Below are 54982 nucleotides of genomic sequence, written 5' to 3'. Positions count from 1 at the left end.
TCCTTTCGAAGTACTAAAGCACAATAATACACTAATATAAAATCCTTTCCTGCAAATACTCTTATTCACTTGTGGATAGACTTATTGATTTCAGTGGTGCTGCTTGTGGGAGAAAAGTTATACACATGCTTCTATGCTTGTAGGAATACAATTTACTAGACATAATGTCCAATATTGCTTCCATCAAAGTCACTGTTAAAGCGCTCAATGAATTTAATGGGGTAAGGATAGAGCCTAAAATAAATCTGATATTTTCTAAATCTTTGGTGTCAAAAGTAGAGAGAAGAAAGACTACACAAAATTAAGCATATATACAGCATAATTGGCTTTGCTTTCATATTAGAGGATTATTTATATAAGATAAAGAACCCTACTATAATAACTCTACATTTTATATCAGCCTGGCATACCTGTTTTAAACCTGTAATATGTTTATAATGGTAAATGTTCATATTCTTATCATGCAGTGGAGTTTCCAAAGGATTTTAGAAAAGTATGCCAGAAAGCTTTCATGTACTCTGTTGTACAGAAATAGCTTTATATGAACCTGAAAGCTGGGAAAAAGAAAAGAAAAACAGGAATAGGTGAGGGACAAATAAAGGGGATAGATAAGACAGGAGAAGGGATATAAACCTATAGAATTGAAAGGAGGAAGAAATGGGGCTTGCAGAGGGGATAGTTGATTTGATTAAAATCTGTATTCTATTGAAGAATGAGCCCCTGAAGTGTACATAATCTAAGTATCTAATTAAATTTGGGGAACTTGTAGCATGAGAAAACCCCAAAACTTGAGTCTTCTGGTTTATGATGTTGCTATTGTTGGCATTCCTGGGGAAATACAATTCCTTAGGTTACTACTGTGAAATAATGTTAATTAAACTCCCAAAACCTAATAACATATACATAGCGTGTGTGTACATTTATGTATATGTGCGTATGCATGCACACACTAGCATATACGATGTACCTTCTCAAGCCATAGTGGCCACCTTCAAACTCCATCACTTTTATTCTATTAGAGTAGAACCTTAGACTTATGAACACCCGAGTTACGAACTGACCAGTCAACTATACACCTCATTTGGAACCATTAGTATGCAATCTGATACTAGAGAGGGGGAAAAAAGCAAATACTATACAGTACAGTACTGTGTTAAACCTAAACTCCTAAAAAATAAAGGGAAGTTTTAAAATAGGGATCTGACAAGGTAAAGAAACGGTTTTAGTGTTTGTTTCATATAAAAAAAGAAGGTTAAAAGCAGCATTTTTCTTCATAGTAAAGTTTCAAAGCTGTATTAAATCAATGTTCAGTTGTAAACTTTTGAAAGAACAACCATAATGTTTTGCTCTGAGCTACAAACATCTCAGAGTTACGAACAACCTCTGTTCCTAAAGTGTCCGTTAACCGAGATTCTACTGTATACACTAGGAATTGTGTAGTAGTTTTCTGGCATAAGGAGTAGCATGTAGATGAGAGTGTGCAGACTGTAATGTGACAAATATGGTTTCTTCCTCTTACACATGTATATTTGTAATAGTAAATACTGGTTAAATAAAAACAGAGTATTAAATAACAATTATCCATAATAAACAGTTAGCTAAACTGGTGGTTTTTTACCTTTTTTCAAATCTTTCAGTGCTTTGAGGCACAGATTGTTTAGCACACCCGAATGACGCCTCAGCACTATGCGATTATATTTCTCTTAATCCTAGCCACGTATGTGTTGAGGGTATGCACCTCAGTGGATTAATATTACAAAGAGAAACTTGTCTGCAAGTATTCACTCAGTGACTTATTGGCAAGGATGCTAAATAAGGAAGGCGTCAGTGATTTTTCACTCTTTTACCTTGAGGTCTGGGCACCTTGACAAAGTGTTGCACGTTAAAATCATAGAATATAAGGGCTGGAAGGGACCTCAGAAGGTCATGCAGTTCAACCCCCTACTCAAAGCAGAACCAATCCCCAATTTTTGGCCCACATCCCTAAATGGCCCCCTCAAGGATTGAACTCACAACCCTGGGTTCAGCAGGCCAGTGCTCAAACCACTGAACTATGCCTGCCTGCTCTTTATAGCATCAACCATTTTGGGATCTCTGATGCTGTAATGTCTCTCGTGAAAGTATGGTCAGTACTTTCAGGAACAAAGATCTCCAAGAAGAGCTGTGCAAATCAGGTGAGTATCACGTGTTTGAGGCTTTCATTTTGCAAACCTCTCATCATAGTGCTTATAGTGTTGAATGTAAACTCCTTAGCAAAAATATCCAATATTACTTAGAGTTTTTGAGCACCTTAAGATTCAAAAGCATTTAGGAAATGCTTCAGCCTATTTATTTTTATTTTATTTTAATTTTTTTGGTTATCATTGGGCCAAATTCTGCTATCTCTTATATTGGTGTAAGTCTGGAATAACTCCTCTAAAGTAAATGGGAATTGTTCTGAATTGATGTTTTTGCAACTGAGAGTAGAATTAGGGCCATTATTTGTAAGTGTTATTCAACTAATGTGAAACACAGGTCTGCAGATGTTGCTGCTGTTCATGTCACTTTGTTTATTTTTTCTTTTTCCCCAGGACTAGCTGTATTGTAATACTTTGGAAAAAGTTACTGTCATTGATCCCAAATCATGAATTCATCCCCCCTCTGGAGTCCACAGAATGTGCAGTATTGCTTTGACTTTGTTAACAATTCATGTCCTAGAAATGTAATGGCATTATGGCATGGCCCCCAGGAGGAGACCCTTTCCTTTTAGTTATGTATTAAAGTGGTAAGAAATGAGAAGAGATTCTGAGAACATGATAAGAAATAAAAACTCTGAGAAATATTACTGACCCAGATTATTTCTGCCCAATGGAAGGGTGAGGTTTTTAAAGCAACCTACAGTGTTGGGAGGCCCAATTCCTCTAATTTTATTTAGGCATCTTTGAGCCAAAATCCTGAAAGACAACAACAGAAAAAGTCCAGGAAATACTGAACTACAAATCACCAAAGCAGTTCTCATAATGGTTACTGGAACATTCAGCGAGTTGCCATTATTCAACTCAATCTCCATCTTTCTCAAAACAGTTAGATCAGACAGACCCCTAACTTGACAATACATCCTTGTCATTTACCTTCCAGAACAATCATATCTGCATCTAAATTGTCAAAGCCTTTTGTTTGTTTTATAGAGTTGGTAAGCTTTTAAAGCTCTAATATTAATCACTAGACTGCTCTGAATGTATTTGTCAGGGTTCCCTCCCCACTCTGAACTCTGGGGTACAGATATGAGGACCCGCATGAATGACCCCCTAAGCTTATTTTCTACCAGCTTAGGTTAAAACTTCCCCAAGGTACAATTCCTTTCCTTGTCCTTCGATGTTATATTGCTACCACCACCAAGTAAAAGAATCACACCTGCAAAATCAGGATGGAAGGTAACTTTGCAGGGTAATAAAGAAAAAGATTTAAAACACAGAGGATTCCCCTCTAGGCTAGCTTCAAAGTTACAAAAAACAGGAATAAAACTACCTTTTAGCATAGGAAAAATTCACAAGCTAAAACAAAAGATAATCTAATGCATTTCCTTGCCCTTACTTACACTTTTTTAAATCTTATATGAATCATTCAGGTATGTTTTCAGGAGATGTTTTACCTGCCTGGTCTTTCTCTCCATCCAGAGAGGGAATCAACAAAGAGAGCCACAAACAAACCTCCCTGCCCCCCAGATTTGAAAGTATTTTCTTTCCTCATTGGTCCTTCTGGTCAGGTGCCAACTAGGTTATTAGATCTTCTTAACCCCTTGCAGGTAAAGTGATTCAGTACATCTGGCCAGGAGGGATTTTATGCTACTGCATACATAAAGGTTGTTACTCTTCCCACTATATTTATGACTGTACTTCCCAGAAATTTTTCTAAAAATCTGTTAAATATAGTAAAATCTCTTTTACAAAAATAAATGAGCAACTAAGTAATGACAAGTATTTTTTCTACTTGTTTTCTATTGTTTATTTAGTTGTATATAAACACATTGTTGACATGAAAACTTATAAAATTTTTAAGCCTGCAGATTTTTTTTAATCACTGCACGTCATAGTCAGATTGTACATATGTTTTTCCGTCACAAACAAGGTAAGGAACAAACTGTGGTGTATGCTAGTACAGTTACAGTTAAAGAACAGGTTGCATATAGCTAACAGTAAGATTATCAGTGTGAACCGGAGGAAAACACACTAAAATCAATAGGGGCCTTACATTGACTTCCCTAGGTTTTGAATGAGGGCTTATAAGTAAAAATACAACAAAAAGGGTTCACACTAGCAAGTGTTACAAATGAAAACAGTATGGTACAAAGCATGAACTCAATGAATTAGTTCCTTGCATACTGTAATCAGCATATTTAACAAAACAAAGCCAAATAACATAATGTTTTGCCACCAACAGAGTTTCCTATTAGTAAACTTTTTCCATAACAAGAATACACTCTGTCTAATGAACTTGCCAATCAAGGTACAAATGGGGTATGTCATTGGGCTATAGCAGTAAATATGTTCCCAGCATCTGAATATTTCATTATGCGTGCCTTTTTTATTAATCTAAGAAGTCCTTAATCTCTATCCCCAATTCAGAAAAAACAGCCATATTCAAGGCAGCCCTAAAGCACATGCTTAAGGGCTATCCTGAACAGAGATGTACTTAAGAATGCGTGTACGTGTTTTCCTCATTCAGTGCATCTATGATACTCACTACCTTTATCGAGAGTGACACTCAACCTCATTTCATTCATTCACCATCTGTTGTTCCCTCAGTTTTATTTTGGAAACTGCTGTAGTATTAGAACAAGCCATGCTAATTCCAGGAAAAATAGAAAAACTGAAAGTGCAGGAATTATTTCCTCCAACCATCAAAATCACAGTTAACTGGTTTGAGAGGGGATTGAATAAACCTTACACTTTTACGCCAGCAACAGGGGAGAGAAAAAGTCACATGATGGAGTCATCTGGAGGTGACATCAACTTCTCTGGATTCCCCACTGGAAGAAGTACTGATAGTATATCAAACCCGAGTGCATTAGGCAAGCTGTTGTGCTAGATAGAGTCTTTTTGTTGCCTTTGGGCAGAAACCAAAAATTCTATCCTCATCCTCCTGTCCACTCCATCCATCAGTAGAAAGTAAAAATATTACCCCCATCACATACCTGGAGGTTGCTTATAGTGTGAGCAAGCAGACAAAACTTCAAATAAGCAAAAGAATGCATTGGACACAGTGTCCGAGTGATCAGGCGCGGTATACAGTGGGCCACAATGAAGCATAGAACTGAACCAAATCGAAAGACATCTGTGAAAAATTATGAAAAAAAATCTGTTGATATATGTTGTCACTGTTTGGATGCTGGAGGTTACCCTGGGAATTTGTTCATAGATGATTTTATCTCACTCAAAGTGAGAATAGGACTCTATATATAATTTAAAATATATTCTTCAGATCCTTTGGGTTATTTCATCCTTCCCCACTGAGAAGAAACAGGAATCACAGTTACCTACTCATTGCCTCCAGCCTTGAACTCTGAACTACCAGCACTGCCTTCTTAATAACCTTGAGCTTTCTTCTCTGGGACCATTTCCTCGCCTTCATAGACGCTATTTGTGGGCATTTGAGAAGTAGCCCAAGAATGGTGTAGTGGTAGAGCAGGAAGCTTCCCCCACAAGCTGGTAAAGTTCTGCAGACTCTATTGCACACTCTATCTTTGCAGCAGCCCTGAAAGGACATGGATATAGCATCACAACACTTTAAATACTGGCGTCACTGTGCTGAGGGAGGAAATGGGCCAGTTGTCATTAAAACCCATGGGCTAGATCCTCAATTTTTTTTATGTAATGGATGAGCCTAGCTACATTATTTCTTTATTTCAGGAGCTCTGTGAACAGTGCTTTGGGCTGGAATTTTTGACATAATGGCAGTGGCAGATTTAGAATTAGTGGGTCCCTGTGCGCAGCTTCATTTTTGCCCCCCCTCACCCCCTTTTCAGGACCCAGCCAAGAAAAAGAACATTCTCTTATAGCTCTCCCCCGTTTGTCATTTTTACTTCATCCTCCTCCTATATATAAGTAATGGGAGGACTGTGGGGGGCAGGCTCTGGGCTGGGTCAGGGGGTCACACACCCTTCTTTCAGCGACTCCTAGGTGGAGGAGGCAGGGGGCTCTGTGCGCCGCTTCCTGCAGGCGCTGCCCCTGCAGCTCCCATTGGCCTTTGTTCCCAGCCAATGAGAGCTGCAGAGTCGGCACTTGGGGCGGGGCAGCATGCAGAGACACCCCCCTCCCAGGGGCCACAGGGATATGTTGGCCGCTTCCGGGAGTGAAGCGGCGTGGAGGGAGGGAGGCAGAGCAGGCAGGGAGCCACCTTAGCTCTGCTAGTGGCACGTCTCTGCACACCTCTTGGAGGGAGGGGGGCAGCGGGTCTCCGTACGCTGCTCGGGGTGGGGGCAGCATGCAGAGCCACCTCCACCCCGCCACCAGAGGTGCACAGAGATTTGCCAGCAGCCAGCCACTTCCAGGAGCAGCGTGGGGCCACCAGCCACGGCTTTCAGGCAGCCTGCCTGAGCCCTGCTGCGCCGCCAACTGGGACTTGGGGGCAGGTTGTCAGATACTTGTCCTGCATTTTGGGAGCCCCTCTGTTGTTAGGGGCCCCATGCCACTGCACAGTTTGTTTCATGGTAAATCTGGTCCTGCATATTGGCACTGACATTACTAAGCAAAGTTGGCCTGCAATTGCTGTTATCTCCTGATATCATCTGAATTGTTAATTACACAAGTTGCAGTTTTTTTCCTAGGCTAATCAGGTTTTCATGTGTTCCAGTTGTGTTTTTTATTATGCACAGTAGCCTTAATTTGGCAGCTGTAGAGTTGTTAGGTCAATATGTGATTTTAAAAAATGAAAATACACTTATCCAATCAATGCTGGGTATGTAGGTAGGTGTTTACAGTCAAATGTTTTCCCCATTTGTCTAGGTGGCACAGGCAGATCAACAGCGCATGACTGCATTGTGTAGGAGTGTCCACCATTCATGTAGAGGGTGGCATTTCCTGCCAAATCATTCATTTCCCTCCTTTCCATCATTGTCTGGTATCAGGTTGATAGTGTCAGGAACTCAGCTGCCTCCGGGCTTGCTCGCCTAGCAACCCAATAAACTCTCACTAAGTGACTGTGCTCCCCAGCTGGTCAGCAGGAACAACAGATCACCATTTTAACCCTGGAGTAACAGCAGCACAGTGATGGCTGAGTGTGTTCCATGCCTGTAGCTGTGTCAGACTTGCTTCTTGTCCAGCCCTTGCACCAACCTCTGCCGGCTTCTGCGTCAGTTCTCGTCCCTATCTACCTATGAACTTCTGATCCCTGGCTTGTCTCCTGACCAGGCCTCCAGTTCCGTCCTCTAATTCTGTTCCAAACACTAGGCCGGACCCCTGCTCTGACCACTAGGTCGCACCACCTGCACTTCAGTGTATGCCAGATATTCTTTTGAATTACTACTTTGGATCACAAGCATTTCCCACCCCCACCCCCCAACTCCCCGTTGGTGTAAATAAATCCACCACAGAAATAGTCTTAGTCATACACAATCCTGACACACAAAAATAATTGTTCATAACCTTCTATGTGTGCCCAACGCATCAGCATATTTCTTCTATGAGCCATGTTGTGCCTGATAGTCTGATGACCTCTATGTGTCGTGTCCTGAAATCATGTTTAGCAATGAGGTATTATGATTTAACTCTGGCTCTGAAATGGACATTTCCTCTAAAGAGGATCATTCAGGTTTCCTCTTATTTATGGCTGGCACATGTTATTGCATAGTTTTTATTTGGTGATCCATATATCTGCTGTACATGTTCTGGGCTGCTTGACCACATTGTGAAGAGCAGCCATTTTCACCCTCCAAGAATTGCCATCTCTGCCCTGGTTACTCCCTTTGTCATTTAGCCAGAAGCTATATGCTCAGAAGCTCACACTTCTGCTTAATACAACATTTCTCCCACCCTACTGCTCCCCCATTAATAATAATATTAGTATTAATAACTTTGGTTTAAAAATTTGGAATCACCCTAAAACCTAATGTGACCCAAAATCTTGAGTTATTTTGGGCCAGTTCTCAAAGCCCTTCGGAGCCTTTTGTCACTGTTGGCCTGCTGACACCTCTCCTCTGTATTGCTCCTACTTCCAGTCTTCGATAACAGCAGATTTGGAGATTTCTCCCTTACTTTCCTCCCTTGGTTATGTAATGTAAAGGCTAAGATATGTTCTGCCCATTTTTACTTGCGTTTATCTGTGGAACCTAGAGATCTCTCAGACAGGTTAGGGTCCCATCAACACTAGAAAATAAGGGGTTCCCCCATGGAAAATATCAGTGAAAGTGAAAAATCATTCATTTTGGTTGGAAAATGCTTGTGGTTTTTTGCCACTCTAACGCCTCCTGGGAGTGCTAGTTCAAGTGCCTCAGGCCCCATTCTCCTCTATAGGCTGCGCTCCCTGGTTGGACTGTATCTTCTGTGATGTGCCACAGTCTCCCCTCTGGCTGCGTGGCGGTTAAATAGCATGAGAGTTCCATCGCCATGGTCCATTATGGGAGATGAAGTCTGGCTGTGGAGAATTGGAGTGGCGTGTGGAGAGAGGAGAACCGGAGTGTCAGGCACTGGAATTACAATTCCCATGAGGCACTGTGGCAGCATTTCAGAACTGAAATATTTTGGCTTGTGGCCATTCAGTTTTTAGATGAGAAATTGAAAATTTCCACTGAAAACAGACACTTATTGCACACCCAAACACACACACACACACATACACAAAAGTGTTTAGCCAAAACCCCAGTTTTCTAATAAAAAACAGTTTTGACAGAACATTTTCAACCAGCCCTACTGAGCAGAGTAAATGACAGTCTGTGTCCCATAAACTTTCTAAGGTAAAAGACCTTCTATGGCTTTATATTTAACATATTAAAGCAGAGGCAAAGTTCATCCTCCCATTTCCAATAGGGCTGTGAACCAAATCAAATAATTTCCTCACTGGGTTGTTTGAGCATAATTTTTTTCAGTTGCAGCAGCAGAATGAAGAGTCACAGAATAAATCTGCCAAGGGAAAGACACGATAGGAGACTTGTGAACTCCTCAGAGACAGCTACAGGGTCTTCTCTGCTGTATATATACTAGCAGCGACCCAGTTAATCTAATAAAAAAAGAGGAAAAAATTCAAATGCATTTTTATTGAGTTTTGTCACAAAAGAGTCATATGGAGAAAAAATAATCAAATGAGCTTTGCAATTTAATAAGAAAAAGAAGATTTATACACACTTTAAGGTAAGCTGTAAAATTATTCATTGTTTGAATCAGAAGATTTTTCTAACTGAAATAATACACTAGAAACAAAAGCAAAAATCACAGCCAAAAATGTTTTCAGTGAAGAGATGAACTATGGTGAGAGGTCAGGTAAAACATCTTCTACTCCAATGTAATGATGTAACCAACTGCATTTTGTAAAATACTAGAGGAACTGCAATTTATTTGATTTTCCAGTCTTAATAGTGGAATTACTGTATGACAAAGAGTTTCCTAATTATTCTTTCAGAGGAAATGTTTGTCTCTGTATCATAAAAATAATTTGAACCACTATGTAAAATAAAGAAGTCAACTGAATCTGAAAAGGTCTGGCAAGATCATTCAGAAAATGACTAGAGAAGGACAGCTGGATCATCTTCAAGAACTTATGCTACGCCAGTGACAGATAGATCATCAGTAAATGGTGTTAATGAGCTGATAATTACCAATGTGAGGACTGCAGGGCTGGGCTAGAAATGCTGTTTTTCATGAGTCTCTTATTGAGGACACACACTGTGCTATTTCTTATGCATGTTAATGTCATATATCCTTTCGAAGTACTAAAGCACAATAATACACTAATATAAAATCCTTTCCTGCAAATACTCTTATTCACTTGTGGATAGACTTATTGATTTCAGTGGTGCTGCTTGTGGGAGAAAAGTTATACACATGCTTCTATGCTTGTAGGAATACAATTTACTAGACATAATGTCCAATATTGCTTCCATCAAAGTCACTGTTAAAGCGCTCAATGAATTTAATGGGGTAAGGATAGAGCCTAAAATAAATCTGATATTTTCTAAATCTTTGGTGTCAAAAGTAGAGAGAAGAAAGACTACACAAAATTAAGCATATATACAGCATAATTGGCTTTGCTTTCATATTAGAGGATTATTTATATAAGATAAAGAACCCTACTATAATAACTCTACATTTTATATCAGCCTGGCATACCTGTTTTAAACCTGTAATATGTTTATAATGGTAAATGTTCATATTCTTATCATGCAGTGGAGTTTCCAAAGGATTTTAGAAAAGTATGCCAGAAAGCTTTCATGTACTCTGTTGTACAGAAATAGCTTTATATGAACCTGAAAGCTGGGAAAAAGAAAAGAAAAACAGGAATAGGTGAGGGACAAATAAAGGGGATAGATAAGACAGGAGAAGGGATATAAACCTATAGAATTGAAAGGAGGAAGAAATGGGGCTTGCAGAGGGGATAGTTGATTTGATTAAAATCTGTATTCTATTGAAGAATGAGCCCCTGAAGTGTACATAATCTAAGTATCTAATTAAATTTGGGGAACTTGTAGCATGAGAAAACCCCAAAACTTGAGTCTTCTGGTTTATGATGTTGCTATTGTTGGCATTCCTGGGGAAATACAATTCCTTAGGTTACTACTGTGAAATAATGTTAATTAAACTCCCAAAACCTAATAACATATACATAGCGTGTGTGTACATTTATGTATATGTGCGTATGCATGCACACACTAGCATATACGATGTACCTTCTCAAGCCATAGTGGCCACCTTCAAACTCCATCACTTTTATTCTATTAGAGTAGAACCTTAGACTTATGAACACCCGAGTTACGAACTGACCAGTCAACTATACACCTCATTTGGAACCATTAGTATGCAATCTGATACTAGAGAGGGGGAAAAAAGCAAATACTATACAGTACAGTACTGTGTTAAACCTAAACTCCTAAAAAATAAAGGGAAGTTTTAAAATAGGGATCTGACAAGGTAAAGAAACGGTTTTAGTGTTTGTTTCATATAAAAAAAGAAGGTTAAAAGCAGCATTTTTCTTCATAGTAAAGTTTCAAAGCTGTATTAAATCAATGTTCAGTTGTAAACTTTTGAAAGAACAACCATAATGTTTTGCTCTGAGCTACAAACATCTCAGAGTTACGAACAACCTCTGTTCCTAAAGTGTCCGTTAACCGAGATTCTACTGTATACACTAGGAATTGTGTAGTAGTTTTCTGGCATAAGGAGTAGCATGTAGATGAGAGTGTGCAGACTGTAATGTGACAAATATGGTTTCTTCCTCTTACACATGTATATTTGTAATAGTAAATACTGGTTAAATAAAAACAGAGTATTAAATAACAATTATCCATAATAAACAGTTAGCTAAACTGGTGGTTTTTTACCTTTTTTCAAATCTTTCAGTGCTTTGAGGCACAGATTGTTCAGCACACCCGAATGACGCCTCAGCACTATGCGATTATATTTCTCTTAATCCTAGCCACGTATGTGTTGAGGGTATGCACCTCAGTGGATTAATATTACAAAGAGAAACTTGTCTGCAAGTATTCACTCAGTGACTTATTGGCAAGGATGCTAAATAAGGAAGGCGTCAGTGATTTTTCACTCTTTTACCTTGAGGTCTGGGCACCTTGACAAAGTGTTGCACGTTAAAATCATAGAATATAAGGGCTGGAAGGGACCTCAGAAGGTCATGCAGTTCAACCCCCTACTCAAAGCAGAACCAATCCCCAATTTTTGGCCCACATCCCTAAATGGCCCCCTCAAGGATTGAACTCACAACCCTGGGTTCAGCAGGCCAGTGCTCAAACCACTGAACTATGCCTGCCTGCTCTTTATAGCATCAACCATTTTGGGATCTCTGATGCTGTAATGTCTCTCGTGAAAGTATGGTCAGTACTTTCAGGAACAAAGATCTCCAAGAAGAGCTGTGCAAATCAGGTGAGTATCACGTGTTTGAGGCTTTCATTTTGCAAACCTCTCATCATAGTGCTTATAGTGTTGAATGTAAACTCCTTAGCAAAAATATCCAATATTACTTAGAGTTTTTGAGCACCTTAAGATTCAAAAGCATTTAGGAAATGCTTCAGCCTATTTATTTTTATTTTATTTTAATTTTTTTGGTTATCATTGGGCCAAATTCTGCTATCTCTTATATTGGTGTAAGTCTGGAATAACTCCTCTAAAGTAAATGGGAATTGTTCTGAATTGATGTTTTTGCAACTGAGAGTAGAATTAGGGCCATTATTTGTAAGTGTTATTCAACTAATGTGAAACACAGGTCTGCAGATGTTGCTGCTGTTCATGTCACTTTGTTTATTTTTTCTTTTTCCCCAGGACTAGCTGTATTGTAATACTTTGGAAAAAGTTACTGTCATTGATCCCAAATCATGAATTCATCCCCCCTCTGGAGTCCACAGAATGTGCAGTATTGCTTTGACTTTGTTAACAATTCATGTCCTAGAAATGTAAGGTCTACAATCAGTCTTTGGGCTATGTACAGCTTCATGGTGGGAGCAATAGTGCTCACAATGGGTGGAAATATGCTTGTGATCATTTCCATCGCTCATTTCAAACAGCTTCACTCTCCAACCAACTTCCTGATCTGCTCCATGGCAACTACAGACTTTTTGCTTAGTTTCATGGTTATGCCCTACAGTATGATCAGGTCTGTTGAGTCATGCTGGTATTTTGGAGACCTCTTCTGCAAACTCCATACTTGTTGTGATATAATGCTCTGTACCACCTCTATTTTCCATCTGTGTTTTATCTCTGTTGACCGTTACTATGCGGTATGTGACCCACTGCATTATGTTACCAAAATAACTGTCCCTGTGATAGGACTGTTTTTACTAATTAGCTGGTCTGTCCCATTCTTATTGGCTTTTGGCCTAGTTTTCTCAGAGTTGAATATTGATGGCATTGAAGAATATGCGGCTTCCATTGATTGTAGTGATTTCTGTGCCTTCATATTTAACAAGCTTTGGGGAGTGCTGGGTTCTCTTATAGCCTTCTTTTTCCCAGGCACAGTGATGGTGGGGATTTATGTGCACATTTTTACTGTGGCAAGAAAACATGCAAGACAAATGGATAACATCCCAAGTACAATAAAATATGCCTCTGCAATGACAAACAAAATCTCCACAAAAAAAGAGAACAAAGCAACTAAAACTTTAAGTATAGTCATGGGGGTGTTTCTGTTTTGCTGGCTGCCTTTCTTTATTCTTACGATAGCTGATCCTTTTATTAACTTCTCAACACCTGAAGACTTGTACAATGCCTTCCTCTGGCTGGGCTACTTCAATTCTACTTGTAATCCAATCATTTATGGTTTATTTTATTCTTGGTTTCGCAAAGCATTTAAAATGATTGTGACTGGTACAATCTTCAGACCAGATTCCTCTATTCTTACTTTATTTCCTGCAAATACGTAGTTAGCCAGGTAGTTAGCAGCTGCCCACCACTGCTCTATAGGTAAACTATACAGTACATTCTATCCAGCTATTTTCCAGTGATCATTTTGACAGCTTCACTACAATATTATTTCTCTCCAAGTACCACTTTGAGCCTCCAAGTGCACTGTTTTAGCATTAATTTGTTATCTAGTTGCCCATGTTTGAAAATAGATGCCACCCTTACTCTAGTTCTCAGCATGAATAAGGGTAACAGAACTAAGCCCAAAATCTTTTCTCTGGCTGAAAAACTGATCTTTATCTACATACAAGCTACCCAAGCCAGTCTCATGCACGCCAATGAATGTGTAATTAAGTCTCTAGCGGAAAAGTGTTCTGAATGTTCACTGATTCAGTGTTTGGTTTGCGTTGTAGCTGCTGAACAATCACCTCTGTCTCCATGCATTACCAAAGTAGCCGAGATCAGCTGAGAACTGTATGAGTCCCAAAAAAGATGTGTGGGCTCGGAGGATGCCATGGGATGCTGTGAAAGGCCAAAATTATCACTGGGTTCAAAAAAAGAACTAGATATGTTCCTGGGGGGACAGGTCCATCAATGGCTATTAGCCAGGATGGGCAAGGATGCATCCCGATGCTCTGCGTGTCCCTAGCCTCTGGCTCCTGTCGGCGGGACAAAGGATATCTCTTGTGGTGATGGGCTAGCGCTATTTCATATTTGTCACATTTGTCACATTAATTTTGTACTGCTTATGAAATTATGTACCTTCATCCAGAGACAACAATGATAAGATAAAGTTTAAAAACTGGGAATAAATAAAAAACTGATAAAATGTCTTGTATTTAAGGCCCTACTTAATTTGCGATAATGCGGAAATTGCAGAACCTGCAATATTAGGCTTCCCCTGCAATTTTATCAGCCACTGGGGGCTGACAGTGGGAGCCTAGGGCTGCTGATAGCCCCACTGTCAGCCCCCAGAGGCTGGTGACGAGGGTTCCCGTTGTCAGCTCCGTGCATGGCAAGGCTCCTGTATCTGCACTCTCCAGAACATCCCCTTCTTTTCCCTGACATGCCCCCTGACCCTGGGAGCCGGGAAGGAATGAAGTGAGTCTGGTTATACTGGCCTTTGCATACTTAGACATGTAGGGCTTGATTAGAGAGAAGAGCCACAGAGAGTTGGCTGTAGCTCCCCAATCTGAAGTTGCCCATCTTCAATGCAAGCTATTTCTGTACAGCAATATTAATGGATTGGACATAATGGATCACCATCCCACCCCGCACTGCACCCTCCCTCTCCTTAGGCCGGGCACTGTGGGGTGGGGGCAGTTGATGCAGGAGGCAGTTGTGCTACCCCTGCCAGCTTTATGCCAATGCAAAATTTCCTTGTTGAAAGGGAACTCTAGGCTGCCAACCTCCATAGGCTCGAAGGCCACTTTGTGCTGCTTCCACTTATGGAGGACAAAGCAGACTGGAGAATCTGGTCTTCTAGTCCTTGTTATTCAGGAACTCTACCATTTTGCCCTTCATGTGCCATGCCACGCAGCATGGTAGCGTCTTCTTTTTTCCCAGATTCAAAGTGACTTTTAAAAATAATTTCAGGGTTTAGTTTATATAGGGGGTGTGATTTGACAGATGCTTAAACAATGTTTTAAAAGACCCTGAACATTGAGCAGGACATCAGACAGAGCTCAGGGGATAGACTTACGGAAGCTGTTTCTGTCTGAGGAACATGAGATTCATGTTCAGTCAGCACCAAAATGCAGCAGAACAGCAAAGGGAATGAGTGAGCTCTGGGGAGAGGATATAATGAGTGTCTCATTAACATGATCTTAAACACCCATAATTAGTGTGACTCTTCTTAGGAACTTTTTGACTAAAGCTGTTTCAGATAGAACTCTTTGTTAAATTTTGGCTCCCAAATAATGGATAGAATGTGTACATTCTTATTATACAGTAAGGCCTTGAGTCCCAAGAATTGCCTGTAAAGGAAAGAGAGTGCTGCATGACAATCTCTCTCCCATATCTTTTGTATTTCCTCTGCTGGTCAGATTTCTGCAGTGTTCCTCTAGCTGGTTGCATCCACAGCTAACAGGCAATGCCAGTGCCCTCATAGGCACCAACTTCCTCTCTCCCACAGGGGGTGCTCGACCCCCCCTCCACCCCAAGCCCTCCCCCACTCCTCCCCTTCCCCCAAACCCCCACCCTCACCCTTCCTCTTCCCATCTCTGCTCCACCCCTGCCCTGCCTCTTCCCCGCCTCTTTCCACCCCCTACCCCAAGCACGCCCCATCCCCACTCCTCCTCCCCCTCCCCATTGCTCCTGAATGCTGGTGAACAGTTGATCGTGGTGGGCGGGAAGCACTGGGAGGGAGGTGGAAGAGTTGATCAACGGGGCCGCCAGCGAGCGAGAAGCGCTGGAGGGAGCAGGGGACGCAGGCTGCCGGTGGATGCTAAGCACCTGCTAATTTTTTTCCATGGGTGCTCCAGCCATGGAGATCCATGGAATCGGAGCCTATGAGTGGACGACTACCTCCTCCACTCCCTGCTTGCAGATTGTTTTTTCAAATAGCACTGTTTAAACATACACAACTAATTATCGACAGAGGGTGTATTGAAAGTGCGGGCAAAAAAATGCCCATGGATGCAATGCACTCACAACTCTCCCCCCGCACACCATTTGCTCAATTAAGTGGATATTTGCATACATAGATCAGGTGACGGCATATCCATGGGCATGATATTGCAAAAACTGTGTAATGCTCGGTTCGGTATTGTGCAGGTGCGTGCACATTTTTGTGGGTGCAGCAGCTGAGTCACTCTTTGAAAAACTGACACAAAATGTGCCATACTGACTGCACTGGAATTCAGTTGCCTCTGTTTACTCAAGCAAATAAAAAATATATATAAGACATGTGTAGTCCAAGTCTCACCTTTTCCAGAACATAATGCACAGCTCCTCTTTTGTGAAAACCTTCTCTCCCTGGTCAGATGGTTTCTTGTCACATGGTCTATAATAAATGAAGTGGGGTCAGGGTGTCGGGGTAGCTCCCTTTGATGGACACTCAGCCAGCCAGTTAGCTGTAAAACCCCTTTGGGGAGCTGTTCTCTACTTGCTTTACCTGTAAAGAGTTAAAAAGTCTTCCAGGTAAAGAAAAAAAAAGTGGGCACCTGACCAAAAGAGCCAATGGGAAGGCTAGAACTTTTTAAAATGGGGAAAGAAACTTTCCCTTTGTCTGTTGTTCTCTCTGGGCTGAAGAGATGGGCAGCAGGAATACTGTGTAAAGTTTGAACCAGATATGAAAACCATCAGATCATATCTAGAACTCCTTTTAACAACCCAAACATGTATGTAAATTATGAATGTTTAGGAAGATGCAATTAGGTTTATTTCTGTTTATTTTTTAAGGCTTGTGGACTCCTCTGTGTTAACTCCAGATGCTTTTGCTTGCTTGTAACCTTTAAGATAACCACCAAGAAAACTATTTTGGATGCTTAATTTTTGGAATTGCTCTTTTAAAATCTAGCAAAACCCTAAGTGCCAGATGTATTTTCTTCCTTTTTGTTTTTAATAAAATTTACCTTTTTTAAGAACAGGATTGGATTTTTGGTGTCCTAAGAGGTTTGTGCATGTCGTTTGATTAGCTGGTAGCAACAGCTCATTTCCTTTGTTTTCTTTCTCAGCTCTTCCCCAGGGGGAGGGTGTGTGTGAAAGGGCTTGAGGGCACCACACAAGAAGGAATTCCCAAGTGCTCCTTCCTGGGTCCAAGGGGGTTTTTTGCATTTGGGTGGTGGCAGCGTTTACCAAGACAAGACAGAGAAAAGCTGTAACCTTGGGAGTTTAATACAAGCCTGGAGTAGCAAGTATTAATTTTTTTTTCTTTATCTGGGGGTCTTTTTAACTCTTTACAGGTAAAGCAAGTAGAGAACAGATACCAAGAGGGATTTTACAGATACCTGGCTGGCTGGGCTCCATCAAAGAGAGCTACCCCTCCCTGCCCCCCCCCACTTCATTTATCACATGGTCAGTAGCTGATGAGGAAGCAGAGAGAGAGAGACAGAAAGAAAATGTGAGGGGGGGGAGAAAACCCCAAATATATAATGGTGAAATGGAGAACTGAAGTTGCTTTGGACAGTTAAGACCTACCTACAGTTTTTAAATTTTCTACCTAAATACAATGGTGATGAACACTTTAGAAATATCATAGATAGATAACATGAAGGATCGCGAGCCTCAAAACCAGGTCCATGGGTCCCCAGCCAGTACGCGGACTGTGGTCACAACCCACCAGCTTATCAAAGCAGTTGAGAAGAGGGCCAGCCAAGGTTTAGCTCACAAAAAGTCCCACCCGAAATGCTCCTAAACTAGGAGAGATATCTTCTGATTGGCTGGGAAGCAATACTTAATCCAGAAAGAGGCACAGTAATTTGTATAAGCAACTAAGGGATTCGCTTGCTGGCTGCTATTACAGACCCTGCCTACCTGCCTGACTCCTAAGCCCTTTCTTCCTGCCTGTTCCTGGTTCCTTTTCTCCTTATCCCTAACCCCCTTCAGCTCCTGGTTCCTGCTTTCCTACTTCTCCATGTCCCCACTCTTATGCCCTATCCCTGACGATGGCTTCAACCCGAGGCTTGACTCCTGACTTTGATGAACCATTGATAAAAGTTCATGATAGGGCCCTCTTATCCTCCGGGCCAGTGGACATAGAAACAGTTCTTCTTGAGGTTGTTATCCAAGAGCACTGAGAGATGCTATAGTTCGATGCCATCCATTCCCTACACTTCCCTCTGATTCTGGGTATTTCTTGGCTGGCCCTCTACAACCCTCTTATCAGCTGGTGTGAACCAAGCTAAATTTCAGCACTTAAGTTCTGTCAAACTACAGTGACTACAAAGATGTCTTTAGAAAAAATCCACAGACACCTTGCCCCTGCACAGGGACTATGATTGCCCAATCAAACTACAACCGGGGAAAACATTCCACTCAGCATATATTTGCCATGTCTGAATGTGAACCTAGCTGCACTGGGCACCTACCTTCAGGAGAACCTACCCAACGGTTTTATTCATAAGTCCAGTTTGCTTTCCAAGGCATCGCTCCTCTTTATTAAAAAGAAAGATGGAAGCCTTGGACCGTATGTGGACCAATGGGCCATGAAGCAGGTCACCATGAAAAACCAAATATTACACTGGCCTAATGACTTGAACCTTAAAACCTCCTGCATCGATAGCCTCATAATGTAATGGGTGCGTCTCCCCGCCAGGATCTGGTCATCCTCATACGATCAGCTTTGGACAATGGGATCCTTCCTGATGAGCAGGAAGCCATAAGTAAGGAACCCCACAGTGTCCAAGATGGGGTAACCTATGTATAAGGACATATATATGTTCCCCTACCAGGCCTGCAAGGCCTGCAACCCTACAAATATATTATGACTCTCACCAGGCAGTTTGGCTGCTTTAAAGCTCAGCTCCTAGTCTCTCATGCCTTCTGGTGGCCTCATATTCAGGCCTCTTTGCAGGCCTATGTGGCCTCTTGCAATGTATGTGCTGACTCCAGTGTGCCACACAATAAACACTTCAGACTTTTGCAATCCCTCAGGATATTTTTGATGCTTCATAAACCTGCACCAGAATGACTGGTCCTTGCTTCTAGCTCAGGCAGAGTTTGAATACAATGGTTTGCGTACAAAGTTTGTGTACAAAGCAGAACACATGTCTATGAGGCAAAGCCCTTTTATTTCAAACTATGGGTTCTCCCCTTAGTTCTACCCAGAGCTACCCATACCTTCCCACAACCCAGCAGCTCTAGACTAGACACAACAGACATGTCACACCCAAGATAACCTAAAAGTTCATCTGGAGGATGCCAAGAACAGCTACAAACCATGTGTGGGTCATCAAAGACAGGAGGGGTCCACACTTTTGGTAAGCCAGAAGGTATGATACTTGAAAAGCCTACAGAAGAACAGGCTGTTTCATAAATTTGGTTATCAATCCCTTGGCCGCTATTGAATTTCCTGGCAAATTAACCCAGTTACCTTTGAACACAAATTACTTCATTCTCTCCAAATACACCCAGTTTTCCATGTATCACTCCTGAAGCCCCACATTCCCTCACCACTCCCAAACACCATCCCACCCTCCGCTGGTGTGTTTTTAAGACCATGGTGAGTATATTGTCCATGAGATCTTCAATGCCAGAATCAGGCAAAGTAGACGCTGGTATCTTGTAGACTGGGAAGGCTACAATCCTGAAGAATGCTCCTGAGAACAGGCGCAAAGATCCAGGCTGCTTACCTGGTAAAAGCTTTCCTCAAAAAACACCATGGAAAACCCAGACCACTGCCCACATATGTGAAGAGGAGGGTGTGATGTAAAAGATTGCAAGCTTTGAACTTCAGTGCTCAGACCATGGCCGCCACCCAGCTCCTCACCTGAACCAGTGGAGAAGTCCAACCAAGCTGTAGCTCACAAAAGCCTTGTCCACAAAGCTCATGACTGGGGGAGTCATCCAGCCCCACTGATTGGCTGGGACACACTACTTAAACCATAAATAGGCCCAGGAAGTTGTCTGAGAAACTGGGTGAATCCATGGATGGCTGCTACTATGGATTCTGTATACTTGCCTGGTTCCTAAGACCTGCTGTCCAACCTAGTTCTTGCCCTCCTTATCCCACTTCTGCATCTGTTCCTGGTTTCTCCTTTCCTGCCTTGGTCCACATCCCTGCTTCTACATCTTACTCCATCTTCGACCCCTGGCTTGACTCCTCACTCTGACTCCAGTTCTGATCTTTGATATGACTCCTGATTCCATTTCTGGATCTGACCTTTGGGTTGGCATCTGACTCTGACCAAGGTTCCAGGCTCCTGATTCTAACTATTAGAACTAACTGTCCATGCATAGTCCCTACAGATAAATAGCTAGACAGGATCATTATTCTGGTGTAGATACATTCATACTTGGAATTGGAAAGAGACCTTGAATTCATTTTATATTAAAACCTAGAAGAATATGAAGATGGTGAAGATGACAAAACAACAAAGACAGATAGATACTATATTAGTAATCTGATGAGCTATCCAATGCCATAAAAACCTTTGATATTCTAGCTATAATCTCTCTCTCTCTCTATCTATCTATTTATCTACATTTTTTTGATGAACACACACAAAAATGTCCAGTGTTTGGATTGACATTGTAGCAACCTTTTTGTCTGGAAGTTTGTAAAGTTATGTAAAATTCACCATTTTTTCTCTATACATTTCTTATACAGGACAGAAGTTTTCATAATGTTGCTAAAACACAACTGGAACACTTCAAAAGCCATTGAAAAAATTGTAAGGCCTTGGCCTTGTAGTTTTTATTAAGAAAGTTTTGTGGAAGGTTTTTTTCCACTCGTGGTAGAGGACCTGGCATCACTTCTGGAGTTCTGCCAGGGAATGTGTGTACCAGTTGAGAAAGATAAGAACTGGCTCCAACTTTAGTGTTATCGCCTCTTAAAGATCCACATAAAAGGTGTGCCTTCCACCTTTGCCATGGCAAACTCTCTGCAGCATCTCCACACTTCCTTTCCCACTTTTGTTTGCTCTGGCACAGTGCACTTGAAAAGCACTTTGGAGGAGCAGAGGGAATGAGAGGCAAGGGAACATCAAGGGAGTGGGAGATGGGTTCTGGTGAAGAAAGGCCATGTGCAATTGAAGACGTGTTAGTGAGGGGACCAAAAGTAGGGAGGAAGAGTGGCAAAGATCTTGTTTAGGGAGCACATAAAGAACCTAGAGCTGCAGGTCAAAGAAGCAGCTATTGTGAGGAGAGTTCTGCCCTCTGATTCTGCTCCGATCACTAGGCCAGATTCCCCCACCACAACTCTCCCTTGGTGATAAATTAATCCACTACAGAAATAGTCGTATTCATACACAATCTCTATACACAAAAAATAACTGTTCATAACCTTCTATGTGTGCTGAACGCATCAGCTTATTTCTTCCATGAGCCATGTTGTGCCTGATAGTCTGACAACATTGTTCGGAAATCATGACTCCTGCTCTGCCCGTCCCAGCAGTGACTGGTGCTGTCTGGAGTTCCAACGATTTTTGTTCAGACAAATGCACTATTCATTAACCTTCCTTATTCTGACATATTATAGCTGAATGATGTAGTAACTCACCAATCCCTGTAGATTTATACAATGCCTGCTTATGGCAAGGATATATCATTTTCACCTGTAAATGCCTGTGTATGGTTTGTATGATCCTCTCACAGCATGAACTGTTCTGGATTGGTGTTTTATATACCCTTCTGGAGTCCACAGATAAACGCAAGAAAAAATCGGCAGCACATATCAGCCTTTCTGTTACATATCCGGATAGAAGAAAATGAAAGAACACCCAAACAATCTAAATGCCTGAGGTATGAATCCTTGGCTGAAAATATCACAAAAACAAGTTTTCTTTTGAGATATGTGTTACTTACTGTTCTGAGTTCTAATTCAGCAGAGCAACTTAAGGATTTATTTAACTCAGTAGAACCGAACCTTGTGTTCAAAGTGAAGTACATGCTTTAGTGCTTTGCTCAGTAGGGATGGTCTCCTGAAGTGAGGCCTTGGATAGAGATAGGGATAAAGTGAGAACAGTTTGCCTTGTGGTATTTCACTACTTGTATGTCTAGTTGTGGCTTGAATTTAGATATGCAGAGACACATGGTGAGAACGATCATTCAAGACCCTTCATAATTTTTAGGGAGTTGAAATGGTCGAAGACCGAGGTGTGGAAGTGGAAAAAGGAGAACGAGACGCTTATAATTTCTAGCATATTTTGCCCATCCCTAAAGGTAACTGACCATCTTTGGATTCCCTTTCTCTTATGAGGCATTCCCCTATATTAGAAGTCATTTAAGTAGTTCCTTTTTTCATTTATCTCGAGACTTAATTATTATAATTTAACATCTACATTGCAATAGAACATAGAGACCTCAGACAGGTTAGGGTCCCATCAGCACTAGAAAATAAGGGTTTTCCCCTATGGAAAATATCAAGGAAAATGAAAAATCATTAATTTTGGCTGGAAAATGTTTGTGGGCTTTTTGCCACTCTAACGCCTCCTGGGGGCTCTAGTTCAAGTGCCTCAGGCCCCATTCTCCTCTATAGGCTGCGCTCCCTGGTTGGCCTGTATCTTCTGTGATGTGTGTACCACAGTCTCCCCTCTGGCTGAGGCGGTTATATAACATGAGAGTGCCATGGTGATGGTGCATTATGGGAGATGAAGTCTGGCTGTAGAAATTGGAATGGAGTGTGTAGAGAGGAGAATTGGAGTGTCAGGCACCGGCAGCATTTCAGAACTGAAATATTTTGGACTTGGGATGAAATATTTTGGCTTGTGGCCATTAACTTTTTGGATGAGAAATTGAAAATTTCCACTGAAAACAGGCATTTATTGCAAAAAATATGTCTTTAGCCAAAAACCCAGTTTTCCAACAAAAAACAGTTTTGACAGATCATTTTCAATCAGCCCTACTTAGCAGAGTAAATGACAGCCCCTGTCCCATAAAGCTTATAAGGTATAATTTAAAAGACCTTCTATGGCTTTATATTTAACATATTTAAGTAGACGCAAAGTTCATCCTCCCAGTTCCAATAGGGCTGTGAACCAAATCAAATAAGCTCCTCACTGGGTTGTTTATGCATAATTTTTTTCAGTTGCAGCAGCAGAATGAAGAGTCACAGAGTAAATCTGCCGAAGAAAAGACACGATAGGAGACTTGTGAACTCACCAGAGACAGCTACAGTTCTTCTCTGCTGTATATATACACTAGCAGCGACCCAGTTAATCTGATAAGAACAGAGGGAACATTTCAAATGCATTTTCATTTAAAATTGCCACAAAGGAGTCTTACAGAGAAAAAAAGCAAACAAACAAGCTTTGTGAGTTAATAAGAAAAAAATTTATACACATTTTACACATAAGCTCCAAAACTGTTCATTGATTTGGATCAGAAGATTTTCTAACTGAAATCAAAGACAAGAAACAAAAGCAAAAATCACAGCCAAAACATTTTCAGTGAAGAGATGAATTATAGAGAAAGATCAGGTAAAAACATCTTTTACGCCTATGTAATGATGTAACCAAGTGCATTTTGTAAAGTACTAGAAGAAATGCAATTTATTTGATTTTCCAATCTCAATAACGGAATGTAATGACAAAAAGTTTTCTCGTGATTCATTTAGAGCAAATGTTTGTCTCTGTATCACAAGAATAACTTGACCCACGATGTAGAATAAGGAAGTCAATTGAATCTTAAAATGTGTGGCAAGATCATTGAGCAACTGTCTAGAGATGATCAGCTGGATCATCTTCAGTAATTTACGCTATTCCAATGACAGATAAAAACATCTGTAAATGGTATTAGTGAGCTGATAATTGTCAATGTGAGGACCACAGGGCTGGCTAGAAATTTTGTTTTTCCTGAGATTGCAGTCTCTGAGAGTTTACTTTTACAAAATCTGTTGCTGAGCAAATGCTGTGCAATTTCTTATGCATGTTAATGTCATATATCCTTTCAAAGTACTAAAGCAAGATAATATACTAAGATCCTTTCCTGAAAACACTCTTATTCCCAGGTGGCTAGACCTATTGATTTCAGTAGTCCTGTTCATTGGAGTAAAGTTATACAGATGCTTAAATGCTTGTAGGAATAAACTTTATTAGACATAAGGTCTAATATTAATTCCATCAAAGTCATTTTTAAAACTCTCAATGACTTTAATGGGGTAAGGATTTGGCTTACAATAGATACAATACTTTCTATATCTTTGGTGTAAAAAGGAGAAAGGAGAAAGATCACAAAATGTTAAGCATACACACATTTTGGGGGCATTCATACTGTAGCATTATTTATATAAGAAACAGAGTATAATGAAGCTATATTTTGGTATCAGCCTGGCATACCTGTTGTAAACCTGCAATATGTTTATAATGGCAAATGTTCATATTTTTATCATGCAATGGAATTTCCAATAGATTTTAGAAAAGTATGTCAGAAAGCTTTCATGTACTCTTTGGTTCAGAAATAGCTTAATGAACCTGACAAGCTGGGAGAAATAAAAGAAAACCAGGAATAGGTGAGGGACAAATAAAGGGGATGATTGACACAGGAGAAGGGATATGGACCTATAGAATTGAAAGGAGGAAGAAATGAGACTTGCAGATGGGGCAGTTTGTTTGATTAAAATCTGTATTCTATTGAAGAATGAGTCCCTGATGTGTACATAATGTAAGCATCTAATTAAATCTGGAGACCTTGTAGCATGAGAAACCCCCAACAACTTGAGTCTTGTGGTTTATGATGTAGCCAGGAACTCTTGTTGGCATTACTGGGGGAATACAATTCCTTATTTTACCACTGTGAAATAATGTTGATTAAACTCCAAAACTCTAAGAACATATAGATAACATGTGTACATCTATATATATATATATGTGCCTGTGCACACACTATCACACATAGTTGCCACCTTCAAACTCCATCACTTTAATTCTATTACAGTAGAACCTCACCGTTACAAACACCAGAGTTACAAATTGCTCAGTCAATCACACACTTCATTTGGAACTAGAAGTACATAATCAGGCAGCAGAGACCGAAAAAAAAAAAAAAGCAAATATTGTACAGTACAGTACTATGTTACACATCAACTATTAAAAACTAAAAGGAAAGATTAAAAAAAAGGATTTGACAAGGTAAGGAAACTGTTTCTGTGCTTCTTTCATTTAAATAAAGAAGGTTAAAAGCAGCATTTTTCTTCTGCATAGTAAAGTTTCAAAGCTGTATTAAGTCAATGTTCAGTTGTAAACTTTTGAAAGAACAACCGTAATTTTTGTTCAGCATTATGAACATTTCAGAGTTACGAACAACCTCCGTTCCCGAGGTGTTCATTAACTCTGAGATTCTACTGTATACACCAAGAATTGTGTAGCAGTTTGCTGGCATAAGGAGTAGCATGCAGATGAGAGTGTGCAGCTTGTAATGTGACAAATATGTTTTTTTCTTCTTATACATGTATATTTGTAATAGTAAATACTGGTTTAAATAAAAAAGTCTTAAATAAGAGCTATCTATAATAAAGGATTAATAAATTTCACTAAATTTGTGTTGTTTTACCTGTTTCTCAAATCTTTCAATGCTTTGAGGCACAGATTGTTTAGCACACCCGAATGACTCCTTAGCACTATGCTGTTATATTTCTCTTAATCCTAGCCAAGTATGTGTTGGGGTAAGCACCTAAGTGGATTAATATTACAAACAGAAACTTGTCTGCTGGTATATACTCAGTGACCCATCAGAAAGATTACTAAAATGAGGAGGCTGTCAATGAGTTTTTGTCACTCTTTTACCTTGAGGTCTGGCCAGCTTCAGAAAGTGCTTCATGTTAAAATCTTTACATCGTCAACCAATTTGGGTTTTCTGATGCTGTAATATCTCTCCTGGAAGTATGGTCAGTACTTTCAGGAATAAAGATCTATGAGGTGATGAGGAGAGCTGTGCAAATCAGGTGAGTGTCATGTGTTTGAGGCTTTTATTTTCCAAACCCCTTATCAAGGTGCTTATAGTGTTGAATATAAACTCCATAGCAAAAATATCCAATATTACTTAGAATTTTTGAGCACCTTAAGATTCACCTTAAGGAAATGGTTCAGCCCATTTTTTTTGTTAGCATAGGGCCAAGTTCCGCTATCTCTTATACTGGTGTAAGTCTGGAGTAACACCTCTGAAGTAAATGGGAATTATTCTGAATTGACATGAATGCAACTGAGAGCAGAATCAGGCCCATTATTTTTAATTTTAGATGTTAATAAACTAATGTGAAACACAGGTCTGCAGATGTTGCTGCTGTTCATGTCACTTTGTTTATTTTTTCTTTTTCCCCAGGACTGGCTGTATTGTAATACTTTGGAAAAAGTTACTGTCATTGATCCCAAATCATGAATTCATCCCCCCTCTGGAGTCCACAGAATGTGCAGTATTGCTTTGACTTTGTTAACAATTCATGTCCTAGAAATGTAAGGTCTACAATCAGTCTTTGGGTTATGTACAGCTTCATGGTGGGAGCAATAGTGCTCACAATGGGTGGAAATATGCTTGTGATCATTTCCATCGCTCATTTCAAACAGCTTCACTCTCCAACCAACTTCCTGATCTGCTCCATGGCAACTACAGACTTTTTGCTTAGTTTCATGGTTATGCCCTACAGCATGATCAGGTCTGTTGAGTCATGCTGGTATTTTGGAGACCTCTTCTGCAAACTCCATACTTGTTGTGATATAATGCTCTGTACCACCTCTATTTTCCATCTGTGTTTTATCTCTGTTGACCGTTACTATGCGGTATGTGACCCACTGCATTATGTCACCAAGATAACTATCCCCATGATAGTACTATTTTTATTAATAAGCTGGTCTGTCCCATTCTTATTTGCCTTTGGCCTAGTTTTCTCAGAGTTGAATACTGAGGGCATTGAAATATATGTTGCTTCAATTGACTGCAGTGGTTTCTGTACACTCATATTTAACAAGCTTTGGGGAGTGCTGGCTTCTCTAATAACCTTCTTTTTCCCAGGCACAGTGATGGTGGGAATTTACGTCCACATATTTACAGTGGCAAGAAAACATGCAAGACAAATTGCTAAAATCCCCAGTGCAATAATATGTGTCTCTGCAACGACAAACAAAATCTTTGCAAAAAAAGAGAACAAAGCAACTAAAACTTTAAGTTTAGTCATGGGGGTGTTTCTGTTTTGTTGGCTGCCTTTCTTTATTCTTACAATAGCTGATCCTTTTATTAACTTCTCAACACCTGAAGACTTGTACAATGCCTTCCTCTGGCTGGGCTACTTCAATTCGACTTGTAATCCAATCATTTATGGTTTATTTTATTCTTGGTTTCGCAAAGCATTTAAAATGATTGTGACTGGTACAATTTTCAGATCAGATTCCTCTACTTTTACTTTGTTTCCCGCATACACTTAATTAACCAGGTGTGGCTTTTATGACTGGATTAGCATTAATAGATGCCTATGCTATTTCTGGAGATCTTTTAGAACAGTTCACATAGTGCCCTATATCTTGACAACATTTACAAGAATCTGCACATGCTTTTGGAGAAACTCTTTTGTAGCATGTAGTAGGTATTGTTTAAGGATTCGCATGCTATTTTACTGAGCTGTCTGTCTGTATGTTAGGAAGTGAGAGAACAGTCTGGCAAATTATACAGTACATTCTATCCAGCTATGTTCCTGTATACACAGTGATCATTTTGACAACTACACTACAATGTAATTTCTGTCCAAGTCCAGTATTTAAGCATTAATTTGTTATCTAGTTGCCCATGCTAAAAAATGGAGTCCCCAGCATTGTAGGCCTGCTATCTCCACCCTTACTCCAATTGAAAGTATCTTTCTCTAATTCTCAGCATGTTTAAGGGTAACAGAACTAAGCCCAAAATGTTTTCTCTGGCTGAATAACTGATCTTTATATACATGCAAGCTATGCAAGCCAGTCTCATATACACCAGTCAATGAGTAATTAAGTCTCTAGCAGAAAAGTGTTCTGAATGTTCATTGATTCAGTGTTCGGTTTGGGTTGTAGCTGCTGAGAAATCACCTCTGTCTCCATGCATTACCAAAGTAGCCGAGATCAGCTGAGAACCTTAGCAGTCCCAGCGAATATGTGGGAGCTCAGAGGATGCCAGGGGATGTTGTGAAAGGCCAAAAGTATGACTGGGTTCAAAAAAAGAACTATATATATTCCTAGGGGTATAGGTCCATCAATGGCTATTAGCCCGGCTGGGCAGGGATGCAATACTATGCTCTGAGGGTCCCTAGACTCTGTTTGCAACAAGATGGGAGTGGACAACAGGGGATGGATCGCTTGATGATTACCTGTTCTGTTCATTCCCTCTGAAGCACCTGAAACTGGCCACTGTTGTCAGATCAGTTACTGGACTAGGTGGACCTTTGGTCTGACCCAGTATGGCTGCTCTTATGAAGTGGTGCATTTTTGAAAGAGGGTAGATGGTGGTGCCTAGGTTTGTTCTCTTGTACAGTCCAATCCAAACTCCACCTCTTTATGCTGGCTCCTGTCAGCAGGACAAAGAAGATCTCTTGTGGTGAAAGGCTAGCGCTAGTTCATATTTGCCATACTAATTTTGTACTGCTTATGAAACTATGTACCTTCATGCAGAGACAACAATGATAAGATGAAGTTTAAACACTGGGAATAAATAAAAAACTGATAAAATGTCTTATATTTAATGCCCTACTTAATTTGTAATAGTGCAGAAATTACAGATCCCGCAATATTAGGCTTCCTCTGCAATTTCGTCCGACACCAGGAGTCCCGGGCTGCTGACAGCTGGGGCTCTCCCTGTCAGCTCCCAGTGGCTGGTGGCTGGGTCTTCCCCTTTCAGCTCCATGCATCGCGGGGCTCCTGGAAGAGCCCCTCTCCAGAACATCCCTTTCTTTCCCTTGCTGCCTCCTAAAATCCCCCCTGACCCTAGAGAGCCGAGAAGGAGAGAAGTGAGCTTGGTTATACTGTTCTTTGTATACTTTACTCCTGAGGGAATTCTGCACCAAAAACTTAAAAATTCTGCACACAATATTTTAAAATTCTGCAAAATTCTACAAATTTTATTTGTCATTAAATAATGTGGAGACTCCAGCATGGCAGTGGGGCGCACATGCCACTGGCTACACGGAAGTGGGAGATAACCCTTCAGCCCCACCCAGGACATGGACTCGACGGTGAGGCTATAACCTGACCCTGAAATAGTGCAAGGGCTGGGCCTGCCACAGAAACACTCCAGTGCCCTGTACCTCTGTGGTAGGCACACCGGGTGTAGGCAGACAGGCAGGATCCAAGTGTGGAGGGGCTTAGTGTAGGGGGATCAAGGTGTGGGGTAATCTGGGTGTGGGCAGCTCAGTGGGGGAGTCCAGGTGCCTGGGGATCTGGATGCACAGGGGCTCGTGGTGGGAAATCTGAGTGCAGGGGCAATGGGACTCTGCCGGGGGCCCCAGGTGAAGGGGGTTGGGCAGATGGGGGAGCAGCTCCCAGTACAGTGACCCCTCCCCTGGTGGCTGAGGAGCAATGGGGCAGGAAGCAGGGTAGGGGAGTTTGGAGACAGGTCAGTTTTCTTGAGGTGGGTTTGACTTGGGCCTGGCTGCTCTTTACAGGGGAAGTGCACTCCCCCCCGATCCCCAGCCCAGCTGGAACTAGCAACTGAGCTCGGTGCAGGGTAGCAGCCACTGGCTGTGGCTGGGAAGGGCCAGGTGTGAGAGGGGTGGGGCTCAGCAGAGGGCTTGGTGGTGGGGATTTTGGCTGTGGGAGGGGGAGACAGCAGTGGGAGTCTGGGTGTGCGATGGTTTGGTAGACAGTGGGGTGGAGCTAACCTAGCCCCAGACCCACCTCCCACCACAGTGATTTGCCACACCACCAGCTGCTCCAGGTGCCCAAAACCATGTGTCCATGCTTTGGGGAGGGGCACATGACCACTCTTTTGGCTTCCATTGCTTCCCCATCAGAAAGTCATTTTTCTGTGGGGAAGCAAAGAAATCTGCAGGGGACAGGAATTCTGTATGTGTGCAGTGGTGGAGAATTCCCCAAGGGGTAATACTTAGACATAAAGGCCTTGATTAGAGATTGCAGCCACAGAGAATTGGCTGTAGCTCCCCGATCTTAAGTTGCCCAGCTCCAGTGCAAGTTATTTCTCCACCAAGATATTAAGCCACTGGAGAACTGGACATAATGGAGCACTGTCCCACCCCACATTGCACCCTCCCTCTCCTTATGCTGGGCACTGTGGGGTGGGGGAATTGATGCAGGAGGCAGTTATGCTACCCCTGCCAGCTTTATGCCAATGCAAAATTTCCTTGTTGAAAGGGAACTCTAGGCTGCCAACTTCCATAGGCTCGAAGGCCACTTTGTGCTGCTTCCACTTATGGAGGAAAAAACAGACTGGAGAATCTGATCTTTCAGTCCTTGTTATTCAGGAACTCTACCATTTTGCCCTTCATGTGCCATGAAGTGGCTTCTTTTCCCCAGTTTAAAAGTGACTTTTTAAAATAATTTCAGTGTTTAGTTTTGCTATGGAGTGCGATTTCACAGGTGCTTAAAAAATGTTTTTTAAAAACTTGAACACTGAGCAGGACATCAGACAGAGCTCAGGGAATAAACCTGTAGAAGCTGTTTTTGTTTGAGGGTTCCCATGTGAGATTCATGTTCAGTCAGCACCAAAATGCAGCAGAACAGCAAAGGGAATGAGTGAGCTCTGGGGAGAGGATATAATGAGTGTCTCATTAACAGTCTTTTTGCAGAGTTTTCATCATCTTAAACACCCATAATTAGTGTGACTCTTCTTAAGAACTTTTTGACTAAAGCTGTTTCAGATAGAACTCTGTTAAATTTTGGCTCCCAAATAATGGATAGAATGTGTACATTCTTATTATACAGTAAGGCCTTGAGTCCCAAGAATTGCCTGTAAAAGAAAGAGAATGCTTCATGACAATCTCTCTCCCATATCTTTTGTATTTCCTCTGCTGGTCAGATTTCTGCAGTGTTCCTCTAGCTGGTTGCATCCACAGCTAACAGGCAATGCCAGTGCACTGCTAGCTCCTCTACTCCCTGCTTGCAGATTGTTTTTTCAAATAGCACTGTTTAAACAGACACAACTAATTATCGACAGAGAGTGTATTGAAAGTGCTGGCAAAAATGCCTGTGGATGCAATGCACTCACAACCTCTCCCCCCGCACACCATTTGCTCAATTAAGTGGATATTTGCATACATCAGGTGACGGCATATCCATGGGCATGATATTGCAAAAACTGTGTAACATTCGGTTCAGTATTTTGCAGGTGTGTGCAGTTTTTTGAGGGTGCAGCAGCTGAGTCACTCTTTGAAAAACTGACACAAAATGTGCCATATTGACTGCACTGGAATTCAGTTGCCTCTGTTTACTCAAGCAAATAAAAGATATATATAAGACATGTGTAGTCCAAGTCTCGCCTTTTCCAGAACATAATGCACAGCTCCTCTTTTGTGAAAACCTTCTCTCCCGGTTAGATGGTTTCTTGTCACATGGTCAGTAGGTGATGAGGAAGCAGAGAGAGAAAGAAAGAAAAGGGGTGGGGGGAAGAAAGAAAAACCCAGATGTATAATGATGAAATGGACAATTGAAGTTGCTCTGGACAGTTAAGACCTATCTATAGTTTTGATATTTGCTACCTAAATACAATGGTGATGAACACTTTAGAGCTATCATAGATAGATAACGTGAGGAATTGTGAGCCTCAAAACCAGGCCCATGGGCTCCCCGCCAGTACCCAGAATGTGGTCACCACCCACCAGCTTACCAAAGCAGTTGAGAAGAGGGCCAGCCAAGCTCTAGCTCACAAAAGCCCCACCCACAATGCTCCTAAACTGGGGGAATCATCTAGCCCCTTTGCTTGGCTGGGAAGCAATACTTAAACTAGAAAGAGGTACAGGAAGCTGTCTAAGAAACTAGGTGATTCCCTGGCTGGCTCCTATTACGCACACTGCCTACTTGCCTGACTCCTAAGCCCTGCCTTCCTGCCTGATTCTGAAGCCCCACATTCCCTCACAACTTCCAGCCATCACCCTGGTAGATTGGGAAGGCTACAGTCCTGAAGAGTGCTCCTGGGAACAGGCGAGAATGTCCAGGCTCCTCACCTGGTAAATGCTTTCCACAAAAAACACTATGGAAAACCCAGACCACTGCCTACATATTTGAATGGGGCAGGGGTGATGTAAGAGTTTGCAGGCCTCAAACCCCGGTGCTCAGACCATGGCCGCCACCCAGCAGCTCATCTGAACCAGTGGAGGAGAAGACATCCGCCAAAGCTCTAGCTCACAAAGGCCTTATCCACAAAGCTCATGATTGGGGGAGTCATCCAGCCCCATGGATTGACTGACTCGCACTACGTAAACCATAAATAGGCCCAGGAAGCTGTCTGAGAAACTAGGTGAATCCCTGGATGGCTGCTATTATGGACTCTGTATACTTGCCTGGTTCCTAAGCCCTGCCGTCCACCCTGGTTTTGGTTCTTGTCCTTCTTATCCCATTCCCCCATCTGTGCCTGGTTCTTGCTTTTCATCCCTGCTTCTACATCTTACCCAGGCACTGACTCTGGCTTCAATCCCTGGCTTGACTCCTCACTTTGACTCCAGTTCTGACCATGGGTTTGACTTCTGACTCCATCTCTGGATCTGACCTTTGGGTTGGCATCGGACTCTGATCAAGGTTCCAGACACCTGACTAACCATTCGACATATCTGCTCATGCCATGGTCCCTACTGATAGATATATAGTTAGATAGACAGGAATTGGAAAGAGACCTTGAATTCATTTTATATTAAAACGTAGAAGAATATGAGGATAGTGAAGATGACAAAACAACAAAGACAGATAGGTACTATATTAGTAATCTGATGAGCTATTCAATGCCCATAAACACCTTTGATATTCTAAACATAATCTCTGTCTCTATCTCTTTTTCTCTCTTTCTCGCTCTCTGTATATATGTCCAGTGTTTGGAACTGACATGGCAGCAACCTTTTTCTCTGGCAGTTTGTAAAGTTATGCAAAATTCACCATTTTTTCACTATGAATTTTTTATATAGGACAGAAATTTTCATTATATTGCAAAAACACAACCGGAAAACTTCAAATGCCATTGGAAAAATTGTCCAAGACCTTGCCCTTATAGTCTTTATGCAGAAAGTTTTGGGGAAGTTTTTTTTCCACTCAGGGTAGAGGACCTAGTATCATTTCTTGAGATCTGCCATGGAATGGGTACCAGCTTAGAAAGATAAGAACTGACTCCAACTTCAACATAATCCCCTTTTAAAGATCCATATAAAAGGTGTGCCTCCCACTTTTGCCATGGCAACCTCTCTATGGGACCTCCACACTTCCTTTCCCATTTTTGTTTGCTCTGCTACACAGTGCATTTGGACAGGGCCACCCTTAGGATTTATAGGGCCCTACGCAGTACTATTAAACTGGTGTCCCTATGCCCGACGGCAGCCCGGGCTCACAGCCCAGGTCGGGAGGGATGAGGCAGCAAAGGATACCAAGCCACTCAGCCTGCCTCACGGCGGCAGAGAGTCACAGTTCCCCGCAGAGACCCATGTATCCTCTCCCTCACGCAGAATAGACATGCAGAAAATACCTAATTAAAAGCACTAAACTTGGGAATACAAAATGTCAGTCACAGTTTTTTTGATATGCCCTGAAGTTTGTCAGACATTTATTTGCAAAAACTTTGAAGTACGGGTGAGTCAGCTGTCTTGCTGAATAGAACATTAAATATTATGGAATACATGATGCAGCCCTTCTCTGTTTTACATTTTCTTAACCTGTATTTCTAAGCTGATTTTATATTTTAAATGTACTCTTAAGCCTCCATAAAGTAATCATTCCAGATTACTACATATTTAACTCACTGAAACAAAGACATTATTTTAAATTAATCAGTCACAGAGGTTTAGTGTGTTCATAACAATGTTTATTGCTTTTAGAAAAAGGGAACTCTAATTTACTTTGTGTGAGCTCCATAACAATAGACATGTTTATGAAATTTCACCAACTTTAAAAAATATGTTTCCAAAGATTTTAGGCATAACAAAGGATTTTATATCTTAGTAAGGTACTGATTTTACTGGAAGGTTTTCTTAAAAGTAGTTAATCAGATAGTCAGAAGTAAAGAAAGGGAAACTCTTTGTCCAGCTATCTGGAAGGAAAGGGGTGTTGTCCCTTTACGGGCTCTCTTCAGTGGGAGGGTGGGGGAAGGGGGGGTGAAGGGAGAAAGGGATGGACAGAAAGGACAGGAAGACTTTGGAAGCAAGTTTTTTTTTACTATAGTAATTAAAATGTGTATTTTAGATAAGTGTGGTCTTTTAAAGGATTTATTTAAAAAATGATATGTCTGAAGATCCAAGCGTTTAAGGCTAAAGATGATTGTGCATCTGAAAATCTATGCAAGGATTTTTTAGAGATGTGATTTTATAATCTTCACCAACTCACTAATGAAGTATTTTTAAAGCAAATTTTAAACTAAGGTCCTGTAGACTGACATGTTCTGAGTAAATATTACAGTAATGCACAACTGTTTTTGTCAGTAAATTCAGAAACTGACAGTATATATCTGGGGGCTGGCAAATGCCTGTTAAAAGGCTTTATTACCCCTTGACAGGTTTCAGAGTAGCAGCCGTGTTAGTCTGTATTCGCAAAAAGAAAAGGAGTACTTGTGGCACCTTAGAGACTAACCAATTTATTTGAGCATAAGCTTTCGTGAGCTACAGCTCACTTCATCGGATGCATACTGTGGAAAATACAGAAGATGTTTTTATACACACAAACCATGAAAAAATGGGTGTTTATCACTACAAAAGGTTTTCTCTCCCTCCACCCTACTCTCCTGCTGGTAATAGCTTATCCAAAGTGATCACTCTCCTTACAATGTGTATGATAATCAAGGTGGGCCATTTCCAGCACAAATCCAGGTTTTCTCCCCCCACACCCTTCCCCCCCATGATAATCAAGGTGGGCCATTTCCAGCACAAATCCAGGGTTTAACAAGAACGTCTGAGGAACAGGGGGAGGGAGGGGGCGGGGCGGGGAAGGGGGTAGGAAAAAACAAGGAGAAATAGGTTACCTTGCATAATGACTTAGCCACTCCCAGTCTCTATTCAAGCCCAAGTTAATTGTATCCAATTTGCAAATGAATTCCAATTCAGCAGTCTCTCGCTGGAGTCTGGATTTGAAGTTTTTCTGTTGTAATATCGCAACTTTCATGTCTGTAATCGTGTGACCGGAGAGATTGAAGTGTTCTCCGACTGGTTTATGAATGTTATAATTCTTGACTTAGGCTTGAATAGAGACTGGGAGTGGCTAAGTCATTATGCAAGGTAACCTATTTCCCCTTGTTTTTTCCTAACACCCCCCCCTTCTCAGGCGTTCTTGTTAAACCCTGGATTTGTGCTGGAAATGGCCCACCTTGATTATCATACACATTGTAAGGAGAGTGGTCACTTTAGATAAGCTATTACCAGCAGGAGAGTGGGGTGAGGGGAGAAAACCTTTTGAAGTGATAAACACCCATTTTTTCATGGTCTGTGTGTATAAAAACATCCTCACTGCATTTTCCACTTTTATGCAACCTATGAAAGAACTCTTTGAATCTACAAAGCTCAGCATCTATGCTATGAATCTGAATCTCAAGAATTGTACTCATGTCTGTATATATACTGATCTTTTAACCAATACTCTCTCTCTTTTCTTTTTTAATAAATTTTAACTTAGTTAATAAGAGTTGGCTGTAAGCGTGTATTTGGGTAAGATCTGGAATATTCATTTAACCTGGGAGGTAATGTGTTTGATCCTTTGGGATTGGTAGAAATTGTTTATACGATGAATAAGATTTTCAGTGATCCTCATCATATTTGACTTGGATGTCTGGGTGGAGGCCTGAGGCTAGGTTGCTTTAAGGAAACTGTGTTGTTGGCTTCTGGATAATCAGTGAGGTATTATAGAGGCCGTTTTGTGCTGGCTTCATAAATATAAGTATTGGAATATCCACCAGCTTTGGGGATTGTCTGCCCCATTATTTGCAGTTCACACTAATTGAGTGACCTCAGTTGGCTCCCCTGGGACCTCGGTCACAATGGGTTCTGGTGAGGAAAGGCCATGGGCAATTGAAGGTGCATTAATGAGGGGACCAGAAGTAGGGAGGAAGAGTGGCAAAGGGCAAAGATCTTGCTTAGGGAGCACATAAAGAACTTAGAGCTGCAGGTCAAGGCAGCAGATATCGTGAGGAGAGTCCAGGTGAGAAAGGATATTTTTCAGGGAGTCTGTGACAGATTTGTGGGTAGTCAGAGGGTCATGAATTTTAGATCAAAAAAGGAGGGAGGGATTTGTGGATATGAAGGGTTTAGTCTGGGAGCCAGGAGCCTGTTTTAAAATTCACAGCAAGTCTATTGGGAGGAAAGGTTGTAATAATCGCCTGTTCTGGGTGATGAGAAAATCTTAGTTGGTCAGGAACTTCTTGTGGGATTGAGGGCAGGACAGGCTCTCACAAGGAAATATGGAAGATCATGGAGTGTTGTGATTTCTTGCTTGGTTTTTGAGGTAAAAGGGATGGACATTGGGAGCCTATTAGCGCGTGGTGGAGGAAGAGTAAAAGGAGGGCTGGAATCTGCAGGAATGAGTGGGGATGGAGGGATGTTACAAGAAGACATGGCCATGAGCTACTAGAACCCTTCCAAGTGAAAGTCATAGGCAAGGAGGTTCATAGGCATCCTCTGAAAGGGGTCGATAGATTCTATGTGAGCATGAGCGTGTTTAAGACTCCTTGTTCTTTAAAACAAGTGATGTTCTGTTGTACAAATAATGCTTTGTGCACTCCCTCAGGCATGTTATTCATCTGAGGGACCAATCTCTCCATCTGGATTATATAAAGCGTTGATTAATCGCACATCTCCCAGGTATGCCAATGGATACATCGTTAGAAGGGGGATCCACTCACTGTAATACAGATCACATAAGACAACAATGGGTGATTCTGTTTTACTGTAAGTACCATGATTTATAAACATAGTTTTATAATTGTATTTTATTTCAGTTAAGAGAGATACAGCATCATTGTGTGTGTGTTTGTTCAGAAATTTTAACTTCCTTCACTAATTCTGTCTGCAACCCTAGTGATTATTAAAAAATGAAATAAAATAAAGGAAAATATATATTTAAGTACATCTGTCTAAATGTAACTTTCAAGGAACATAACTAATGTGTGTTTAAAATCATATTGGTTAATTATCTGATTCATTAAAAATACTCATTGAAAATTCTCATGTGTATATCTATATATATTATGGTTAATGTTCCTATTGAATAAGGAGTTACATAGTAATGACATGGGAGAAAAGTAGTGATACAGTTTTAGGAAGTCTGTTAGTCATTACAGTTGATTAGTTGAATGTGGAATATTCAGTCTTATAATGGTTTTCTGCATTCATCTGTGTAACTGGAAGTATACAAAAACGAGCAATTTGCCCTTTTGGATTTTCTATCTGCAATATGACATGGCTTTTTTTGTAAGAAAAGATCATTTTTCCATAAGAAGCAAACACAGTTTCTAGTCAGTCTTACAATAAAAAATAATTATTTTCATTACTGATTGAAAACCTCTCAAAAACTAATTAAAGGAAAACATCACTGCCAGTGGAAATTCACAAGAACTAATTCATTATTATATAGGGTCAGCTATAAAGACCCGTTCACACACCCCAGCTTCCAGAGACTTGTACTCAATATACTTCTATGACAGAATGTTAACTCAATCTCCCTTTCTCCCTTTGCTATATTTCCTTCATTTATTCCAAGTGGTTGCATAAATAAATATTTCTGACTGAGAGAGTAAAGGAAAAATATATATGAAAAACTATGCCTTAAAAAGTTATAGGCAAATTCATCAAGAAACTGGCCTTTTTCATTTGAAAGATAGACACTCTCCAATGTATTCATGAACATGTGGTTTTCTTTCCCTCCTACCTTATTTTTTATTTTTTTTTCACATAGAAGATAAAGTGTCTGGATCCCCATTAAAAGCCGAGTCATTTATTGGAAGTGTGGAAGAGCTGGAGAAGGTGTGGACAGCTGATAAGGAAGAAATGAGCTCTGTCCAGAAGCCCAGTGCTAATGAAATGGTGTCCACTACATTGTGCTATGAAGTGAATGGTTCCTGCTCCAGAACGCTTCACTCCTTTGGCGTCCAGCTGGCCATCTACATGGCCTGTGCCATGGGCATGCTGCTCACAGTACTGGGGAACCTGATGGTGATGATTGCAGTCTCCCAATTCAAAACTCTACATACTCCCACCAACTTCTTACTACTCTCCCTGGCCCTCGCAGATCTCCTCCTGGGGTTAACGGTGCTGCCCTTCAGCACTATCCGAACTGTGGAGAGCTGCTGGTATTTTGGAGATGACTTTTGTAGGCTGCATACCTTTCTGGACTCTGTCTTTTGTTTGACCTCTATATTTCACCTGTGTTTTATTTCCATTGATCGTCACTATGCTATCTGTGATCCTTTGCTCTACCCCACTAAGTTTACCGTAAGAGTGGCTTGTGTATATATAGCGATTGGGTGGGGGGTCCCCATGATTTATACTTTTGTCTTGCTTTATACCAATGCAATTGAGGAAGGGTTGGGCTATTTCTTACAAGACATGCCCTGTATTGGTAGATGTCAGCTACTGTTCAACAAACTCTGGGGCTGGTTCAACTTCCCTCTGTTCTTCTTCCCCTGCCTCATAATGATAACTTTGTATGTGAAAATATTTATTGTGGCAAACAGACAAGCTAGGCGGATAAGCAGCATGACCAAGAGTGCTGGATTTGGGCTACACTTAGGAGCATCAAAGAGGGAAAGAAAGGCAGCTAAAACTCTTGGTATAGCTGTAGGAATCTACCTCCTGTGCTGGCTGCCCTTTACTATAGACACCATGGTAGACTGTCTTCTAAATTTCATTACCCCACCAGTTCTTTTTGATGTCCTAATCTGGTTTGCTTACTTTAATTCAGCCTGCAATCCCTTGATTTACGTGTTTTCCTACCGTTGGTTCAGGAAGGCAGTGAAACTAATTGTAACTCGCAACATCATTGGTTCCGGGATATCTACAGTAGACTTGTATGAGGAATGACCAGAGCTTTTAGATAACACTGTCTGTGAAAATGGCTCACAACCATAAACATGGCCCCAAGGAGGAGACCCTTTCCTTTTAGTTATTTATTAAAGTGGTAAGTAATGAGAAGCAATACTGAGAACATGATAAGAAATAAAAACTCTGGGAAATGATATTGACAGATTATTTCTGCCCAGTGGAAAGATGAGGTTTTCAAAGCAACCAACAGAGTCGGGAGGCCCAATTCCTGTCAATTTTATTTAGGCAGTTTTGAAAATCTGAACCGAAATCCTGAAAGACAACAGAAAAATACTGAACTACAAATCATCAAAGCAGTTCTCATAATGCTTTTTGGAACATTCAGTGAGCTGGCATTATTCAACTCAATGTCCATCTTTCTCAAAGCAGCTAGATCGGGCAGACTCTAACTTGGGTTTCACATACTAGACATACTTGTCACTTACCTTCCAGAACAATCATATCTGCATATAAATTGTCAATGCCTTTTGTTTGTTTTATGGTGTTAGTAAACTTTTAAAGCACTAATATTATCAGTTTGTGCAGAATAACATAACCACTCTACTGTAAGGATACCAGTCTGGTTCTGAAATAGAATGGTTTTTGCATCCCTCCTTCTCCCGTGTTCATGAATGAGAAAAATGTTGTTTGATTAAAAGCAAAGGTAAATTGTTTCCTCTTCTCTCATCACCAAGTTAATCATTATTTTTCTGTGTTGTATGTGATATAAAATCAGCAATATGTTAAAAAAACATGATAGTGTACAGCTTACCTTGTAATCACACATAATTGTCATTTTCTTAAGCAAAATTTTAGGCCCTGATTTAGCAAGGTACTTGAGCACATTCCCAATTTTAAGCACATGATTAATCCCAAAGAAGTCAATGAGACTGTTTACATGCTTAAAGTTAGGTGTATGCTTAAGTATCTTGCTGAATGTGGTCTCAGTCTATACTCTCAGTTTCTTTCTGGCTCTGATTATATGCTTTTACAATGTAAATGTTAATAAAAGGGTCAGAAAAAGTTGAAAGATCTGGTCTGCTGCAAATTCTGCAATACACCTTTCTAACCAGACCTATGGGAATTATCTTGCCACATCTCTAGTCTCCTATGAATGTGCTTTCCAGAAAATGTCCTTTTTTAAAAACTTCCACATATAGTAAAATCTCTTTATAAAATAAATGAGCAACTCAATAATTACTTAAGTATTTTTTCTACCTTTTTTCTATTGTTTATTTATTTGTATATAAACGAATTGTTAGATATGAAAACTGGTCTGTATCAGAGTGCTTTTTTAAAAATCACTTCATGTCATAGTCAGATTGTACATATGTTTTTGCGTCACAAACAAGATAAAGTACGAAGTGTGGTGTATGATTGTATAGTTACTGTTAAAGAACAGATTGTGTATAGCTAACAGTAAAATAATCTGTGTGAGCCTGACCAAAACCCACTGAAGTCAATAGGAAGCTTTTCATTGACTTAACAAATGAGGGCTTGTATGAACTGAATGACTTAGTTGCTTGCATACTGTAATCAGCATATATAACAAAACAAAGCCAAATAACATAATGTTTTGCCCCCAACAGAGTTTCATATTAGGAAACTTTTTCCATGACAAGAATACACTATGTTTAATGAACTTTCCAATTCAGGTACAAATGAGGTATGTCATTGGGCTGTAGCAGTAAGTACATTCCCAGCATTTGAATATTTCACAATGCATGCCTTTTTCATTAATCTAAGAAGTCCTCAATCTCTGTCCCCAATTCAGGAAAACAGCCATATTCAAGAGAGCCCTAAAGCACATGTTTATGGGCTGTCCTGAATAGAGATGTACTTAAGAATGTGTGTAAGTGTTTTTCTCAATCAGTGCATCTATGATACCCACTACTTCTATCAAGAGTGACATTCAACCTCATTTCATTCATTCACCATCTGTTGTTCCCTCAGTTTTATTTTGGAAACTGCTGTAGTATTAGAACAAGCCACTCTAATTCCAGGAAAAAAAGAAAAACTTAAAAGTGCAGGAATTATTTCCTCCAACCATCAAAATCACAATTAACTGGTTTGAGAGGGGATTGAATAAATCTTACACTTTTACCCCAGTAACGGGAGAGAGAGAAAAATCACATGATGGGGTCATCTGGGAGGTGACATCAACTTCTCTGGATTCCCCATCAGAAGAAGTACTGATAGTATATCAAACCCAAGTACATTAGGCAAGCTGCCGTGCTACATTGAGTCTTTCTGTTGCCTTGAGCAGAAACCAAACATTCTATCCTCATCCTCCTGTCCACTCCATCCATCAGTAGAAAGTAAAAACATTACCCCCATCACACACCTGGAGATTGCTTATAATGTGAGCATCGAACTTAGCAAGCAGGCAAAACTTCAAATAAGCAAAAGAATGCATTGGACACAGTGTCCGAGTGACCGGAGTGGTATACAGTGGGCCACAATGAAGCATAGAACTGAATCAAACTGAAATACATCTGGGAAAAATTATGAACAAAAAATCCGTTTATATCATTGGTGCAGTTGTGCCTATGCAAGTTTCTAGTGTAGACAAGCCCAAAGTCTGAAGCAGGCTCACCAATCTTTCTAAGTAAAAAAGTCCCCATGGTGAAGGATGGGGACACTAAGATGACAGCAAGGTGTAAAGTCATTATTAAGTTGTATGTGCTGCAAAACAACGATTTACTATCATGTCAGACCTGAATATTGTACGATTTTTTTCCGTAACAAAATTTAGGGCCACAGTCATTTGCACCAGTTTTCTGCCATGTAACTCTATGGTATAAAACTGCTGTGGAGTGAGGATCAGAACCTGAGATATTCAATAGTAACAGCAAAAGAAAGGCTTGAAACTTCTTGGTCGTCTGTCATTTTTATTTTATTTTATTTTTATTTTTACTTTTCAGATTCTCATTCTTATGAGTCTTTACACATATATTTCCACAAAATATATTAACACACCATGATAGGGCTCCACTCTGGTCAGGAAAGGGTTAATACAGCCCTACTCCACTGTACCTGTCCTCCAGGTGTTGGGCTTGCGGGGAGGAGTTGGGAGAGGAGAGCACAGCTCAGTTGGAGGGCTGACCTCTGAGACCAGGGGTGCTGGAACAATTTGTATAGTGGGGGTGCTGAGAGTCATTGAACCAACCTGCAAATCCTGGATATGATGGAAACCACTTCAAGCCAGGGGGTGCTACTGCACCCCCAGCACCCCTAGTTCAAGCACCTATGTCTGAGACAAGCCTGGTTGGAGCCAGGAACTGCTTGAGAGACTGCCTCCTGCCAGAGCCTCCCTGAAGGAGGCTGATGAGAGATTAGTGTTTGCTACTATGCCTTGCTTGCTGCTGTGGGGTAAGGCTGTGACAGCCAAATAAACCTCCTCTGTTACACCTGACTAAGGTCTTGGTAGCAGGAGTGACCCAGATCACACAGGCCAAGAATTTTTGTTTGTTTGTTTTTCACTTTTCCTTGGAATCAAGCTCCTTTTGCTGTTCTACCCCAATGTTCTTCAAAGAATGCATCTTCTTTTGGAAAGAAAAACACTATGCTTGTTATCAGCTAATGCTTGGGTGATTGCATTTGGCTACAGGTTTCAGAGGGGTAGCTGTGTTAGTCTGTATCCACAAAAACAATGAGTAGTCCTTGTGGCACCCATCACACGATCCATTGTCTACAGCCAAGCCCTAAGATACAACTGCATTTGCTCCAATCCCTCAGACAGAGACAAACACCTACAGGATCTCTATCAAGCATTCTTACAACTACAATTCCCACCTGGGGAAGTGAAGAAACAAATTGACAGAGCCAGAAGGGTACCCAGAAGTCACCTACTAGGACAGGCCCAACAAAGAAAGTAACAGAATGCCACTAGCCATCACCTACAGCCCCCAACTAAAACCTCTCCAGCGCATCATCAAGGATCTACAACTTATCCTGAAGGACGATCCCTCACTCTCACAGACCTTGGGAGACAGGCCAGTCCTCACTTACAGACAGCCCCACAACCTGAAGCAAATACTCACCAGCAACTACACACCACACAACAAAAACACTAACCCAGGAACCAATCCCTGCCACAAACCAGGTTGCCAACTCTGTCCACATATTTATTCAAGGGACACTATCATAGGACCTAACCACATCAGCCACACCATCAGGGGCTCATTCACCTGCATATCTACCAATATGATATATGCCATCATGTGCCAGCAATGCCCCTCTGCCATGTACATTGGTCAACCGGACAGTCTCTACACAAAAGAATAAATGGACACAAATAAGACATTAAGAATTGTAACCTTCAAAAACCAGTAAGAGAGCACTTCTATCTCCCTGGACACTCAATAACAGACTTAAGACTTAAAAGTGGCCATTCTTCAAAAAAAAACTTCAAAAAAAGACTTCAACGAGAAACTGCAGAACTGGAATTAATTTGCAAACTGGACACCATCAAATTAGGCCTGAATAAATGGAAGTGGCTGGATCACTACAAAAAGTAATTTTCCCCCTGTTGATACTCACACCATCTTGTCAACTGTTGGGAAATGGCCACATCCACGCTGATTGAATTGGCCTCATTAGCACTACGAAAAGTAATTTCCCCTCTGTTGATATTCACCCTTTCTTGTCAACTGTTGGGAATAGGCCACATCCACCTTAATTGAATTGGCCTCATTAGCACTGACCCCCAACTTGGTAAGGCAACTCCCATCTTTTCATGTGCTGTATATTTATACCTGCCTACTGTATTTTCACTCCATGCATCTGATGAAGTGAGTTATAGCCCATGAAAGCTTATGCCCAAATAAATTTGTTAATCTCTAAGGTGCCACAAGGACTCCTCATTGTTTTTGCACTTGGTTAGGCTGACCCAGAAACCTCTTGATGCCAACTGACAGGGCGCACAGAGGTAGATAGAGTTCAGGGACGCCCTGGGTTCACCAAAAGGACTCTACTGAAGGTCTCTTAGGGTCTCTACAGTAAGGTCTCTACTGAAAGCATGTGTCACGATGGTCATCTTAATCATTGTTAAATATATGTGCAGGTAATGTGTAAATTTATGTAGATATCCTGAAAACTATGTTCTTAAAGCAGGTAAGTTATGGCAGGTCACCAGAAGGTGATAAGCAGATTCTAGGCAGGAAGGGGGTAGTAAACACTTATCTCTCTAGCAGACCATTGTGTATGCATGCCTCCAGGCTAATTCAATAAGCGAAAAAACAATGGACATACTCGGTGACAGGCTATATTTGCTGTCTGGATCAGGCAGAGATCTGAGGATTTACAAAGACAGAGGAACTCCAAGATAAACCTCTGGAGAGGGAACATCCTGGGGTAAAGGACCATGTTGTGTAACAGCATACTAAATCAAATGCTAATAAAGAGTTTGCACTGAAGTCAAAAGAAAATTAACAGGAAGAGGTAAACAGCAGTGGAGGGGGGAGGAACCCTGTTTTCAGGTGAAGATCAAAGGTCTGTTCTGGGGGTGAAAAAATGACACCCTGGGATCCTTCCCCAAGGAATTAAACTGGCATTGGGTTTGCTTCATGAAAAAGATCTCAGCTAGGCTTGTCTGAAAATGCTGGGAAGAACTTCTTTAGACTGAAGGGTAATTTGTTTGCTCAGTTTAGGCCATAAAAAGCCTATAATTTTGTTTGATATGTAACCCTTTTTTTTCAACATTTCTGCTTGTTGTCATATGACTCTATTCCTTGTTAAATAAACTTATACTTGCTTTCTCTATGAACAAATCGAAGTGCTGTGTTTTAAGCAGAGGGGCATTCTCAGTGGACTAGTAAGCTGTGGTGTGTACTATCCCTTGGGAAGTAGAGAATCTGAGAGCTCTGTGAGCATTTAGTGAACCAAAGGCTGGACACCCCAGAGAGATGCCCAAAGGACGGGGTTGGTATGTGCTTATTGCTAGCCTGTGTAGAGAGCGTGAGGCCTGCAAAAGCCTGGAAGGCAGTGCTTGTATTGCCAGAGGCTGCTGAAGTCAGGGAGTGGGCCCACAGCAGATACAGAGAAGACTTCCTCATGCTAAGGACTGATAGAGGTGAGATGCCTCACAACTCTGGAGACCCCTGGGACAGGCACATTTATTGCCGTGTTTCAAAGAGATAGGGAAGTAACGTTATCCCTATATTTACTGACAGGGAAACGAAACCCGCAGAAATGAAGTCTGTGTACAGAGGAAGAACTGAGCCCAATCTTCTCGAGCCCCACTAGAGTGACTTAATTACTGGACCGTCTTTTTGTACAATCTCATTTTACAATTGAGGAGACTTTGCATAATTTGAAACAATGCATAGCTTGTGCATTTGGTTCCCAGATACCATGATGGCCAGCACATTAGAAAAATCCTAAATAGACATGATCCTATTACCAATCTTCTGAATCATCTAATACCCATAAAAACACCTACTGTTCTAAATAACCCAGAGTTTCAAAAGAGATTCTGAAAAAAGAAAAATTCCAGTGTTTGTAAATTTCCATGGAAACAGCTGGGCTAGATATAGAAGTACTGTGTAATAATTTATGAATAATTTATATTACTTTTGGCTATTGGGATGCTTAGTGTATTAATATATTGGTTTAGTTTAATACAGGGTAAAACAAGCAGAAAGGAAAGCAGCTGTTTGGAAAAACAAGCAGGTAGGAAAAAGAATGGCTCAAGTTAAGCCTCCCTTTAGTGAACACTTGGGGTATGTCTACATTGCATTTTGTACCCATGTCCAGGCACCTGCACCTGCGAACCAGTGTTTGCCAAGCATGCTTGCTAACATCTAAACTCCAGTGGATGCACACCTCACGCGCATATAGCCACATCCACACTGGCACTGCACAGAAATGTGTCTGACATTGGGATCTCTGGGAGTGCATCCTAGGGTTCTTAGCACCTTCTCAGCTGGAGCTGGTATGCAGTGTATGTGGGAGAACTTGTCTGTCTGTCCTATGGCTCTGTACAGATGTGTTCTCAGCCCACCAACACATCCAGACAAGGTTCTTCCTTTCTGTGCATTCCCTGTTTCACCCATTCCAGCCAGAGACAAGCCATGGATCCTGCACGAGTTGAAGAGCTATTCCTGCTTGCAGCTTATTGCAGGACACAGACAGAATGTCTGCAAGATGTTGGTGGACATGTCAGTGACAGTGTCTGGTTTTTTTAAGGCAATGGCTCTTGGAGAGAACGGAGCAGCCATGGCAGCTGCAGCGGCCTATTCTAGAGCCTAGAGAGTTTCTAAGTCAACCAGTGATATAGAAAAATACAAAATAAAATTATCCAATCAGAGCTAAATATATCCAATGTTTATAGTGCAATGTATTGTAATTTTGTCAGAAATTCTATATAACAATGTTATATTTTACAAAAATAATGCTATATAACACACAGAGAAGAGTCAATTAAGCAAACATTTTCTTTTTTATTCAGCCTCATTAAAAAAAAGATATGCACTTACACTTTAAATCAGAACATTTGAAAAAAATAAATGGACTTTACTAAAAATAACTCAACATGATTTTCATTAGGATGCAAAGTATACAGCTATAAAAGCCTGGGAGATTATTTTAAAGGAAAAACAACAAAACAGACAGAGGAAGACCGTGACCTGGAATCAGAACTTAGCAGTACAAGATACATTTTCATTCAGAAAACAAACTCATTGTTGAGCAATCAAGGTGGAAGATTTTACAGCTCACAATCACTTTCATTGCTTTTCGAAACCAAGGATAAAAGACAGAGTAAATCAAAGGATTAATGGCAGAGTTGGAATAAGCAAACCAAATCGCAATGTCAAAGATAAGGGGTGGAATTATGAAGTTGCGGAAAGCATCAATTGTTACAATTATCAAATAAGGTGACCAGAATACCAAGAAAGCAATCACAGGTATACCCAGGGTTTTAGCAGCTTTCCTCTCTCTTCTGCCAACTCTATCACTGTAATTATTAGATGACTGGGTGTTGTTGCTCATCATCTCTATCATTCTAACTTGTTGTTTAGCCACAGCAAAGATCCTGCCGTAAAGCATTATCATTGCAAAGAAAGGTATGAAATAAAGGAGAGAGGATACAACCACCCACATTTTATTTAAGATAATCTGACAACTCCCTGCACAGGAGAGGCCATTTACTAATTCTTGCATCTCTTTGTCATTAGACCCAGTGAAGACAACAGAAAAATTGATTACTAATGAAAATATCCAGGCAACAGCTATGAACATTCCTGAAACTGGCACTGTGAACTTGATGGGATAAATTAAAGGGTTGTTGACAGCAACATATCGATCAACAGAGATGAAACACAAGTGAAATATTGATGCTTGGCACAAAGATACATCTAAACAATAGTGAAATCTACAGAATATTTCCCCAAAATACCAGCATGTTTCAACAGATCTTACAGTGCTAAAGGGCAACACAGTCAGACCCAAACCAAAGTCAGCACATGCCAAGGAGGCAATCAAAAAATGTGTAGGTGAGTGAAGCTGCTTAAAATAAACAATGGAAACAACTACCATTAGATTTCCACCTACTGTAAAAATCACCAGCAAACCAAGCACAATATACAAAGATACTCGGAGTCCAGAAGACAATGGTGTTTTATAGCAAGATTCATTCATGTTCTCAAAGCAGTATTGCAAATCTTCGTTATCAACAAAAGTTGAGTTCATTATTTCCAACAAATTGAATTCCTGAACTGATGGTTATGATCTAGTAAAGGAAATACATGCGCCTATTTCCAACTTCTCCTGGAAAAAAAAGTAAATATGGGTGTTAATATAATAACTCCACAATATGATCTTGAACGCAGACATTAAGATTCATTCACAACTTTAAATATTACAAAAATGGAAGATTTCTGTAGCAGCCACTTTTCCCCGGTGATTTAAAATAAGTGAAATAACTGGAAAAAGAAATTATTTTAATTTATTGTATCTGGAGTTAAGGGTTCGTTCTTACTTGTTTTGAATCTTCCAATGCCTCACCCATCTGACAAATTCCTTTTCACAAATCAGTGTGAACTGAGGTGTGAAGAGAATGTTGGAACAGGCTTCAATTTATAGTAATGTGTCCTCCCCTGGGTTCTGACGTTCAGGTTAAAGACAAAGCCTGTTCTCTCCTCTCCCAAAGAAAAAATAAAGTCTGAGGCATACTCACTGATTTTCCTAAATAAAGTCCCTGTGGTAAAGTGTGGGAAAACGGAGATGACAATAAGCTATAAAAATCATTATTAAGTTCTGCTGCAAAATAAGACCTGAAAATCATACAACTTTTTTCAGTAACAAAATGTAGGGTCACAGTTTCCATTCTTTTATGTCAGCTTTATGCCATGTAATTCCATGGTGTCAAATTGTTATGAGGGAGTGAGGATCAGGGCCTGAGATTTTCATAAGTAATATCAAAACTGAGGTATGGAACTTCTTAGCCAGATCCTGTCTCTTTTGACTCTGCACATGCTGATTCTTACGAGTCTTTGTACATTTATTTCTACAAAATATGTTAACAGACTGTGATGAGGTATGCAAATCCCCCCTGGTGAGGAAAGGGTTAACAGGCTGCTGTGGGCTCAGTCCGTCCTGCTCTGCTGCGCTTGCAGTGTCAGGCTTGGAAGGAGGGTCTGAAATTGGAGAATGTAGGTCAGTTGGGGCTGACCTCTGTGAGAGGGGCTTGGACAGGGATTTCTTGAGAGACTGCTACCTGCCAGAGCCTCCCTGAAGATTAGTGTTTGCTGCCAGTGCTGTGCTTCTTAGGGTGGGGTAAGTGACAGCCAAATAAACCCACTTTGTTTTGTTACACCTGACCAAGCTGTTGGTAGTGGTTTGTCCTGAGCCCAAGAGTGACCCAGGTCACACAGACCAAGGATTTTTTTTTCTTTTTTACTTTCCCATGTAACCAAGTTCCTTTAACTGTTCCATGCCTATATATTTTTAAGGAATGCATTTTCATTCGGAAAGAAAAGTGCTACACTCATTATCAGATGATGCTCAGGTGATTTAATTTGTTTCAGCATATTTATTACCACATCCCAGTGAGGTAGGGAAGAATGATGATCCACCTGTTACCGACAAGGAACTGAACCACAGAGATCAAGTGGTTACCCAGAAAATCTGTGTGGCAGATGAGGAACTTGAACTGAAATCTTCTTTGAGTCCCTACTAGACCACGTCTTTTTACAGGAAAAGGAATCACAGTTCAGAACTGCGTGAACTTGTGGGAAGGACGCAGTCTGCCAGGAGAGTTTAAGGAAAAACAGAGGCCAGAATAAACTAGCAGGACTGGGAAAGTCTGAGGACAATGACATGGAGGAAGATGTTTGGAGTGTATGCAACAACTGGGGGAGTAATTCTGTCCCATCCAGACCATGTTTCCCAAATTAGTAGGACCTGGAATGAAGGAAGCTACAGCTGGAGAAGAGGAAGCTGTTCCTGAATGAAAAACTGTTCACTGACAGGGAGTATGATAATCAGAGTGAGAGTGAGAGAAAGCGACTGAAGAACCAGGGACCTGGTGATTCAGTAAATGCGGACAGAACGCAGTATCAATTCCACAGGGATTATGATGGTTAATTGTTTCCCCAGTTTAAGGAGGATGATATATTGATGTCTATTTCACTGCTTTTGAGAAGGCTTGTGATTTAAAATGCGTTCCCTCTGCAGATTGACTCCATTTTCTGTTGTCCTTCTTTGGGAGGTAAAGCCATAGATGCTTACAGTCCAATGTTTGGGACAGGCTGTGGGGACTACAAACAACTGAAAGCAGCTTTACTCCTCAGATTTGTACTGACTGCAGAGAGACACAGGGAAAAGGGGGTTTTGTTTGTTTGTTTGTATTGCAGGGAGGGGAGTCCAAAAGGATAACCTTGCCTGTATGGATGACTTTTATGGAGGTGGTAACTCAGGTAACTTTTCAGGGGTGGTGGGAGTGAGGGGAGCTAGAGCCCCTGCAATGGAAATATTGGGGGAGTGGATCTATGTTTCCACCCTCCTGATATTTTCAGCCCACACATTATCTCACAGAGGTAAGAGTGGGACCCATCTATGTTTCTCCCCTTGCGCATGTGCATGGGCTGTGGAGGGCTGGGGGAAAGAGTATAGGTGGTGCATAATGGAGGCTGGGGGAGGCTAAGCCTTCCCAAACCTCATGCTGCTGGGGTGGGGCAGTGGTGGATTTGGGGTCCCTGGAAAAATCTACCCCTACCACAGCCCCAGAGCTTTTCCAGTCTCGGGGCCATGGAGGGGGCAGGGCCTCGGGCGGGGGGAGAAGGGGGTGGAACAGGGGCGTGGCCACAGGGGAAGGGGTGGAACAGGGATGGGGCAGTGGGTGGAACGGGCAGGGCCATGGGAGAAGGGGTGGAACGGGGTGAGGTTGCAGGGGAAGGGGCAGAATGGGGTGGGGCCATGGGAGGGGCCTCAGGTGAAAGGGGTGGACTGGGGGAGGGGCTCCGAGCTCAGAGCTCTAGCCAGAGCCGGGAGCTTCACCCCAACCAAGGCCGAGCTCTCAACCCCTCTCACCCCCCACCCTAGCCAGGGCCATGGGGGGAGGTGCCAAGCTCTCAGCCCCCCCTGCCCTGCCCTGCCCTGGCCATGGCTATGGGGGGACTGAGAGCAGCGAGTGGGGGTGTGGCCTCTCGGCCGTAAGAGGCAGGCAGGGGGCTAGCCTCCCCATGGGGAAGCTTCACCCGCAGCCCATAAGGCAGAGGGAGAGGCAAAAGCAGGACCCAGAGGAGGGCCTGAAGCAGCCACAGCAGCACAAGAGATTAAATTGGCTGCAGGGGAGCAGGTGGAGAACATCCAGGAGAGGGGCAGGACTTGAAGCACGTGGGCTATCCAGGGTGAGGTGCGGGACAGGGCACCAGCACCTGGGTGGGCAGCAAGGGAACATTGTGCACAGGCCACCAGCCACTGCGGGGCAGGGAAGCACAGGGCACCAGTTCCACAGAGGCCCATTTGTGGTTCACTACTCTGTCAGCAACTTTTGTCAGGCCTGACATACTCACTACACCTCACACACTAGTGTCATGATATTTTTCTAAAAGTTGACCTGTAATATGTCATTGGAAAACTAATAACTCACTGATCATTAATATTCTTGAGTGATGTATGTATGCTGTGTACATTTAGAGTTTTGGACATAAGCTGGAATGATGGCTAAAATGAGTTTAAGCCAGGCATGTCAGGGGGAGTTGATAAACTGGTCCGTCCTAGGCAAAGGAATGTGCATTTGTTTTCTAACCAGCCTGATGAGCAGGCAGAGACATATGTAAATGGATCTTCATTTAGGTAAACAGAGCTGACAAGCTAACAAATGTGGGAGGAAACAGCTTTGAGCAAGGAAGTGAAATATTATCTTGGCTTTAAAGACAGTGGGCTGAACCTCAAGTGAGAAGCCATTGAATCAACTGATTGTGTACCATATTAGGGTATTCTAAAAGTTTATCGAGTGAGATGTTTTATGAAAGGCTATGACACACAGGTGATTAATATCATGTTGAAATATATGTATTCACACTCTAGAAGGAATTACAGATACTCATTGAAATTAGGCTTTACAGCCTGTGCCCAAACAAAAGGAGATACAGGTCTCTCCCAGACAGGAGGGAATGTCACAGCTATTTACCTGTCTCCTATGTAAATTAAGCATGGCGGGATCAAAACAGCGGGAAGTCCCATTTATGTACAGGTGGATGGGAAGCCCAGAGAAAGGGAAAAACAGCGTGAGATCACCCTGCCTCTTGAAACAAGGTAATTGAACTTTGGAAAATATAAGCAAAGACAGAAGCCATCCTTGGCATCCATCACTAGACAGATCCAAGGGAACAGAACTCTTGCAAGTTGAGAAATATGGGTCCTTCAAATAAGATGGGGGTTGAAGTCTCTGCAAAGTGAATATAGCTGAAAAATCTGCTTAGGCAAAAATCTTACACAGGAAAACAAGGGAAGACAGTACCTGGTACTTCTGTGGAAGGTTCTAAGTGAGGGAAAGCCAGCCATGGATGGGAAGAAGGAAGATTGGTGTGAGAAAACATCTTGAACAAAGCCTGTACCTTGCTAGATTAAGTTTTGGACTTTTGGATTTGTGACTTCATTTTTATTTGCTTGTAACCATCTCCACTTTTATTTCCTTTACCTGGCATCACGTAACCTATGTCCTATTGTTAATAGGTTTGTTTTGTTTTTACTATAAATCAACTCAGTGCTGTGTTCGCAAGGAAGGGTGTACTTACCCCAGTTAACATGCTGTGATGTGTGTATGAACCTTTTTATTTCTCTGAGCTGTCCAGGAGAGGGCTGCACGCTTCAGGGCACAGAGTTTTGGGGAAATTGAGGACTGGGAATGTGTTGGGGCCACCCTGCTGGTTGCCATGAAAGCTGGTGGAAGCCATAGTGGGGCTGTGAGGCTGTAGACCGGCTGCTGAAGTCAGAGCTGCTGAACCAGGGCTGTCTAGCACACTGACACTCAGGTGGTGATTGCATGATTGTGGGCCGGCTGTGAGTGTCCCAAGCTGGGAGCTACAGAAGCAAAGCATTGTAAGGCAGCCAGGGTTGTAGTGCAAGTGGTGACAAAACCCCTTACTGGTCTGCATTGCGCAACCAGAACCTGTGCCAGCACCCCCCTCCAAAGAGCCTCAGTAACTCCCCTCGATCCCCCTCCTATCCCTCTGTCCCCACCCCATTCACAACAAGCTTCCTCCACCCCACCCCCAACTCAGCTGAGGGATTATCTCTGCAAATGAGGCAAAGATGCATAGATTCCCAGGTGAGAAGGGACCATTGTGATCATCTTGTCTAACCTCCTCTGTAACACAGTCCATAGAACTTCCCCAAAATAATTCCTAGAGCAGATCTTGTAGAAAAAAATCTAATCTTGATTTAAAAATTGCCAGTAATGGAGAATCCATCGTGATCCTTGGTAAATTGTTCCAATATTTAATTATTCTAATTGTTAAAAATTTACACCTTGTTTCCAGTCTGAATTTGTAGATTTTCAATGTCCGGCCTTTGGATCGTTTTATACCTTTCTCTGCTAGATTGAAGAGGCTATTATCAAATATTGTTTTCCATGCAGGTACTAATAACCTCTGATCAAGTCACCCCTTAACCTTCTGTTTGGTAAGCTAAATAGATTGAATTATTTAAGGCAGTGGCTCTCAACCTTTCTTGACTACTGTACCCCTTTTAGGAGTCTGATATGTCTTGTGTACCCGCAAGTTTCACCTCACTTAAAAACCGCTTGCTTCCAAAATCAGATATAAAAATATCACAGAACACTATTACTGAAAAATTGCTGACTTTCTCATTTTTACTATATAATTATAAAATAGATCAACTGGAATATAAATATTGTACTTACATTTCAATGTATAGTATATAGAACAGTATAAACAAGTCATTGTCTGTATGAAATTTTAGTTTGTACTGACCTCGCTAGTGCTTTTTATGTAGCCTGTTGTAAAACTAGGCAAATATCTAGATGAGTTGATGTATCCCCTGGAAGATCTCTGCATACCCCCAGGGGTACGTGTATCCCTGATTGATGGTCACTGTTATAAGGCATGTTTTCTAAACCTTTGATTTTTCTTGTGGCTCTTCTCTCGACCCTCTCCAATTCCACAACATCTTTACTGAATTTTGGACACCAGAAAAGAATTCCAGCAGCAGTTGCACTTGTGCCAAATACAGAAGTACAATAACCTCTCTATTCCTACACTAGACTCCCTTGTTGATGCATCCAAGGATTTCATTCACCCTTTTGGCTACAGAGTCACACTGGGAGCTCATGTTCATCTGATTATCCACCATGACCCAAATCTTTTTCAGACACTATTTCCCAGGATAGAGTCCTCCATCATGTAAGGATGGCCTATATTCTTTGTTCTTAAATGTATATTTATATTTAATCATATTAAAATGCACATTGTTTTCTTGAACCCAGCTTACCAAGCGATCCAGATATATCTGTATCACTGACCTGTCTTCTTCTTTATTTACCACTTCCCAAATATTTGTGTCATGTGCAAACTTTATCAGTGGTGATTTTATATTTTCTTCTAGGTCATTGATAAAAATGTTAAATAATGTAGGACTAAGAACTGTCCTCACTAGAAACACCCACTTGATGACTATTCCCTGTTTACAATTACATTTTGAGACCTATCAGTTAGCCAGTTTTTAATGCATTTAATATGTGCCATGTTAATTTTCTATATTTCTAATTTTAATCAATTTTAATGTTGTATAGCATCAAGTCAAATGTCTTGCAGAAGTCTAAGTATATTAGATCTATTACCTTTATTTTTTGATGAGATTATACATTTGGTTGGTAAAGATATCAAGATAGTTTGAGAGGATCTATTTTCCATAAACCCATATTGATGGTCATTAATTATATTACCCTCCTTTATTTCTTTATTAATTGAGTTCCATTTCAGCCACTCTTTTATCTTGCCTGGGATAGATGTCAGACTGGTGGGTTTATAATTACCTGGGTCAACCCATTTATCTTTTATAAATACTGGCAAATCACTAGCTGTCGTCCAATCTTCTAGAAGTTCCCCAGTGTTCCAAAACTTATTGAAAATCAACATTAATGATGTAATGAGCTCATTAGTCGGCTCTTTTAAAACCTTTGGATGCAAGTTATCTGGACTTGCTGTTTTAAAAATGT

At 41.2% G+C, this 54982-nt stretch overlaps 4 protein-coding genes across 4 annotated transcripts; 3 read left to right on the top strand and 1 right to left on the bottom strand.

Annotated features, from left to right (window-relative positions):
• Positions 1-12076: 12076 nt before the first annotated feature.
• LOC102941723 (trace amine-associated receptor 4-like) lies at positions 12077-13555 on the top strand. The gene has a single exon (XM_007062246.3). It carries the CDS (start codon positions 12512-12514, stop codon positions 13553-13555), a length of 1044 nt encoding a protein of 347 aa, XP_007062308.2. The 5' UTR covers positions 12077-12511.
• A 12833-nt stretch (positions 13556-26388) lies between these two features.
• Positions 26389-27550, top strand: LOC102944752 (trace amine-associated receptor 4-like). Its single transcript, XM_007062259.4, has one exon. The coding sequence runs from the start codon at positions 26507-26509 to the stop codon at positions 27548-27550; it is 1044 nt and encodes a 347-aa protein (XP_007062321.2). The 5' UTR covers positions 26389-26506.
• Positions 27551-38037: 10487 nt separating this feature from the next.
• TAAR5 (trace amine associated receptor 5) lies at positions 38038-39744 on the top strand. The gene has a single exon (XM_027824652.3). It carries the CDS (start codon positions 38266-38268, stop codon positions 39295-39297), a length of 1032 nt encoding a protein of 343 aa, XP_027680453.2. The 5' UTR covers positions 38038-38265; the 3' UTR covers positions 39298-39744.
• Positions 39745-46930: 7186 nt separating this feature from the next.
• On the bottom strand, positions 46931-47988 carry LOC102944080 (trace amine-associated receptor 9). The gene has a single exon (XM_007062257.3). It carries the CDS (start codon positions 47986-47988, stop codon positions 46960-46962), a length of 1029 nt encoding a protein of 342 aa, XP_007062319.2. The 3' UTR covers positions 46931-46959.
• Positions 47989-54982: the final 6994 nt, after the last annotated feature.

This window comes from Chelonia mydas, chromosome 3 (assembly GCF_015237465.2).
Source record: "Chelonia mydas isolate rCheMyd1 chromosome 3, rCheMyd1.pri.v2, whole genome shotgun sequence".
In the NCBI taxonomy this organism is placed as follows: domain Eukaryota; kingdom Metazoa; phylum Chordata; order Testudines; family Cheloniidae; genus Chelonia; species Chelonia mydas.
The sequence above is the reverse complement of the archived record's forward strand: the minus strand, read 5'-3'. Positions and strand labels throughout refer to the sequence as shown.

Bases quoted from the DNA above. Each gene is read 5' to 3' on its own strand.
- LOC102944752 (XM_007062259.4), top strand. From the start codon at position 26,507: ATGAATTCATCCCCCCTCTGGAGTCCACAGAATGTGCAGTATTGCTTT.
- TAAR5 (XM_027824652.3), top strand. From the start codon at position 38,266: ATGAGCTCTGTCCAGAAGCCCAGTGCTAATGAAATGGTGTCCACTACA.
- LOC102941723 (XM_007062246.3), top strand. From the start codon at position 12,512: ATGAATTCATCCCCCCTCTGGAGTCCACAGAATGTGCAGTATTGCTTT.
- LOC102944080 (XM_007062257.3), bottom strand. From the start codon at position 47,988: ATGAACTCAACTTTTGTTGATAACGAAGATTTGCAATACTGCTTTGAG.